Genomic DNA, 51,676 nt, shown 5'->3' on the forward strand with positions numbered 1-51,676 from the left:
TAAAGGCTGACAATTATACAGGTAGTCCTCGATTTACAGCAGTTCATTTAGTGACCGTTCAAAGTTACAACGGTATTGGGAAAAAGTGACTTATGACCATTTTTCACACTTACAATTGTGGCAGCATCCCCAGGGTCATGTGATCAAAATTCAGATGCTTGGCAATTGATCCACATTTATGATGGGTGAAGTGTTCCAGGGTCACGCGATCCCCTTTTGCGATCTTCTGACAAGCAAAGCCAATGGGGAGGCCAGATTCACTTCACAGTCGTGCTACTAACTTAACAACTGCAGTGATTCACTTAACAACTGCGGCAAGAAAGAGCGTAAAATGGGGCAAAATTCACTTAACATCTGTCTCACTTAGCAGCAGAGGTTTTGGGCTCACCTGTGGTCATAAGCCAAGGACTACCTGTACATTGCTGCTGTTTCTTTGACAGAATGCAGCTTCTTACTCTGTGTTTTGCAAAGGTGCCAGATTCAGTCTCAGGAGGGATGCTGCTACTGACTCAGGAATTTTGGGAGTTGAAGTCCATGAGTCATAAAAGAGCCGAGGTTGCCTATCCTGCTGGATAGAAAATGGCAGCTTAGATTACAGATACACTTAACTTATGATCATTACTGGGATCAGAATTTCCATTGCTCAGCAAGGAGGTTGTTAAATGAGTTGGGCTCAATTTTACGACCTTTTCCCCCCCAATGACAGCTAAGTGAATCACTGCAGTTGTTAAGAGAATCTTAAGTTAATCAGGCTTCCCCCCGTTGAAGCTGGCTGGGAAGGTCATAATCTGATCTTGGGATGCTGCCACCCTCATAAATGCACCCCAGGTGCCAAGTGCCTGAATTCTGATCACATGACCGTGGGGATGTTTCAATAGTCATAAATGCAAGGACTGGTCATAAATCGCTTTTTTCAGTGCCACTGTGACCTTGAACAGTCACTAAATGAATGGTTGTAAGTCATGAGTCGAGGACTACTTGCGTATGTTAATACTTTATTCATTTAATAATTTTCTCTATCATGATTGAAATATGTTGTCACAGCATGCACACTCTTGTTGCGCGAGATAACCCAGGAGTAAACACAGTAAACAGTGGTCTACATTAAATGGTGGTTTATCTTACACTATCTACAACATCATACACCAGTAACAATATACATACACATGCTAATACAGCAGGATCCACAATTACAGCAGGAAACAGAAGAGAGAGAACACAGCAGTAGAGCCTTCCCTTTTATACAAAGGCTCTTAAAGGGACCTAGACCCTGCTGAGTCATTCCCATCATTACATCATACATCTTACATCAGGCATGTCAAACTCACGACATCGCGTGATGTCATGTGACTTATTGTGACTTTTTTCCCATTGCCAGCAATGGGGTAGACGCAGTTTCAGTATGATGCATCCGGCCCACAGGTGGGTAGTTTGACATGCCTGTCTTAACATTATACAAGCTTGTTAGCTGTTAAATTATTACCTTGACATATGTTGTGGAAAGCTTGAATGTTTCTCTGTTAAGCTATAGTCCTCCCAGGCCAACTGGGTCATATTCAGAATGCAGAATGCTAACCAATTTCTGAAGTGTAATTTGTCATATACCGTCCCTTTTGTTGAGTTACAAAGTTGGGGTAATCATCTTTTCTTGCTACTAAATTCCAAAATAAAGTTTATGATTTAAGTACTGCATCCTTTAGAACAGGGGTGTCAAACTGCCAGCCCACGGGCCAGATGCGTCATGCGGAAGCCGCACCCAGCCCATTGCCGGCAATGGCAAAACCATCCTGACATGTCTGCTTTAGAATCACAGGATAGATAGATAGATAGATAGATAGATAGATAGATAGATAGATAGATAGATAGATAGATAGATAGATAGATAGATAGATAGATAAAAAAACAAATTTGTGGTGTCTGTGGGTAGACGTGTGAAGGAATGTAGACCTGACCCTGGGAATGAGGAAGGAATGAGGAAACCCTTAAGAGGGAATTTGGAGGAAAAATGACTCCATTCTGAGAAAGAGGAAAGCATGAGAAAGAAACTCAAAATAACCCTGTCTTGATTCTGTTCAGTATAAAGTAGGGCAGAAGGAATCTCTGAAGGACTTTCAAGTTTCTGTTATTCTACCCCAGGGGTGTCAAACTGCTGGCCCACGGGCTGGACACGTAATCTAGAAGCTGCGCCCACCCCTTTGCCGGCAATGGTGAAAAGGCTCGCGATGTCACGTGACGTCGCAAGTTTGACATGTCTGTTCTACCCTGTTGTTATACTGGTAGTCCTCGATTTACAACAGTACATTTAGTGGCCATTCAAAATTACAACAGCACTGAAAAAAGTGACTTATGACCATTTTTCACACTTACAACCATTGCAGCATCCCTACTATCATGTGATCAAAATTTAGACGCTTGGCAACTGGCTCATATTTATGACAGTTGCAGTGTCCCAGAGTCACGTGATCACCTTTTTGCAACCTTCTGACAAGCATAGTCAATGGGGAAGCCAAGATTCACTTCACAACGGCAGTGATTCACTTAACAACTGTGGCAAGAAAAGTCGTAAAATGGGGTAAAACTGTCTGGCTTAAATGGTAGAAATGTTGGGCTCAAATGTAGTCGTAAGTCAAGGATTAGCCCGTAAAGAGCCTTCCTGGAATCACTTCCAAATCTGTCCCTTGACCTGGGCTACCTTGAAGGGCTGACACCTAGATACACGACAATTTGACATTGTTTTCAATGAGAAATTAGTTTACTATTACTCTGGAGGCAGCCCTGGATTATCGACTTTTCTTATCAAGCAAACAGCAATACAGTACTGTATTGTTGTTTCTTCGTCTTCTTTCGCTGAACCTAAATTTATTTTTTTGTACTGAATTTCCAACCGTCTCCCAAGTGTAAATCAACCATATATTCTATCCGTTGCAGTGGAAATGCCCAGGCATGGAAGAATTGAATTTTAGCTTTAAGCTATTGCCCGAAAAAGAATACTGGCAGCATGCCTTCTGCATGCTTCTTCCAAAAAAAAAACCCTCATGCAGAAAGGAGTGTTACTTCTAGGCTAGGATACTGTAAACCACACTGGATTTCTGCTTCAATCCTCTAGTCCAGGGACAGGCAACCTCGGCTCTTTTATGACTCATGGACTTCAACTCCCAGAATTCCTGAGTCAGCTGACTCAGGAATTCTGGGAATTGAAGTCCATGAGTCATAAAAGAACCGAGGTTGCCTACCCCTTGCTCTAGTCATTAACACTTTGTTTACCTGTCCTTTGTCAGGTTGACTGCAGTTATTCAGTTGGCATTGGTTTGGGTTTTTTATTCTCATTTTATTATATGTATTTATTGTTTTTAAAAGGGACGCGGTGGCTCAGTGGGTTAGGATGCTGAGCTTGTCGATCAGAAGGTCGGCAGTTTGGCGGGTCGAATCCCGAGTGCCGCGTAGCAGAGTGAGCGCCTGTTACTCGTCCCAGCTTCTGCCAACCTAGCAGTTCGAAAGCATGTAAAAATGCAAGTAGAAAAATAGGGACCACTACAGTGGGAAGGTAACAGCGTTCCGTGCGCCTTTGGCGTCTAGTCATGCTGGCCACATGACCACGGAGACGTCCTCGGACAAGCGCTGGCTCTTCGGCTTTGAAACGGAGATGAGCACCGGCCCCTAGAGTCGGAAACGACTAGCACGCATGTGCGGGGGAACCTTTACCTTTACCTATTTATTGTTTTTAGCTGGGCACATGCTTAATTCTTTTTTAACTTTTGTATTTTTGTATTTTTATATATCTGCCCTGTTCACCGCCCTGAGTCCTTCGGGAGAAGGGTGGTATATAAATAAAATTTATTATTATTATTATTATTATTATTATTATTATTATTATTATTATTATTATTATTTATTTATTTAAAAAAAATCGCTCAGACCTCCTCCAAAACCACTTGGCAGGGCAGGGCAGGGCAAACCAGATCTGCCTTTTATAGTATTCACTTTCACTCTGAAACTGAGAGGGGGAGAGATTGAGACAGCATCCCCCCCCCCAAAAAAAACCCCCACTATTTGAATACTTTGAGTTGGGGCAGCTTTTTTTTTCTTTTTCCCTTCTCCGACTTGACGAGAACGGAAGAGAAGAAAGGAAAAGAGAGAAGATATCACCACGGGCGCAAGAGAAGCTTCCTCCCATCGAGAGTTGCGGGTGGGGAAACGGGGCGGGAGGGGAAGCCGGCTGGTTGCTCCACCTAGTGGCAGCCTCGGGGCTACGCAGGATGCGGCAAAGGCCTTTGCATAAATTATGTTCATGACGCAGCAGCTAAAAAAAAAAATCAAAAAAAAAAATCCCGAGTCTCCAAATCTGCCCCTGCCTTTCTCTCTCTCTCCCCCCGCCAGGCGGGGCAAATGCTTCGCTGGCTGGGGAGGGGGCAACCTGGATGCAAAGCCTCGGGGGCGGCGGTTCCAACCAGGACTTGAGGCCGGCTGGGCCTGGGAAGGGGTGGGGGGGGGAGCGCTGCCTCCCCGCCCGCCCGCCCACCCGCCCCCTTTTTGTGTGTGCGCGCGCCAACCTTCGCTCCAGCTGCTGTGAGGTGAATTTTTAATCATTCCCAGGGAGAGAAAAAAAGAAAAGAAAAGTGTGTGTGGGGGGGCGGGGGGGGCAGAGATCGGCTTGGCGGAGCCCCAGCCCGGGCAGGGAGGGGGGGTTGGGGCAAGCGTTTTCTCCCGGCTGCACAGCGGTGAGTGGGGGTACGGCGTGGATCGGGGGGGCGTGGGGGGGGGGAAACCCGGTTCGGTGAATATGCAATGGTCTTAATTAGCATAATTTATATATTTATGATAAAGAGAGGGGGAGAAAAGAGGGAACGGGGCGCCGGGGAAGACGGGGTCGGGGTAACGTTGTACGGTCTGTGGAAAGATATGGGGTGTGGGGGGGGGGAGATCCGATCGGGGAGGGGGCTCACCCCCCCCCCCCAAAGAGCGGAGGGGGACTTAAAGCAGATCAGTTGAAAGGGAAAATTTGGGAGACGGTCGGGGAAGTTGGTGCTCAAAACAGAAGCGGATCTTAGGCGGGGGAGTCATCCCTTCCCAAATAAATGGTGTTTTTTTGGGGGGGGGCTTGGGTTTTGGGTTTTTGTTTTGTTTTGTTTTTTTGAGATCGAGCTTTTTGGAGGACGATCCGCCGGTTTTGGATGTCGGGACTGGGACGGGCTGCTTAGAGAGGGAGGTGGTGGAGGAAATCTTGGGAATCAGGCTTGGTGGGCAGCTCAGGAAAAGGGACAGGGTTAGTCCCCGGGGATGGCAACGGGCTGCGGGGGAAGCTGGGGGGGGGCAGCATGGAAAAGGCGGCGTTTCTGGGTTTTCAGAAAAACGGAACTGTCGGGAAACGGGACTGGGAGAAGCAACCCACGGCGGGGTATCTCGTTGGGGCGTGCGGGAAAAGGCTTCAGTGGGGAGCGGGACCTGGATCGCGCTCCCTTGCCAGGATCTGGGTCGGGGGAATCCCTGGAGCGAAGATCCATTTACGGCACCCAGAGGAAGAAGGCTTGAGGCGCGGGCTGAGGGGCTGCCTGTCGCCTCAAAAGGCGCTTCTTTCCAGCTTTCCCTGGGAGTTGGAGAGAGTTGAGCGTTGGGAACGGTGCCGGGCGAGGGATGGGCAGGAGGAGGCGGTGGCGGGCGGGGATTTGATCTGGGCAAAGGCTGCGGGATAAGGAAGGGCGAAACGGGGGTTCGCAGCCCGAAGGGATGTATTGACGTTGAGGCAGGTGAAAAAGAACAAAACTTCCTCTCCAAGCAAGAAGGGAGACTCAGGCTGAGATGAGCTGCCGGTGTGTGTGTGTGTGTGTGTGTGTGTGTGTGTGTGTGTGGTGGGGGAGAGCAGCGGGCAGCGAACCGAAGGAGAAATTTCGGGGCGTTCGCGAGTGCTCGGAGCGAATAGCGCGGGAAAGAAGAAACTCGTCGGAGCCCGAGCGCAGCCACGGAGCTTCTCTTCAATGCCGGAGCTCGGCCCTAAATACATAAATAATGAGAAAATTCGAGAAAGGCAAAAAAAAAACAAAGAAAGCTGTGCCTGCAAATAGCGAGACCTGCGCCGCGTGTAAAGGCAAAAAAAAAGCGAACCCGTTTATTGGGGCTCGAACTTTAGAATCCGACGCGAGGGGTTTTGCTGTGCGCCCTTGGATGTTATTCTGTAGAGGGATTGGTGGTTATTACGGGATGTCAAAACAATGAGACCAAACGAGTTGGAAAAGCAACGGTGTCGCCCTGCTTCTAGTTCAGGAAAAAGTCGGAGCGCTTTCCTTCCGGCTATTTATAGATTTCGATTCTGGAGCTCCGAATTGTTTTTATTAGCTGTACAGAGCAATCTTGCATCTGTGTACTCGGGAAGCCCCATCGACTGCAATGGGGGCTTAGCTATGCCTCCCTCCCTCGTGTGTGTGTGTGTTTCTGTGTGCGCGGGTATGTATTGAAAAGTGACATCTGGTGATCTTTTTAAATTGCATCACTGGAGCAAAAAAAAAAGAGGGGGGGTGTAACCGCCCCATATGTTATTCCCTTTCTCTCCAGTGTGTTGCTAATACAGTAGTAGCTTCTATCAGACGATATGCATTTGGAGAAAAGGATCAGATATGTCTGCTCCTATATTTAGCCCATCACCCATGAATGCCTAAAAATCCTTGAAAACATCCAGTCATAGATCTTTCACTCCAGTGACATAACGGTTAGCCTTGAAAACATTGCTTAAATCCCGTGAAATCTGAAATTAAGGAATGAGGGGATCAAGGCCAAAGGACACAAATTCCACAACAGCTTCACAACACCCTTTCCCTCCCTGCTTCCTCTTTATTTTACAGACCTAGGCAACAAAGGTGAAGAGGTGATAAACTGTTGATGTGGTGATCAAGCCACATGAACCATGTTGCTTCTATCCATGCTATCACCAACAGCTTCATTCTAAAAAATTGTGTGGCATAGAATCCGGATGTAGAGAGAAATATTCTCCAATAACCTTCCCCTCTGAGATGCTAGTTCTCTTGTATTATTTACAATTATGTGAGTGCCTGCCTGTAATCTCAAGAAGTACAAGGAAGACACTGTCTTCTTAGAACTAGGGTAGAGGATTGTAAAAAAGGAGTGTGCTTGAAAAGGATTTATTGAGCTAGCAAGGGTTTTACATGTGTACATTTAGACTGGTACCTCTGCTATCTAAAACATTATGCATAGAAAACACTTAAATAAGATCAGGTAATACAGTTGGGGGTGTCCCATATAGGAAATTTGGATGAATCATTGCCGATTAGTTGCTATTGATCATGATGACATTCTTGTCTTCATCCATAAACTATTCATACAAATATATCAAACCAAAATCTTTATTTTGGTCATGAACCAACAGAGCAACAAAATGTGGTAATCAGAGCTAATCATTTTCACATTTAAGTGATAAGTGTTCTAAAAATAATCTTCCTGTTGAGCAAGAAATGAAGAGATAATGGCAGCATTGCTTTAGTCCCTGCTGAATTACTCTGTCCACAGTCCTCTTGGTGGGATCTGGGTGGCACTGTTTCTGTAGTAGATGTTCACACATTCTCACATAGCTGGTGAAAGACAGTACATTTCTCATCTCCTAGAGACTCCAGGACAAAGTGTCAGTGTAATAATATAATAAATATATATGTAAATGCTATTGTGTAAGGCAGGGCTCCCCAACCCCTATTGGGAACTGAGCCGCACAAGTGGCGGGTAAAACTCCATTTGCACAAGTGGTGGGCGAGCGCATGCACGCTGCTTGCACACAACAATCTTCTCCCCGCCACCCTGCTGCTGCAACTGCTGCCTCCAGCGCTGGTCCCTAGAACTGGAAAGGTTGGAGACCACTGGCGTAAGGCAATGCACATGCCTAAAATTCAGGAGACTTCATAAAGAAAAGCAGGCAGAGATGGAATGGTGGAGTTAAACGAGTCATCAGCCTAGAGCCCTTACCTTCTCATAAATGGTCTCTAGGTCCATCCCCTCTTGAATTCTGTTGACCTTATCAGGTGCAAGTTTAGTATTGTATGTTAGTAGACTAGATTCTTGTGTATAGGCTTGAGCAATAAATCTTATGAACTGGAACTTATGTGTAATCCAGATCCCTTGCACATGAGACTTCAATTCAAATCCCCCCAGCCATGTGAGATTGGACACCCCTTCTCAGTCTGACCTTCCTCATGCTCCATGGATTAGTATGAAGGTCAGATTCAGAGATGGATGAGATCCGAGATGAAGATAGCCTTGTAACTGGCCATGAGCTCCTTGTATAGGTAAGAGAAAGTTGGAAGGAATCTTATTTGTTTCTTTGTCCCATTTCTATTACACTGAAACATGCTGGGGACGTTTGATGGTTTAAAATGAGACTGAAAACATCCATGGTAACTAATCATCAACCAGTTAAAAACTTCCATACTAATCATGTTATTAACAAGTAAACATTAATATGATTAATCAGTCAAATAGCAGCAATATTGATACCCGTTTCCATTTGGGATGGATTCTTCTACAGATTCCATTCATTCTCTAAAATAGGTACATAATGCCAAAAGGGGAGAACTTGTGAGAAGCAAGAATCATGGATCTGATAGCGCTTTCAGCACCTGTGATGTTATTCCTTTTGTAGTTTATTATGTTTGGCGGGAGGTGCAGTGCTGGAGTCTCGTATTTAATTTTATTAGGGTAACTTGATAACTTGATATACCTGCTTGGGATAACTTGTCAAAAAGTCAACTCATTTTTTTTAATAATAAGCTTTTTATTGTTTTTTTCCCCTCTACATACATATGTTAATTTTTCAAACAGCGTGTGATCTGAGTTCATAAAACGCTAATACATAATCAAGTCCTACTCTTTGGTTCTCTCTTCTAGCCATTTGTAGAATAGATTACAGCTTTGATAGTATTCTGTTTCTTCTTTATCTTTCAGCCTCATGGTTAATCTGTCCATCTCCGCGCATTCCAGTATCTTTTTTATTACTTCTTCTTCTGAAGGTATTCGTTCATTCTTCCAGCATTGCGCATAACTTATTCTTGCTGCGGTTATAATATGTAAAACCAAATATAGGTTTTGCTTATTAATCTTTTCTGGTACTATACCTAATAAAAAAATTCACGATTAAATACATGTTCTCCTAATATTTTTTCTAGCCAAGCATGTATTTTTTTCCCAATAGGCCTTTACTTTGTCACATGTCCACCAGATATGATAATACGTACCTAAATTATGTTTACATTTCAAACATTTACCTGATACATTTTTAAACATTTTTGCTAATCTTGCTGGAGGCAAATGCCATCTATAAAACATTTTATACAGATTTTCTTTATAGAGATGGAAAGTGAATAAACTAAAGAGACAATGATAAGGTGGGGGGAAAACTTTGGTTATAATATAGAATTAGAAAAATGGCTAAAACTATGGGAGAGAAATTATAAATTGACAGTGTCAAAAAGTCAACTCATTTCACTTGGGTTAACTTAAAACAGTTCCAAGCCTTGGAAGATACATCACCCCCAAATACTTGGCCCCCATCCCTTCTTGCATTTGCAAGGTGGTGAAAATTGTTTTCCAAGCATGTCTTCAACCCAGCTGATTGTAATCATCCATCATAGGCAGGCTTCTATTAAGAGTCTGTTGATGTTATTAGATATTATACCAAAGATTATTTTACTTCTGCTTTGATGTTCACTGCCTGATACATGACCAGATTGGGGCAGTCTACAGATGTTATAAAGTAAACAGATAGTCTATGCATTGTTGCACCTTATTTTAAAAATTTCCATGTACTCCATTTTTTAAAATTTATGGTTCTGTATATTAGGACGCGGTGGCTCAGTGGGTTAGGACGCTGAGCTTGTCGATCAGAAGGTCGGCAGTTTGGCAGGTCGAATCCCGAGTGCCGCATAACAGATTGAGCGCCTGTTACTCGTCCCAGCTTCTGCCCACCTAGCAGTTCGAAAGCACGTAAAAATGCAAGTAGAAAAATAGGGACCACTACGGTGGGAAGGTAACAGCGTTCCATGCGCCTTTGGCGTCTAGTCATGCTGGCCACATGACCACAGAGACGTCCTCGGACAAGTGCTGGCTCTTCGGCTTTGAAACGGAGATGAGCACCGGCCCCTAGAGTCGGAAACGACTAGCACGCATGTGCAGGGGAACCTTTACCTTTACCTTTACCTATATTAGGATAGGAGGTGCAAGCTATTGGCACTGTGCCTGCCTTTTTGAAAATCTATATTCAAACTATGATTAAATGCATCATACCTCATTTATTTAAAGTGGAGGAAACAAACACTTATCAATAAAAGATAATAGTTGTAGCTCAGAGTTGAATTGTGGAGTCCTTGGCACTTTCTGAACTATGACATCTGCAAGAAAACAAGCTCACCGAGCACCAAGGACTCCACCAGCAAATGTTTAGTAGATTTTCATACTAACATTGAAACCCTGTTAATCAACAATAGCAGATTAGAATATTAATAGAGGTCACCGTTGCTTTTCCCTAACATGGAATGTCAATACATTTCAATGTGTTGAATTAATACATTGTTTTATTTTGCATAGCAAGCAATGTATCTCTTCCCTTGGGCCGAGATGGATCAACAAATAGCTTTTATCTTTTTATTCCTTTTGCCAAATTCATTGCAAAAACAAGCCAATGTTTTATCTGAAATAGTTTGAACAAAACAGCTAAAGTTTTTTTTTTTAAAAAAACCTACAATTATGTCTTGCTCTTCTCTTTGGTAGGGCAGATTTCTTTTGGAAATGGAAAATGTCAGGAAAGAGCCTTTGGTTTTTATTTTAGTACATGAAGCTGGGTAAATTATCACATTTCTCTGTTGTGCAAGAGGTATATAATATAATTGTCAAGGATGAAACTTTGGCAGCTACATGCCTCTGTGTTTCATCTTGCCTTTAGATTAAGGGTGTGGGGGTGATGCTATTTTCAAATAGGATAAATTGAGAATTCGATTCAGTTGAAGACCGTGAGAGACTGAAGCCTTGTCAAGGGCACCATAACCGGTGTGGATTTGAAGCAGACAGTTCCCGTAACAAAGTGAACTTGCTGATAATGAATTTCACAAGATGTTGGAGGTTTGGCTGGGAGAATTATTGTTTTAAGTCTATAAATTGGTGTTGGAACCTCAGAGTTAGTTTTGCTTCGACACAACCAAGCAGTGTATTCAATAAACAGGAAGATTTTCGGAAACGGAATGAACCTGGAGTTTTATTTGGATTCTCAAGAGCTAGCACATCCTGGATTCTGGAATTCATTCTGACCCCTTAATAGCATCAGAACTCTGAAATTTCATGACTAGGAGAGAGGAAGGCTTAGAATAAGACAGTCATCAACATTCCAAGATACCACCCACTTGCCTCCCCTATAGAGATACACTGGGAAAATTTATTATTTTTTCCCCTCCTTGGCAGCTTATGACCAGATCTGATCCATTTTTAAATCTGAGTTTTCTTTTGTCAACTCCTCCCCCCTCCCCCAAATATCAAATTTGGTTTTAATCTGTTCTGTGTTGTGAAAACAGACAGGCAGAGCCCCTTTGCATATCTTTTTTTTTAAAAAAAAAATATTCTGTTGGGTTGGGGAAAAAACAACAACACAACATTGCCCTCCCTACAGAACAATAATTAAAGGAAACTTCTGAAATAGTAATTTTTGGTATTTGTGGAACCAAAAGGAAGAAAGCTACCAAATATCTATTAAAGTAGATGTTGTTCTTTATGCTTTATATCAGAAGGGGTACAATGTTACATCCTATTAAACAAATGTACACAATAAAATGGTGGTTTTGTTTTGGTCCAGGAAGTTTCTTTTGTTCTTGATTAGATGTGAGTTAGAACAATCTCCAGATACAGCATTTATAATATTTCATTATTTCTGGCAGAAGAATTTTGCTTCTTATAAATAGAACCTTATTCTTTTCCCACTGCCATGTAGATTAAAGCAATACTTTTATACTGTATAAACATATTTAATTTTAATTGAAATCCCCTACCTCTATCTCTGCTAACAGGATGGTATTCCGGTTTTAAATTAAGTGGAATCACTTAATTCCACCTGATATATAAATTGGTTCCGATATTGGCAGTTGGACTGCTTTGCCTTGGATCTTAAGAACCTAAATACAGTAATAATTATAAAAATAAGATAATTAGAAACAATCATTAGCTTAACACACTGTATAATACTATAACATGGTCTGTTTGATTTTAGTGTATTATGCAAAAAAAAATCTACGATGATTTGTACTTTTAAGTGTTGGTGAATCCAGTTAATTCCAATTTAATCTACAACTCATAGTTAAGAAAACTATTGCTTAATGTGACGTACATGAAACTCCCATATTATTTGTATAGATAACGTTGTCATTTTGATGCTAGAATTTGAAACAGGGATGTGTTTTCTTCTAGCTCGTGACATACCTGCAAATTGGAGCCATTTGCCTACTGCAATTGCTTTGCGTTTTCAGTGTGAACGTATTGGGTTATTGCCATAGCTCATGCTACACTGGGAGACTAGTGCATCTTATTTTTATTTAGGAGGATTGTTTTGCTGACTGCAGCTTAAATTCTCTACTTAGATGTATGTTTCAGTGTGTGGCTGTCAATTAGCAACTTCGTTTTCTTTTAGGAACAGCCTAATTGAACTAAGTGTCTAAATGAAATTACCGGTATATTTTACTTTGGGATGATACTCCTCCTGCCCACCCCCTGTCCTCCCAACAGTTTTAAGCAAATTCTGTGATGTCTTATTTATTCTGCAAATGTGTTTTCAGAGACTCCACCAGTAAAATCTTTTCTAAGATGGATATTCCAGCATAAGCTTTTCAGGGATAAGAATGAGTCACCTTAAATAAGAGTGGAAATTTGGGATATTGGGGGCAGCCAGACATGTTCCAAAAACTGCATTAGCAGCAAGTTTTTTCATTGGTTTTCATAATTTTTAAAACCACCTATATTACAAGCTTGAGGTTCCCCACCCCTTGTTTCTTCTTTTTTTTAAATCCACATTCTGGATTCCAAGCATGAGATGCACAGTATCCCAGTATGTTGTGCAGAGCACGTTTGCAGGATAAATGTAGGTTTAAAAGAATCCTTTCAGCTATCTCTTCCCAAAAGCCTGCTGAGAAATACCTGCCAATATTTTAAAATGCAAGAAAAGCAAGATTTAGGGCACTTGCAGATAGAGAATTTGAGAAATGGATACGTCAGCTTTCTGATCTCGGCTTCTCCGATTAAATATTAAAGCCACTGATTATCACGTAAAACCAATCAAGCTGTTTAAAGGTTGCAGCCCTTCTGTCAATAATTTGCTGCCAATACCCACAAAGGAATTTTTTTTTGTTTAATCCAGGAGAAACAGCATTGCCTCCTTGAGAAAAATGGTCATCAGTATTGTCTCCCTCTCTCTCTACATTGACCCTACTTTCCCCTTGTCTGACTATATTGAGGAGGAGTGTTAAGCAAGTATATACATTCTTTGTCCCTTGTTTTGTGAGTGCTTCTGGTCTCAGGTGAACAAGCAGTAAAATAAGGATGAGGACAGCTGAAGAATTAAGAGGCTGTGTGATGGTCTTCCCATTTGCAGGTCTTTTAGTTGCATTGGGAGTATAAATATTACCACCTAGTTTGGAGGAGACAGAAATTATGGTGAACACCAGGGGTCTTCAAACTTGGCAACTTTAAGACTTGTGGGCTTCAACTCCCAGAATTCCTCAGCCAGCCCTGACTGAGGAATTCTGGGAGTTGAAGTCCACAAGTCTTAAAAGTTGCCAGGTTTGAAGACCCCTGGTCAACACCATTTGAAAGGTATTAGGCCCCAAACAGGCTTCTCTGTGGAGGAGTCCCCATAAGAGCCCAAGATGATGGAGTGGGAGGAAAACAAATATTTAAATGTAGTTGTAATACAGTTTTGCCCACATCTAGGCTTGAAGTTGGGACTTTACCCAACCTGTATTTAAATGTAAATGCTGTAGACATCATTCCTGGCGCTCTAGGAAAAAAAAAGTGTATATTTGAACCTTCAAGGCTTCCTAGATGTGCTTGGATACTATCAGCTAACCCTAGTTTTTCCTGTTTGCACAGAAAAGCCAAGGGGGAAAAATGCAAGGAATATTTTTATTTATTTCCTACTTTTATCATTTTTATAAATAACTCGAGGTAGTGAACATCTCCAGCGCAGCTTCTTCCTTCTGTTTTCCCCACAGCAACCAGGATGAGTTGGGCTGAGAGGGAATGACTGGTCTAACATCACCCGGCTGGTTTTCATGGCCAAGGTGGGACTTGAACTCATAGTCTCTTGCTTTCTAGTCCGGTGTCTTAATCCCTAGACCAGGGGTAGGCAACCTTGGCTCTTTTATGACTCATGGACTTCAGCTCCCAGAATTCCTGAGCCAGCATGGCTCAGCTTGGAAACCTATCTTTCCCCTCAGCATGGCTGGCTCAGGAATTCTGGGAGTTGAAGTCCACGAGTCATAAAAGAGCCAAGGTTGCCTACCCCTGCCCTAGACCAAACTGGCTGTCTAAAAATATCCTCTAGCTATTGCATGGGGTCTTCAAACTCGGCCCTTTTATGACTCATGGACTTCAATTCCAGAATTCCTCAGCCAGCGTGCCTGGCTGAGGAATTCTGGGAGTTGAAGTCCATGAGTCATAAAAGGGCCGAGTTTGAAGACCCCTGCTCTAGTCTAGTGTAACTGGAAAAGAGATCGTTTCTGTAACTTCCCTACAGAAAGCATCCCCCACGTTTATAGCTTGTTTTCACACATGAATCAGAAATACCTTGAGAGTCTTTGGGCTTCTATTTGTATTGCTCTGGTGTTTTGCCTTGTTTCCGACAACATAATGTGTAAATAAATGTGGAACCAAAGGCACCATCCAATTCTGCTTCATATGCTGCCAGGTTGAAGAACCATTTCTGCATAGGGATGATCTGTAATCTGCTGGTAGGCCAGTCCTTTTAGGATTAGAGAACTAGGACACTGTTAACAGTTTTCCAATGATATATTTCTTACCCATTGGTAAAGATAAAATTCTCCCTGGAATGCTATCTGGGACAGTTTCACATCTGACTCATCAGCACTTGTAATTAAACTTGGTAATTATGTTCACCATGAGACTTGGAGTGTTGCAAGTCATCCCCTCCCTTTAATTTTGCACACTTTCAGTTGTCGCCATCTGCTGTGAAATGGCTGTGATTTTTGTTTTTGTTTTTGCAGTGCACACATAACATTGCCATCTGGGCAAAATTGTTGTCCCATTAATTGGAGAAAGGTATGGAGAAGCAAATGAAAATGCTTACTACATGTTAGGGGAATGTCAGCTAAATGAAATTCAGCCCACTTGTGAACTACAAAACATGTATAGAGCCTGACATTATGAAATGCCTATTTTAATAGCCTCTCTTGCTAATTGGTCTCCGCACGGCATCGGAAAAAATAGCTCTCTGCTTGACTCTGTCCCACTGGGAGGACCCGAGAAGAACTGAGTTTCCTTGCAAATGATAAATACCCTGGCTTGAATGTTATCCTCCCGTGGCCGGCTTCAGACTTTGCACCATCATTTTTGCACGGGAAGAGAATCTAAAAGTACCGCTTTGATTTGACTTGTTAGCTTTGTGTAATGAGGGACCTTTTTTGTAAGGCAGGGAGGGGTAATCTTCAAACCCTACCACCACCACCTGAAACTTTCATATGGAAACTACACCTGCGCTTATAAGGGACACGTATAAGTCCCTTGAGGCCTTCACATCTTCCAGCAGTTTTTCCCTCTGTGGAGAAGGACATCTCTGAATGCTTATTGACCTTAGCAGCAGAATGATTAAAGGCCTTTCACTGCTTTCCTCTCGGTTGATTCTCCCAAGTGTCTAGGGGAGGCTACCTGCTCATCAATTTCTGAGGGACTCTTATCGTAAAGGGGACAGATGTATGCTTTTATTCCCTCCTGGCCCCTGTCTCCTTCCTCCTGCCCCATCCGTGTTTCCAACACAAATCATTTCTGCTCTGGAAGGAACTTGGGACTACAGAATTAATGGCACTTATAGTTGTGACTGACCTATTCTGAGCAATTGAATTGATCACCAGGCAGTGCTAAATAAAATCTAGAGCAGGGCTTATCAACCTTTTCACCCATTGTACCACTTTTGGGATATGGCAACGTCCGAGTACCACCAGTCACCAAGCAAGGTGTCAAAAACTTGATGACCAAAAAAAAAGGAAAAAAGTGATGAAGTACAGGTAGCCCTCGACTTACAACAGTTCACTTAATGACTGTTCAAAGTTACATTGGCACTGAAAAAAATGCCCCCCAAGCCACAGCCGAGCAAGACACCTGCCTGTCTGCCCCGCTGTTCCTCCTGTCCGAGGTTTTCATTGTTGTGAGCATTTCTGTTGAGGATTGGCGGTGGGGTGGGGGGGGTGTTTGGTTTTTATTCCCCCCCCCCGTCTGCTGGGTGGTTGTAGCAGGTTTTCGTCACTTCACATGACCCTGGGACACTGACTGTCATAAATATGAATCAGCTGCCAAGCATCTAAATGTAAATCACAAGACCCTGGAGATGCTGCAACATTCCAGCTGATCGGCGCTTCTTCTGGGCTCAGCAGAAGCGCCGGGATCAGCGCCGAGCTCCAGCTGGAGTCCGGCGCTGATCCTGGTGCTTCCGCTGAGCCCTGACAGCCCTGCAGCTCCAGCCGTCTCTCGCTCAGGCTTGTGCGGTGCTGCCACCGGTTCAGCTCATTCCCCTCCCCAAATACCACTTTTCTAGGATGGTCGCGTACCACCTGGTACCAACCCGTACCACTGGTTGAAAAGCTCTGATCTAGAGTTCACTCTAGAGTTGCTGGAAGGTGGTGCGTATTAACCTTGCATTTGATTTCATTTGCTAAAATAATTACATGCAATTTCATAATATCTTCCTCATTTATTTAATGATCCTTTCCCGGTCATATTAAAGATTGCACTTTGGAGGCAACTTCTGCAGTGGCTCTGAGTACCACCTATGTACTTATAGGGCTGCAAATCCTGCTTAGCTGCCATTCAGTAGTACAAGGCATGGCACTTGGTGATGAGTTACAAGCTTTAGAAAATGCAGATGTACAGATCCAAGTGTTCTGGTAAGAGACAAGCCTTAAAAGCTGCCTCATCTTCCTCGGTGAAAAGGACTTCTAGTCCATTCTCCCAACCTTTTCTATACCCCGCACCCCTAGAACACTTCTGATATATTCTCATACCCCTTACAAAAGTTCGAAATAGCGGCAACAAATTATGCATATACACTGTAATTTTGAAAACCCAAGTTTTTGCACCCTCTGGAATATCATCTCGCACCCCCAGAGGGTGCAAACACCCCAGGTGGGGAACCCCTGCTCTTGATGGACTTCTTATCTTTAGAAGAAAGAAAACGAAGTAGACAACAAGGGGATTATTTTTAGATTCAAGAGCCACTGTGGTTTTTCTGTTCCTGCTGGATTTCTGAACTGGAACCCATCATCCCCAGATTTTTAAAGAGTCGCTCAATTTGGATTCAACTTCTGATGATTCGTTACAAAAACATCTATCCCTATACAGGTAGTCCTTGACATATGACTGTAACCCAGCCTGCCCATTACGTTTGCATGTCGTGACAGTCATAACTGGCCCCATTTTTGCAGCAGTCGTAAAGCGAATGCAGCGGTCATAAAGTGAACACAAGGTTAGTTAAGCGAATGCTGTGGCTGTTGAGTGAACGCTTTGCTATGGGTGCGGTTTTGAGGAACAGCCGAAGTTATGGCCGGGTTTTGCCAAAACCATCATGAAATGTGACCACAGGGTGGTACAAATAGCTGTAAATGTTGGCCAAGCATTCAAAGTTCAGTCACATGACCACGGAAGGGACCCAACTGTTGGAACTTTGAATCTAGGTAATCAACTGCAAGTTGACAACTACCTGGAGTTTTCTAGGCAGCGATATAGAAATATAGTTTGTCTTCTTCCACCATATTTTTTTTTCCTGATGTTGCAGTCTAGCTCTAGCCCTCAGGCTTTCCTGATCTCCCATTGAAGCTAATCTTGTCTGATTCTGCTTTGGGTATTTTTGGTGCTGCTACCTAATAATCTGAGATTGCCATTAAATTTATAATGTAGGTCTGTTCTCAAGACTTCATATACTTTGATATATAAAGGTAGTCCTCGACTTACAACAGTTCCTTTAGCGACTGTTCAAAATTACAACAACACTGAAAACGGTGACTGTCTTTCACACTTAAAACCGTTGCAGCATCCCTGTGGTCACGTGATTTACATTCACATGCTTGACAACTGACTCACATTTATGACGGTTGCCATGTTCCGGAGTCATGCGAGCCCTTTTTGCGACCTTCTGACAAGCAAAGTCAATGGGGGAGCCAGATTCACTTAACAACCGCGTTGCTAATTTGACCATTGCAGTGATTCACTTAACAAATGTGGGAAAAGTCGTAAAATGGGGCAAAACTCGCTTAACAAATTTCTCACTTAGCGACATAGATTTTGGGCTCAGTTGCGGTTGTAAGTTGAGGACTACTTGTACTTCAGATCAATTCCAGAATGATTTGCCAAGCCAGTGTTAGGCATGCCAATAAAAGAATACAGATCAGAATTTTCCATTATAAGCACAGTGGAAATGCATTAATACAGAGTCCGATGTCGGACATAAAGAATCAGGAGCACCAGTTAGGTGGAAGCATAGATTTATTCAAGCCTGTACACAAGAATCTGGTCAACCAAAATTCAACAATAAATTGGTGCCAGATAAGTGTCAGTGAGTTGGATCTGGAGCACTTTTGGGAATGCAACAACTCTAAGCTGATGACACATTTAACTCTCCCCCCCCCCAAGCTTTGCCTGCTCTTATACATCCTGTTCCTATTTGAGCATTCTAAGTGAGTTCTCCATTCAGCTTCTGAGTAAATTCACCTTCTGTCTTAATGAAAACCCCTAGGAATCTCTTGCAGGCACAGTGCCCACAATGCTGTAGCTTCTACACCCTTGAAACCATCAAGCATTTATTTGATATTGTCTCTCCCTTTTTGTTTTGTAATTTTTAGGTTCATTGGCTTTGGATGACAAATGATTGCACACATAACTTTTCATAGGGGAGGTGGTCCAAACTGGTAAAATTATATGTATGCTTAATAATAAGTGTGTAGGTCTATCTACCAGTATCTCTGTAGTAAATCTAATTAAAATAAGGACATTGTTCTAAGTTAATTAATGATTTGAATTCTTCTTTCATGTACAGCAGAGCTTACAGGATAATTATCTCTGTGCATTAATCTTTTCCCATTATTTCCCTTCATCTGAAATCCACTTAAGGAAGATGACACCAAGGAGGTATCAAAGACAGATAAGAGCAAGGTGTTTCAGAAATGGAACATAGGAAAAGGGATGGCAAAGAAAGATATATATATATATATATATATATATATATATATATATATATATATATATATATATATATATATATATATATATATATATATATATATATATATATATATATATATATATATATATATATATATATATATATATATATATATATATTTGCCTTGAGGGACTCTAGGTTGACCTAAGTGAATCGGGGGGGAGGGGGGGCCTTCTGCAGTTTTAATAGATTCAAGTTATACATAAAGCTCTCAGCTATATCCCAATTTTTACAAAAAAAGATGGTATGATGTTTTTGTTTCTGCATTATAAGATTTCAAACTGCAGACAGTGGCAGATTTTCTGCAGGTAGAGCATAAGTAGGTGGAAGTAGATGTGCATAGATTGGGAAACAACGAAAATAGCATCTTCACTGACAAAAAAAATCTGACATTAAATTAACTCAGGAAATAACCACAAATCAATCACTGTCTGAAGAATGACCTAACACAGGCATGTCAAACTCGCGACGTCGCGCAACATATCACGACTTTTTCCCCATTGCCGGCAATGGGGTGGGTGCGGTTTTGGTGTGACGCATTCGGCCCGTAGGGCGTCAGTTTGACGTGCCTGACCTAACACAACACGAGTCTCAGGGTTTGGAAAATGGCGGAAAGTGAAGTTGAAAGTCTTGGAAGTCTTTTGGGATGGTAGCTCTGCTCTCATAAACCCAGGTTAGCACCTCTGTTTCAAATTTTCTCAAGAATTGTGAAGCTCAGAGATTGGAATTTGTGATCTCCTGTGTGGCTATATCAAAAAAATTCAGTTCCATGGATCAAGGAGTTGAATGCCATCCAGACAATAAGTGCATTACAGATACTGCTTATAAAAAATGAATCAAGTCTTTTATAAAGGCAATTACCTTTCCACAAGGCAGTACAGGGGCTGTATGTGAGGTTATGAAAACATTTGTAATAGATCTCTCAGTTCAAAACAAGTAAACAGATACAGATCCTGACACGAATAAAAATAATCCAATACAGAGAGGATGCTGTTTTATGTCTCCCAGGCAGTAATACTTCTTTGAAGAGTTAAAAATTCTGCAGAAGGATTTCAAGATCAGTTTATATCAATGTTATTCAACCTTGACAACTTCAAGATATCTGGCTTTCAATTCTCATAATTTCCCAGGCAGCACACCGACTGGGGAATTCTGAGAAAGTCCATATATTATAAAATTGCTAAGGTTGAGAAGCAGTAGCTTTGGCTTGCTTTGTTTATAGGTAGTAGAAATAAGCATAATTAAGTATCTAGTTTGGATATCAGAAAATTGGCTTGAATAAATCAGAAAAAAAGGCTAGATAGGATTCAGTAGCTGGATATATTCACAGGCAAAGAAGCCTTAACATAGATTAAAGGTAAAGATGAAGGTTCCCCCGCACATATGTGCTAGTCGTTTCCAACTCTAGGAGCCGGTGTTCATCTCTGTTTCAAAGCTGAAGAGCCAGAGCTTCTCCGAGGACGTCTCCATGGTCATGTGGCCGGCATGACTAGATGCCAAAGGTGCACGGAACACTGTTACCTTCCCACCTTAGTGGTCCCTATTTTTCTACTTGCATTTTTACATGTTTTCAAACTGCTAGGTTGGCAGAAGCTGGGACGAGTAACAGGCGCTCACTCTGTTACGAGGCACTCGGGATTCGACCCGCCAAACTGCTGACCATCTGATCAACAAAGCTCAGCGTCCTAACCCACTGAGCCACTGCGTCCCTTATTAAGATAGATTAGAGTTCCTGAAAAGCAACTTATCCAAGCACAGTCACTGATAAGCAACTGCAGTAGGAAGAATAATTACACAAAAATGCTTTGTGGGCTTAAATAACATTTTTAAGAAATGGGAAGATGAATATGGACAATTGGTTCATACCTACAGAGACAGTAGGAAAGAAAGTTAAAACAAGGCAAGACTGGGGAACAGTCTGAAGCACAATCCGAAAAAAGTATCCAAGTATTTGAAGAAAGAAGTGGAATTGATAGGTCATCCACTCAATGAGGATGGTTTAAATGTTAAAAAATAAAATGGAAAAGGTAAAGCTGATTCTTCTTACAACAAAAGGAAAATTATATTCATTAATAAGTCCTACGGCTGGTTTGTGGTGAGGGCTATGGTTCAAAAATAATAAGGTGTTTATCAGGAATTTAAGACTTCCACGTCAGACAATTGCTTCTCAGGTTATTAAAGGAATTTACTAATGTGTTCTCAGAAAATCAGTCATTATTTCTGAGATTTTCTGAGGAATGGGTAAGATGCCACATAACTGGGAAGAAAGTACTCAGAACAGAAAAAGATAGATAAAACTATAAATCAGTCAGTGACTTCAGTACAGTATGGGAACTTACCAGAACAGATTACAATCACGTAGAGGTTAGAAACAGGGAGAGCAGTCCTGCCTTAGACATAAATTCGGCCTATGGTACAAAGGACTTTTGTGTTCCTGTCTTATTTCCTGAGCTAAGACACAAGAAAAATCTCTTTAAACTCTCCTCCCCATGATGGTTGCTGAACAGTAAGGGGATTTTTCCTCTCTTGCCAACAATCTGCTGATTTTGCTGCCTAAACTGGCTGTCTGACAGTGCTGCTCCCTGGATTTGAATGGGAGCACTTAGGAATGACCCAAGATGACTTTTGGACAGCCATGGACCCATTTGGGAAGGGGAATTTGAAGATTCCAGTTCCTTTAGGAGCAATCAGAAAGTCATGGGCATCTATCTTCCTGTTGGCATTTCAGATTTTTTAAAGAATGCCTGGGTTTTTTGAATTTTTACTTTGCTTTATATCTTTAAAAGTAGACTGGCTGGCTGAAAACTGATTTATTTCAACCCCCTACTGGACTTTAGCTGTTCTCTTTTTTTCTTTTTCCCTTTGATTCATAATGTTCGTTTTCTGTATGGAAACACCGCATTCTTGTGGATGGTGAAGTGCTTTCATTTGATTTACATTAATATGCCACAGGGTTTTTGCATCTTTTTAATTTGCAAAATACTTGGAGTTTATTTCTTTTTAATTTTTCTTTTGATCTCTGATTGAAATATCCAGAAAATGCCTTTCCTGTTTCCTTCTGCTTCGGCTTCCTTGTTCCCTGGATGAGCTTCATAGAGCAATAATGTTTCAGAGTGCAGACATGCAGTGGCTGCAATCTGAGAAAAGATCTTTTGGCAGCATGCAGCTTTTAGTTGAAAGCTTTTTAAAAATGTTTGATGAGATGATAGTGATCATGGAAAATATTCGGAGGTATGTAGCTTTGGAGGAAATCTGATTTGAAAGCTGTAGATCAAAGAGACATCAATTGTACAGATGGAGAACTGAGTTGATTCCGTACATCTTTCTGAAGTTCAAGTCTGCGTTTGTTTACAGTGACATGGAGAGGTGACAAACTAGTTTTTCTTAAGAGGAGGGAGGAGATTGGGGAGTGGATTTGTTACTCTTAATTGCAAACCACTTTTATCTGGACTTTGTTGTGGAGATTGAAATGGATTATATTTAATTAGGCAACAACTGGTAAGAAAAAGTATCAAGAAACAAATGTGGATATTTGATCCAGGATGAATTACTCTTAACCTTTGGGAAGATTTGGGATAGGTAAGATGCTGTGGTAAATGTTCTACAAGTTGATTACAATAACATTTTGTTAATAGTTTTGAAACACTAATCTTGTCCTTTTCATTATTATTGTTCTCCCTGTTAACTATTTTGTCTTTAATGTAGTATATAGATGACAGGTCAATAGTTTTGCAAATAGATTTATTAGTTTTAAAAAATTGGGGAGACCTGTTTCGCAAGGGGTGGGACCTAATATTGTAGCAATGTATTAATCAGTATTCAAGCAGGGGGCTGGCGTATATGTGTTGTTGTTTTTTCTTTTCTTTTTTTAATGTGTTGTATGAATTGTGTCTTTGTTTTTAATTTTTTTAAATTTAAATTGTTTTGCATTTTAACTTTTTTTGAATAAAATAAAAATTGCTAAGAAGAAAAATCTAAACTCTTCCCCTCTATTTTCAACAGTACAGGCTCTACCCACCTCTAACCACAATGTCCACAAATAATCCTTTCACCTTTAATGGCTTCCTTCTAAACATGAACCAAGCTTACACAGGTTAATTAAAGTTACGGTAGCAGCTGAAATGCAGATAATTGTGTGGCAATCTATATTTGTCACAGTGCCAAGGAGAATTTGAAACATCAAACAGGGTATATCTTGGCAATTAAGAGCTGGCATCAAAATCTTTTGTCACGTAGAGATGGCCTGAGTATTTGCAGTGCAGCTACGGCAGTCTTTCCCAACCTGGACAACTTTGTAATGTGTGGACCACAACTAGAATTCCCTAGCTGAAGTCTAGACATTTCAAAGTTGTCCAGGTTGGGAGACACCGCCGTAAGTGCACTGCAAAAATTCAGGCCATCTCTACGCGACAAAAGATTTTGATGCCAGCTCTTAATTGCTAAGAATACTGGGAGTTGAAGGCCACAGATCTCAGAGTTGTCCAGGTTGGGAAATACTGAGTCACAGCATAGCAGCACTGTACAGGGACAACGATTAGGCTTATTAACAACCAACAGATGGCATACTGCTCTTCAATGTCTTCTTAGAAGGGCTTATCCAGTTTATAGATCTTGGAACAATGGGAACTCAAGGGCTACTTGGGAAAAGGGGGGGGTTGTCAACAGTCACTTTTTGAATCTCATATAAGCACAGGAGTCAGGAGCTTTCCATATCATTCTTCAATAAATACACAACTATTTTGAATTGCCTATATTTAGCTTTGGTTGAAGGCTATCAAACACCTTACAAAAAGCAGGAAGCAAGATAATATTAGAAAGTGTCTTAGGCAAACACTTCCCTGATTCATTGGCATATAAAAAGTAAGGGGGTTGATGCACAATCAGAGTTGCAAAATTCTGTTATCATTGCCTATTTCAATAAAGTACAGTTTTTGTCTTCCTGTGGAGTTAATTTTCTGGTTTGGTCTACCAAGTGGGCTAACTGACATACAAGCAAACAACACAACCCTGTGATATGAGCATGCCAAGAAGAACTACATCAGAATGCCAGGATGAGAAATGGCTTTCCTTCGATGGGTCCATTACTTGGTTAATGTGGACAATCCATCCTATCAAAAGTATACTTACTTCTTAAGACGGCAAAACATTTTGAACTTCCTTTAATAGAAGGGTCGAGCGGAATCAGAGGGGGATGAAGGAGCCAGATAAAAGAGTTTTTAAAAAATGCTTTGACAGGGCTGGATAAATCATGGAGAATAAGAGGTGCTGAAGGTGAGTCTGACATACAAATACACTACTCTTGTTGCTTTTCAGTATGTGACCCATCAGTTGCAGCACCCATTTTTCAGCACTGAATCATGGACACTGAAACTGTGCCCTCACAGGATGCTTCCCTGACTGTTAATGAACAGGTATGTGTCTCCCAGACCTCCCAGGGATGTGGAAAAGGAGGAAAGAACTGGCAAGGCAGGTTACGAAGCGAAGGCACTGATTTGGCTCAGTGTGGCCGTAGTGAGATCTCCACATATTATATGGAGAGATTGTGGGTGTGCAAGAGGAAATGAACTTTAGCCATGTGCTGGGTGTGCGGCTGCTAAAAGATTTTTATGGGTCCTATGTAGAAAAAGTCATCTCCTTCCCTCCCTCCCTTCCTTCCTTCCTTCCTACCTTCCTTCCTTCCTTCCTTCCTTCCTTCCTTCCTTCCTTTCTCTTTCTTTTCCTTCCTTCCTTCCTTCCAAATTTATATAGCCACCCTCTTGTGGAGTGTGACTGGGCAGCGTACAGCGGTCCAATAATATAGTAGATATATAAAAAAGCAATCAACCTAAAACTATTATATAATAATTATTTTTTGAAAGTATTAAAAACCAGGAAGGCAAAAGTAATTACAGAGAAAAGAAAATAATAGTTGGAGGAGTGTTAATAATAATGGAACCGCCTCATTTTATCCACCTTATATCCAGTCTGACAGCTCATCACTGTCAACAAAGATCTGCAGCCGTTCTCCTGGTTTTCAGGCAGAAAGTTTTCCAGACCTCTCTTGAGAGTTTTGGTCTGCATAGTCAGGGTCATTCGCTGCCCCTGGGCAATGTCTTCCCTGTTTAAGAACCCGTTGCATATCTCCCTCGTTCGTTGCCTATATTGCACTGATGATTTGCAGCCCTGATGTCCTCATGTGCTTCGCTATCTTTCCTCAGGTGATTGTGATGTCAGGACATGAGACAATTAGGGTGCTGGAAGTGGGAGTAGATGCTCCCGTCTCAATAAAAAACGAAGGGAAAACGCTGAAAGCAACAGATGCAGCAGCTGGAGGAGAGGATTCTGCGAACTGCCCTCCAGAATCAAGCAAAACAGGACAGGAAAGGGCACAAGAAAGCCCAGAGAAGGCATGCAGAGAGTCAAGCGGTAAGTGGCACTTTACACGTTTCCATTTATTCGGTCACAAAGCTTAGCAGGGGCCACTTATGGGTATCTGTATTCGGGGGGCGGGGGAACCCTCCTTCTCTTCAGTTGCTAAAATGATATGTTGGAATTGGAGAAATCTGCAGACCTCAAAAACACAAAAGCCGAACCATGGAGGTCTCCTTAGGTCCCGCTTCCACCTGCTGTAATTCCCTGTTCTGTTCTTCTCCGATAGCCAAGGGACGCTTCCATACAGGGGGCTCCGGAGCTGGCCATCAGCAAACACTCTGCAGCTCTTCTTTTGCAATAAGACAAAAGATGGAAGAAGTCATGAGAAAGGGCAGAAGGGCTATAAATGTAAGACATCGGGGTATCTTCTTCCCCAACCCTAAATTATATGACTGAGGCAGGGAGATTACAGAAGAAAAACATCCTCTGGAACAGTCCAGAGATTCAACATGAGAGGCAGGAGGAAAAAAAACAAAACCACAAGATAAGATGAATAGTGTATGGTATACCTAAAGCCCAGGGGTCTTCAAACCTGGCCCTTTTATGACTTGTGGACTTCAACTCCCAGAATTCCTCAGCCAGTAAAGCTTACGGGAGTTGAAGTCCACAAGTCATAAAAGGGCCAAGTCTGAAGACCCCTGACCTAAAGCCTGTTGTCAGGTGTTCCGTTTCTGGACATTTGCACGTACAAAGTGTGCAGAAAATAGTAACGGATGGAGCCAGGTAGCTGCAGTATTGGACAGTCCAAATTTCACATCTCAAATAACAATTCATAGGCGGTGGACCAAGCAAGGACAGAGCAGAGAGGTTAAGGAAATGACAGGTGGGCAAACAAAGAAGAGAGCTGGTTGGCAGTGAGGCAGGACCAGTCGAGTGACATTTTTGGCAACAAGGAAGTTACCCAGATTAGAAAATGGTAGTGGATCTCATGACAAGATTTATTGACTACAAATATTCTATTCAAAGTGTTCAGTTACCGCCCTGAATTCTGATTTCTATTTCTGAAATCAGATGGGTACGAGATGGAGGGTCATGTTCCCGGGCATTGGGCTTGGGTGTAGTGTCAGCATCTGTGGCTCTCCCAAGTGTTACGTTCTTTAAACTCCTGCTGGCCTTAAGAAGAATCCCCTTGCAAATTCTGTGATCCATTCTTACCTGTAAACACTGCATGTTGTTAAACACCATTTAACAGTCTCTGAAGGAGAAACAGCATCAGATTTATTTTAAGCAATCAGTTCAGAACTCATCCAGTTTGCAGTGGGGAAAAAATCATGAGCATCACAAATAATGGTGAAATGTTTAAGTGCTAAAATTAGGGCTTTCTTTTCTTTTTAACAGGTAAAACTTTTTCCAGAGGAAAATCAAGATAGGAAATAGGGAGTAGGGAAGGGGCTGATGTAATTTTATTTGTGGAGGCCTTGACACTCTCAGAGCCTGATTGGTTGCTTGCTTGCAGACATTTCATAACCCAATTAGGTAACATCATCAGTGCCTCCATTATGCATGCTTTCTGAAATGTTTGGTGCCCACATGTGGTTCCAATTAAAGAGAATATTTGTAGGTCAGAGTTGAACTGTGAAGTTTTTTGTGATCTCTGAACTTAGGTTTTTTGTTGTTGTTAGTTGTGAAGTCGTGTCTGACCCCTCGCGACCTCATGGACAACGTTCCTCCAGGCCTTCCTGTCCTCTACCATCTTCTGGAGTCCGTTTAGGCTCACGCCTACTGCTTCAGTGACTCCATCCAGCCACCTCCTTCTTTGTCGTCCCCTTCTTCTCTTGCCCTCAATCTTTCCCAGCATTAGGCTCTTCTCCAGTGAGTCCTTCCTTCTCATTAGGTGGCCAAAGTATTTGAGTTTCAACTTCAGGATCTGGCCTTCTAAAGAGCAGTCAGGGTTGATTTTTTCTAGGACTGACCGGTTTGATCGCCTTGCAGTCCAAGGGACTCGCAGGAGTCTTCTCCAGCACCATAATTCAAAGGCCTCAATTCTTTGGCGCTCAGCCTTTCTTATGGTCCAACTTTCACAGCCATACATTGCAACTGGGAAGACCATAGCCTTGACTATACGCACTCTTGTTGGCAGGGTGATGTCTCTGCTTTTTAGTGTGCTGTCTAGATTTGTCATGGCTTTCCTCCCCAGGAGCAAGCATCTTTTAATTTCTTGCCTGCAGTCCCCATCTGCAGTGATCTTGGAGCCCAGGAAAATAAAATCTGTCACTACCTCCATTTCTTCCCCATCTATTTGCCAGGAATTGAGAGGGTCGGATGCCATGATCTTGGTTTTCTTAATGTTTAGTTTCAACCCAATTTTTACACTCTCCTTCTTCACCCGCAACAAGAGGCTCTTTAGTTCTTCTTCACTTTCTGCCATTAGAGTGTTATCATCTGCATATCTTAGGTTGTTGATATTTCTCCCAGCAATCTTAATTCCAACTTTTGATTCATCTAGCCCTGCCTTTCTCATGATGTGCTCTGCATATAAGTTAAATAGGCAAGGCGACAGTATACAGCCTTGCTGGACTCCTTTCCCAATTTTGAACCAATCAGTGGTTCCATGTCCAGTTCTCACTGTTGCTTCTTGACCCGCATATAGGTTTCTCAAGAGACAAATAAGACGGTCTGGTACTCCCATCAATGAAGTCAATGAAGCAAAAGTAGATGTTTTTTCTGGAACTCTCTAGTTTTCTCCATGATCCAGCGTATGTTGGCAATTTGATCTCTAGTTCCTCTGCCTCTTCGAAATCCTGCCTGTACTTCTGGTAGTTCTCGATCCACATACTGCTGGAGTCTAGCTTGTAGGATTTCAAGCATAACTTTACTAGCATGTGAAATGAGTGCAATGGTGCGATATTTTGAACATTTTTTGGCACTGCCTTTCTTTGGAATTGGAATGTAAAACTGATCTTTTCCAATCCTGTGGCCACTGTTGAGTTTTCCAAATTTGCTGGCAAATTGAGTGTAGCACTTTTACTGCATCGTCTTTTAGGATTTTGAATAGCTCAGCTGGAATACTGTCACCTCCACTAGCTTTGTTGTTGCTCAGATTTCCTAAGGCCCAGTTCACTTCGCATTCTAGGATGTCTGGCTCGAGGTCAGTGACCACCCCATCGTGGTTATTGAACTTGGTTGCTGGCTTGCAAATGATCAGTAAATCACGATACCTACAGAAAACAGGATATTCACTTCTATTGGCCACGTAGTCCTTTTCCTGTCTGTCATTTTCCTTTTTTAAGTAGTTCTTGTAGTAAGAATTTCCTTCTTGAAGGATCATGACACACCATGCTTGCTAGTTTTATATGCTCTTGCACATGTATACCCATCGTGCTGTTCCTTTTTGGAGTATGCAAGGCTATGAAAAAGCACAAAAACCAAGTAACGAAGAAGAAGAAAAAGAGTGGTGCGTTGGTCTAGAGATGAAGGCACTTGCCTCACACTCAGGAGAGTTGAGAGTTCAATCCTATGCAGCAACAGATGTTTCTTTATCAGGTCGCAAAGAGAAAATATTTGTTGCGAATTCTGCAGAGGTGTCAGGAAGGGCATCTGGTCAGTAAGTGCTCAGGTCCTTTCAGTCACCCTGACTCCACCCCAATAAAAGGGGTTACAGGATCGTGAAAAGAAAGAAAAAAAGAAGAAATTAAAGGTATGAGATTAGAAAATAAATTCCAAATCAGTCTAGTTCACAGCTATACCATTATAATTTCCAGTCCTTTCCATGAAACAGTGTTGGACTGCTTATTAAGCCTTCTCTCTATACTTACCTAAGACTTTATTTCCATTATTTTACTCATTAACCCTTTATTCACTTCATATTCATATAAAACATACTTCAAGCCTATCCGCTTAGTTATATGTGTTCTCTAAATCAACAAATGCACAGTAAACTTTCATTCATCATATTTCTTCAAAACCTGCTGAACAGCAAAATTGATTTATTGACGCATACAAACACTCATGCATACAATTTGAAGACTGCCAAACTCCCAACAACTCTGACCAACATACAATTAATTTTTTTTAAATACAAAACCCAAGACGGAATCGTGAACAGCCCCAAAGTAACATAATAATAAAACATTGAAAATAAATGTAAAACAGCAATTTAAAAAAAACATCCAGCAGGTGTTCAACCATAATTCTGCCCTAAAGCCTGGGAAAATAATCAGGACTTCAGTAGCTTCCTAAGCATCATTAGGGTGGATAAATCAAAATGGTTGCATAATACATGTAATTAGAGAAAGAAAGGCTTATCATTCTTAATCATAATAGCATTCTTTATTAATAGTGGCAGTTTGGGCACATTTTGGCCAGCATGCCATAACTGTAACCAAAGACCAGCTTTGCCTAAATCATGCTCATGCTTTCCTAAATAAGCATTATATGGATCTCTAATCCAGATACTACTTGCCAGCAGACAGTACAATGACAGTAACAGAGTTGGAAGGTACCTTAGAAGTCATCTAATCCAACCCCCTGCTTACTATACTAATACTAATACCTATCCAGTCTCCTTAAAAGTTTCCGGAGATGGGGCACCTACAACCTCTGAAGGCAATTTGTTCGCTAGTTAATTGTTCTCACTGTTGGGAATTTTCTCCTTAATTCTAGGTTGCTTCTCTCCTTGGTTAGTTTCCATCCATTTTGTCTTGTCCTGTCTTCAGGTGCTTTGGTAAATAAGTTGGCCCCCTCTTCCTTGTGGCAGCCCTTCAAGTATTGGAAGACTTCAAATATTGGAAGATGTAGACTGTTGTCTACATCCCACCAGTTTGAGATGTATGCAGTCTATTGACCCATGTTCAGGATGTCCTCTTCAGCCAACGAAAGTAACTTGGTTTAATATACAATATCCAAGTGTCAAGGTTTATTTATTTATTTATTTATTTATTTAATTGTATTTATATACCGCCCTATTCCCTGAGGACTCAGGGCGGTTTACAGGGAATTAAAAATCCAAAATACAAAAATTAAGAACCAAATTAAAAAAGAAATTAAATTAACCCTGTAGTCAGTTAAAAAAGAACCCCAAATTAAAAATTCCTCCTCAGTCTGGGCCCGAGAGCTCGAAGAGCCAGGTCTTCAGGCCCCGGCGGAATGATCGGAGGTCGGGGGCAGTCCTCAGCTCCACCGGCAGCTGGTTCCAGAGGGCAGGCGCTCCCACAGAGAAGGCCCTATCCCTGGGTGTCACCCGCCGGCAATCTCTCACCGGCGGAACCCTGAGCAGACCCTCCCTGTGGGAGCGCACTGGGCGAAGGGCGTTTGATGCCGGCAGCAGGTGTTCCCTCAAATAACCCGGACCCAGGCCATGTAGGGCTTTATAGGTGATAACCAGCACCTTGAATTTCACCCGGAGGGCAACCGGAAGCCAATGCAGCTCGCGGAGTAGAGGTGTTACATGGGAGTATCGGGAAACCCCCATTACAACTCGCGCGGCCGCATTCTGCACCAGTTGAAGCCTCCGAGTGGTCTTCAAGGGCAGCCCCATGTAGAGAGCGTTACAGTAGTCCAAACGGGAGGTCACAAGCGCATGAGTGACTGTGCGTAGGGCGTCTCGGTCCAAATAGGGACGCAACTGGCGCACCAGGCGAACCTGTGCAAAAGCCCCCCTGGTCACGGCTCCTATATGATCTTCAAAATTGAGCCGTGAATCCAGGAGGACGCCTAAGTTGCGAGCCCTATCAACGGGGGGCAACACCTCACCCCCCATCGTTAGAGGTGGAATAACATGGTTAACCCGAGACGCCAATATGCAGAGCCACTCAGTCTTGGCGGGATTGAGACGAAGCCTGTTTCTCCCCATCCAGACCTGAACCGCCTCCAGGCACCGGGACATCACGGAGAGGGCATCACTGGGTTGGTTTGGGGTGGAAAGAAAAAGTTGGGTATCATCAGCGTACTGGTGATACCCCACCCCAAAACCACGAATGATCTCACCCAGCGGCTTCATGTAGATGTTGAACAGGAGAGGCGAGAGAACCGACCCCTGAGGAACTCCACAAACGAGAGACCTCGGGGCGGATCTCTGCCCTCCTGTCAACACCGACTGCGAGCGGCCCTGGAGGTAGGAGGAGAACCACCGTAAAACGGTGCCTCCCACTCCCAACCCCCTGAGACGTCGCAGCAGGATACCATGGTCGATGGTATCAAAAGCCGCTGAGAGATCTAATAGGACCAGGACAGAGGAGCAGCCCCTGTCCCTAGCCCTCCAGAGATCATTCACCAGTGCGACCAATGCCGTCTCCGTGCTGTGTCCGGGCCTGAAGCCCGATTGGTACGGGTCCAGATAATCAGTTTCCTCCAGGAACATAGGGAGCTGATGCGCCACCACACTCTCAACAACCTTCGCCAGAAAGCGAAGGTTGGAGACTGGACGATAGTTGTTTAAAACAGCCGGGTCCAAAGCAGGCTTCTTGAGGAGGGGTCTCACCACCGCCTCCTTCAGGGCGGCAGGGAAGACACCCTCCTTCAAAGAAGCAGTTATTACTGCATGGAACCAGCCTCGTGTTCCCTCCCGAGCCGCATAAGCTAGCCAGGAGGGGCACGGATCCAACAAACAGGTGGTGGAGCTCAGTCTCCCCATGATCCTGTCCACATCATCAGGGGAAACAGGGTCGAACTCAGTCCAGATAACATGCTCAAGACCGCCTGATTCCTCCACATCAGACTCTGCCCAGTCAGAGTCCAGGCCGGTCCGGATCCGAGCGATTTTGTCCGCCAGATGATGACTAAACTCCTCGGCTCGTCCCTGCAAGGGATCCTCTCTCACCTCCTGACTAAGGAGGGAGCGAGTCACCCTAAACAGGGCGGCCGGGCGATTATCTGCGGATGCGACAAGGGCGGCAAAGTAGTTAGACTTCGCCGTCCTTATCGCCGCAAGATAAGACCTTATAAAGGTTCTTAACTGCAATCGGTCGGATTCGGATCGGCTGGATCTCCAACCGCTCTCTAGACCTCGTCTCCGACGCTTCATCTCCCGGAGCTCCACAGAGAACCATGGGGCCCAACGGGATCTGCGCCGAATCAGAGGTCGCATGGGTACAACGCAGTCGAGTGCCCTGGTGGCGGCCGTTTCCCAGGCCTCCACCAGAGCATCAACTGGGCTGTGGGTAAGGGTGATAGGTATCGGCCCAAGCGCCCTCTGGAACCGGTCCGGGTCCATTAGGCGCCTGGGGCGGAACCACCTGGTCGGTTCCGCCGCCCAGCGGCGGGGGATGGCATGACGGAAAACCAGCCTCAGGAGGTAATGATCTGACCATGACAGAGGGGTGATAGATGGAAAACCCCCTCCCAGATCATCCAACCACTGTCCAGACAGGAACACCAGGTCGAGAGTATGATCCCCCTCGTGAGTAGGGCCCTCAATAACCTGGGTCAGGCCCATGGCTGTCATGGAAGCCATGAACTCCCGAGCTAACTCCGACGACCCCCCCAGTGATGGCAGGTTGAAGTCACCCAGGACTATAAGCCTGGGGAACTCCACCGCCAACCCCGAGAGGGTGTCGAGCAGCCCAGGCAGGGCTGTTGCCACACAGCTGGGCGCCAGGTATGTGAGCAACAAGCCCAACTGAACCCGAGGACCACATCTCAAGAGAAGGGATTCACTCCCGGCCATCTGGACAATGGTGGCCTCCCGGGGACACAAGGTCTCCCGAATAACCACTGCCACCCCACCACCCCTGCCCTGAGCCCGTGGCTGGTGCAGCACCCGGAAACCTGGCGGGCATAACTCGGTGAGAGGCACCCCTCCCTCCGAACCCAACCAAGTTTCCGTGATGCACGCCAGATCCGCACATTCCTCCTCGATCAGATCACGGATGAGGGGAGCTTTGTTAACTACGGATCTAGCGTTAAAATAGACCAACCTGAGCTCAGGGGCCTGATCACCCTCATCCCCGGGTAAGAGGGTGCTAACCGGAGGGTCGGAGCGCGCCACCGCTCGGAGATAGCGGGGGCGTGATCCCAGATGTTGATATGGCCCTCCGCGCAAACACCTGCTGCCATTCCCTATCGCCGTGGGGATTTGAAGCCCCACCCCCACATTCTCAGAACCAGCAGCCACCTCCCCCGACCCCGTCCCGTCAGGACCTCTAACAGGACCAGACTGAGTGCCGGTTAAAGATTCCCTCCCTACCCCCCCCTCCCTCCCCCTCCCTAACTTCTTAAAATAACCGGCTAAAAATTTTATCAGGGGCCTCTTCGCATGTCTTAACTCGAGGCCCCTATCTAAGCCCAGCCACCTCTCGGAATCCCAAAGCTTGGGATCGTCATTAAGGGGAGTATGGAAACAGGCGACAGGTCGCGCCCATGAGGCAGGAACTGCCCTAAGGGCATACAAGTCCGCTCCGGAATAATGATAAATCATACTGCGCTAGGATAGTCTTTTAGGGCAGATGTTAATGTCCAAGGATCACTCAGTGATGGTATATAGATGGTAAACAAGTCCAGTAGGCATATCTCCTAATCTGCAGAGCCATCTCAGCTCTCACCTGAGATGGAAATCCAGCAGCAGAGAGAGAAAGGGGAATCCTGAGCCAGGGCCACCCCAACTGGTCTCTCACACCAGTGAGGTGGCCACTGACCAGTCCAAAACCGTCCTCCCACCATGGTCCGGTCCCGGCCACACTGGGCTTTCAATAGGAGGGATCTTAACTCCCATCAGGCATGGAGCTAGCCAAATGCCTGCCTGTCAACAGGAAAAGTAAGAACAGGCAGGCCAGGCCTCTGTCGATCCTCGCATCTCCAGCCAGCACCACCAGTCCGGGAGGGGGAAGAACATTCTTTCCCAACGCTCGTCCGCCAGTCCAGGTTGAATTGCTAAGATATTTGCTAACCTCTATAGCTGCTCAACTTGCCATAGAAACCGGGGAGCGGGAGTCTGGGAAAGAAATGGGAGTTTCAGGAAGCCATCCATAGACTCTGAGAACCAAGGTCATACAAAGAGGTGTCTGGCAGAGAAGTGGACTGTTGCAATTATGAACAGAAAGAATGTGACTGGCCAACATGAACACATGGTGGGTGGGGGTTATGAAAAACTATTGGTAACTAACCAGAACTTCACGTGGGAAACTTAGAGTTGATTTTACTTCTTCAGTGCCTGGATGTGTATTCAATAAAAATTTATCTCTTGTGGCACCTCAAGGCCATAGAGTTTCTTTAATGTTGAATTCGTCAGCCAGAAAGTTGACACCAGGATGATAGTTGAAGAGGTTAACAGGATAACATGTTTCCTCTTTTTTAAGGTGAAGTCAAGGCACTGCCTGAAGTAACACCTGTGCCTATCCCAGGAATTGTGCCATTTAGCCAAGTGACAAGCCAACCAACACCAACTTTAACTCCTGTCACAGTGCAAGCAGCACCACAGGTAACTAACCCTACCATTCTAGTTTTCATAAATAGGAGGCAATCTCTTGGTCAATGAACAAAGGAAATACTGTAGTGCATTCAATTTCTCTAGTGGAATCAGGAGTTCCCAGTGCCCCGTGGAGGAGCTGAATATGGGCAAGATACTTAGGCAGAAGAAAAATCTTTATTAAAAGTCCACAGCGACATTCCCAGAATGTTATGGAACTGAAGAGGTTCTCAGATTTAAAATACTTCTTGATGTTATACATCAGGGGTCTCCAACCTTACCAAGTCTTAAGATTTGTAGACTTCAACTCCTAGAATACCTCAGCCAGACACGCTGGCTGAGTAATTCTGGGAGTTGAAGTCCACAAATCTTAAAGTTGCCAAGATTGAAGAGCCCTGTACCTTTTGGTGCTCTGAAATGTGTTCTCATTTTTTGTTTGTTTGTTTTTAAGGATGCAGTTGACAAAGCTTTGTAGAAATTAAATGCACCCAGTGTTTTCTTGGCAGGCATTTGGGTGGCTTTTTATAGACTGTTGCAAGATACACAAATGCCACTTCACATACGATTAATCCCTTATATTAGAGCCCCACCCAACAAAACTAAGAAGTTAAAGAGAGTCTTACCTTGTTTATCTTCTATGAAGCCTGCCTACTTTTTATTCCATACAAGCTGTCATATAGCAACAGTCGTTTAAGACAATTAGTGTACATTGCCTCACAGTTTAGAAATAAGAGAACTGCCTTAGTTCAGTGACATAAAAAAGCACACAAGAGGAAAATATCTAAATGTGCTGTAGACTATTAGTTTCATTCTCCAAAATAACACATTTAAGAGTGTCAAATTCATGAGATAATGCCCCTTTTTAGCTCTTGGAATGGGATGTAGAACTTCTTCACTTAGTTTGTGTTTCCAGGAGAACAAAATTATCCCAGAAAAGAGCTGAAAGATTGAACATATTGAGACACATATAGAGAATAAAACTGGTTTTCTACAGTATATTTTGATTCCCCCCCCCCCCTCTGCTGTCCTGCATCTTATCCTTCTTATCACATGGAGAACAAGGCAGGTCTTTTACCTGTCGAGGGTTTTGATACTATTCGTATGGCTTTGGAACTTAAAGGAATGGATAAAATGCCTTCGAGTTCTGATTCATTTAATTGTGATGCAAGCACTATTATTTCAACACCTTCATACAAAGTAACGCTTTTCCCTACTCTGGAAAATATCACCTATTTAGAAAATACTGTAATGTATGGGATGTGAACAGTGGGTTAAGAATTAGGGCAGAGGCAATGGGAACGAATGCTTCCCTATCCAGGCGATGTACACAATTTCACAGGCAATACATTAAAATCACCTGTTATTGCTTGCCCAAATGGGGAGATTTCTCCTTCCTCGCGCCTCTTGTCAAAATATTTTAAACTGTGGCTGGCAGCTGCAAAGAGAAATCATGTTTTCATTGTCAAATAAGCTTATCAAGCTTTGCTCTGAAATAGCAGATTGGAACACATCCTAGACCTAGAACATTTGGCCTTCGAGAAATTGCTGAACAACAACATGCAGCCTTTCTTATCCTTGGCCAGGGCGGCTGGGATTTGTAGTTCAGCTACGAAGGAAGGAAGGAAGGAAGGAAGGAAGGAAGGAAGGAAGGAAGGAAGGAAGGAAGGAAGGAAGGAAGGAAGGAAGGAAGGAAGGAAGGAAGGAAGGAAGGAAGGAAGGCTATTGGTGAGGAAAGCTGTAGCTTTTGATTTCCCAGTAGGAAGATCTGCTGCCCACCTTTATGGGAAACAAAGCCAGTACTGTTTGCAGCACATATTTTAGATAGCTTGTGAATATTGCAAGAAAGTTATTTCTGCCTCCCTCTCGGTCTACACTGACTTGTGGGGTGGCCGTGCACCCCAGGATGCAGTACAGTAGCACCAGTTTCCTGAAGGGAATATCCCTTGCTAAAACTGACTTGATACTAGCAAACTAAAAAAAACTAGGGTTTAACTGCTGTGCAATTTTGAGTCAAAGGGGTTGTGGTGAACAGACAGCAGAGACTTATTGATCAGGGCTGGGCCCTTCTAAAAAAAAAAAAGGGTACGTCCGCAGCTTCTTTCATGGTGGACTTTGAACCAGCCCCCCCATTGGAGTGTTACAGAGCTGGATCACCCAGCTGCTGGCCAGGGGGGCGCCAAGCCGCACCTGGCACATCTCAGTCGGGCATCTCCTGACTGGGCTGGGCCTCCGGTGGGCTGGCTGACGTGACTGCTGCATTGATGCCTTCTGCAGTGGCGTTGATTTTGTTTTCCCTTTTCTTTTTTACATCTCGTTTGCTTTTGCAGGTCTTGACTCAGGAAAACTTAGCAACAGTTGTGACAGGCGTAATGGTTCCGGCAGGGGCAGTTACTCAACCTCTTCTTATCCCCATCAGTATTGCAGGTCAAGTGGCAAGTCAGCAGGGGCTGGCTGTGTGGACATTTCCTGCAGCAACGGTGGCTGCCCTCCCAGGACTGACGGCTGCCTCTCCTACTGGGGGAATTTTCAAATCACCTATAGCCAATTTGCAAGGTAACCGCTGTGTCTTGGAAGATCACATAGGGGGGGGGGAGCAAGAGTCCGCCCCTTGGGCCTCACCGGGATCAGCCTTAAAATCTGGGAGGGAGTACGTTGGGAGACTGATAACCTTTTTTGAATTTCGGGAAGTGGGGGGAGGGCTGGCTCTTTTGCTCTATGTCAAAGGCCAAGGTTCTAGTCCAGGGGTAGGCAGCCTTGGCTCTTTTATGACTCGTGGACTTCAGTTCCCAGAATTCCTGAGCCACCGTGGCTCAGCTTGGAAACCTCCCCCTTTCCCCTCAGCATGGCTGGCTCAGGAATTCTGGGAGTTGAAGTCCATGAGTCGTAAAAGAGCCAAGGTTGCCTACCCCTGCTCTATGTCAAAGGCCAGGGCTCTAGTCCAAACCTGTAGGCATCCTGCAAGCAGACTTTCCCATTAACTTGAGTGCAGGAACCAGATCTGCTTCCTCCTCTGAAATCAATGGGGACGTCTTTCTGGGTTTCATGCGTGCATCCAAACCCCCAGCCCCCAGGATGTTCCCTTGCATAACCAGCACTTTCTTGGATAAATAATGTCACTAAATTCCTAGTCCGTGTGAGAGCAGAAAAACGCCCTGCGGTTTGCTTTCAGTGGTCTGTCATTTAAAGGAAACGGTGGTTCCAGTCAGTAATCCTTGCAAATAACTTTTATTTTCTGAAGACTGTTAGGACAGCGATGCTTAATTAAAAATGGAGAGCTAGGATTAATTCCCCAGGGGCTACTTCTTGCTAGCAGTTAATTCACACAAGGAGCCAGTGATGCAAATTATCCGGGTAGCTGTGGTTACTCTGAGTGACAACAGCTGTTCCAGCAATGATAGAACCTAGCCCACCAAGCTGTGGGTTACTTATTTTGGCATCCCCTGGTTTCATCTTGCATTAGAGAGAGAATTTCTAGCACTAGCAGAGAGAATTCCATGGAACTCAAAACTTCCTTATCTGTTTCAATATAATTGCTTTGTGTGCGGCGTATCTTTTCACTCCAGCTGGTACAATAATTCCTCTGAATGTGAAATACCGGTAGTCCTTGACTTACAAAAGTTCATTTAGTGACTGTTCAAACTAATGCCACTGAAAAAAGTGATTCGTGACCGTTTTTCATACTTACGACCATCGCAGCAACCCCGTGATCACATGATCAAAATTTAGCTGCTTGGCAACTGACTCCTATTTATGACAGGTTGCAATGTCCGGTGTGTGTGTGTGTGTGTGTGTGTGTGTGTGTATGTGTGTGTGTGTGACGTGATCCCCTTTTGTGACCTTCTGACAAGCAAAGTCAATGGGGGAACCCGTTTCACTTCTTAACTGGGTTACTAATTTACCAGCTGCAGTGATTTGCTTAACAGCTGCGGCAGGGAAAGTTGTTAAAATGAGGCAAAACTCACTTAACAAATGTTTCACTTCGCAACAGAAATTCTGGGCTCAGTTGTGGTCGTAAGTTGACGATTGCCTGTATCTGCTACCTCATTTTATCTTTTAAGGTTTTATTCTTGGCTAATTAGATCCCACACATGCTGAGAAGTCATTCTTCCCATTGCTTTCCCATGGATCCAACCTAGAAATCATATGACAAACTTCTATTAGAGGAGAATGTTGCAATTCCCTTCAACCAAGGCTTCTGGTGTCTAATTGTCTATGATTTTACTTTCCCCATGTTTTTCTTTTGTTGCACTTGTACTTTGGTCTGTGACCGCAAATAAATAAATATAATATAACCATATGACAAACTTGGGAGGCTGACCCTCCACTTCAAAAAGTATATTTTGTGATGACCCGATATTTAGCGCCTCTCTTTCTGTCTTGCTCTCACAGCCACTACAGTGCTGAACACAGCAGTACAAGCCCCTTTGCAGCCAGCCCAAGCTTTCCAGGCACAGCCAACGGCCCAGCCTCCCCGGCCGTCCATCCAAACACAGACTGTGTTCCAACCAGCAGCTCAGACAACCCTTTTGTCACAGCCGACCACAACAGCCACTCCACCTGCCACCAAGCCACTGGAAACTCCGACACAGATCACAGTTCAACCAGCAGGATTTGCAGGAATAGTAAGACCTTGGGGGGGGGGACTCTTCTCCCGAAGAAGATTTTCTGAGCTATGTTGAAAGAAGGGTTGGGAACAGAGAAACCTTCTATAAATACATTTCTGACCCAACGAAAGGTCTTCCGCATCACTTTGGTCCTTTCTGATTTTGCCAAAGAAGAAAATTTCATGTAGTCCCACGAGGCAACTGGACTTTCTTTTTTCTCTTTGAAGACATTTCGCTTCTCATGAAATGACCGGCTGTCTGCAAGGAATATAAATCCTTCCATTCCCCCACCATCTAGTCAGAGCGGAAGAAGCTTCTTGGATGAGAAGCGAAACGTCTTCAAAGAGAAAAAAGAAAGTCCAGTTGCCTCATGAAAAAACACCTTTGGGACAACCGTGACCTGGATGACTGAGAATCTCCACAGACAAAATCTCATATACATTTCAATGATGAGTTCAATACTGAATAACTTTGATAAATCTAGAAAATGTAAATCTCTGCATCGATAAGGACAAACCTATTTCTTTGGTGCATGAAAAATAATTTCAAAGTCCCTGATATAAAATCTTGAGTCACAATCTGTATTCAGTCTTCCTTTCAAATGAGAGTACGAAACACTATTAACTTGAACACATATTTGAATGAGAGCCAGGATGGTATAATGTAGTGGTTAAAGTGCTAGCCTAGTTTTAGTCCAGGTTCCCAAGCCCATGGTTCTAGTCCTCCCTTCAGTATAGTGGTCAGCTGGGTGACCTTCTCAGCTCTAACCAACATCAGGCTCTACCACATGCTGGCTGAAAAACGAAAAAAAAAATTAAATAAATTTTTTATTGATTTTCCAATGTTACAATAATATCTTTGAAAAGCAACGTGGTGTCTGGGTTACAATAGTTCCGTTTCATACAAATACATATTATTACAAATCTCCAACTTGTTGTGATCAGAATTTCCTCTCTTTTTTCCTTTAATACATATTATCTCTTATCTATATTAACATACTTCTTATTGTTATCCATCAGTTATTAGTGGTTTTCTTACATTTGTCAATACTTTTGTATATTGAATATTTTAACATTCCATCTTTAAGACATCAAACACCTTATATACTTTTCTACACTTCTTATCTATCTCATTTCCATATCAACAAGTTGGTAATACAATATAATATTCTTATTTTCATTATAATTTCCACATATTGAAAATTAGCCAAAATTTCTCCCATTTCAACATTTAATACATCCTTTCATATCACTACATCCAAGTATATTAATTACATTATATCATTCTTAACATATATACTGTATATCTTAATCAATTTCATTTAAACAACTCACTATTTCAATTTAGCTATTAATATTCATACCTCTGAGTTGTTTTTTTAATTAGCCGATATTTTTATCTGTTCATCAAAACAATCTCATAATCCAAGTACAATCCTGTCTATTTTAGTATTTTACGTTTCAAGCCTCTTAAATATGTCCATTCTGATTCAGTCTTATTCTTGCTTTTTTCCTTTGCCATATCATTTTTCACTTTTTTGCTTCAGGGTCATCAAAGAATTCTTGTGTTATTGTATCGTATTGAACTGACCCTCCAATCTTCCTTTTTGAAGGGTTGAGGGGTCTAATAAAAGCACCAAATCTTCTCATTATTTTCACCTCTTGATATAATTGTCCTGGACTGTGTATTTTTTCTTCCATCTGTTTCTCATTTTGATCTTCAAATATCTATGCTTGTTGAATAGTTAATTCTTCTGTCAATGTATTTGTTTGTTCAGTTTCTTCTGTTATGTTCTGTCCTGATAAATTATTAGTTGTAGTCACAATTTGAGTTTGCTTCTCCAAGACGCTTTCTAGCTTTTTCCCAAAAGCTCTTATTTCATCACCAGCTGTAGTCAGGAACTGATAAGTTTGGTAGGTTATTTTCATCATAGCATAGATTTGTTTTTGTATTTCTTCCATGGTGGAGTCCCACATCTGGTGTTCAAGGTTAGTCTTATCTTGTTTTTCTAAGGAATCAGCCAAGTCTCTTCTCTCTTTTTTTTAAGAGTGTCAGATTGCAATTTCAGGTTTAGCCACTGGGTGTCCCCCAAGTGCTTAGAAAATTCTTTTCTTTTCTTTTAGGGAACTATCTGTTAATCTCTTTTCAATTATTTCTTCTATTTTAGAAGAGCAGAGCCAAATTTTCAAATAAGAGTAGGAAGTAAGGAGTAGGTAGTCAAAAGCTTTTAGTCCACAAGTTATAAAGTTCTAGTTGAGGTCAATTCGTTTTTTCAACATTTTTTTAAAAACACCCCTGGAGGCTTGATCGCTGCTATTTTGAAGGGAAGGTTGAACTCCCCCCTCCCTCTCCACAGGGGGGAAAGTACTTAGCAGCTTATTTAGGTGAAAGAAAGAAGATTAAAGTATGAGAGGAATCTTACCAGTCTCTTCCACGCTACTTTAATGTTGCCTGGTAGTAAGTGTGACTTCGGCTGTCTGCAGCCTAGTAACCGGCCATGTTGCTATGGCCGGTCTTTCGTCGAAGGGAATGCAGTCACTAACGGGAGGGGGGGCGTTACGGCTCCCCCGCATTTCTGCAAAAACCCCTTCTTGCTGGTTGCCGCTCCAGGACGACTCTTCAGCCCTTTTAGGACCCCCCAGCAATGCAAAACTGGACATGGAAGATGAGACCCATCCTCCAGACGTCCATAACGATGGCGTTGGCAAACTGGAAGTCTGAAAAATGAAAATTCTTGTTACGTTGTGCATTCATTGATAGCTTTGCCATATCGACCTCTGAGCACGGTTGCAAAACAAGCAGATGCTGCAACAAGAGAAATGCTAAAAATAAGAAGAATGAGAATTCAGCAGCTCTTTTCTTATTGAAGAAAGTATTGCAGTGACAGATCACATGTTAGCCATATTTGAAGATTGGTGCCAAAAACGGCATTCATTACCCAGGTGTTAACTTAGAACAAGGCTAGTCAGATTGCATCTTTTCAAAGGTAATTTTATAACGGAACAGTGCAAACTGACCTGAGGAGTGATCAGGCTCCTTAATAGAATTGCTTCCTAACCTTTGACCTTTGTTTTATTTATTGTCCTCTTTTGGTGTCTCTTGCAGATCAGTGCAGCTTCTTTGGGAGCCCCAACCCAGCTGCTTAGCTCACTAGCCACCACGTCTGTCATTGCAAACACCATTCCTAGTGTGCAAGGAATAACTGGGCAAATCCTGACTAATGCTCAAGGACAAGTAAGTGCTGCACCATTCCAGAAACAGAATTAATGTATTAGTAGGCCGTGCTTAAAAGGACACCAGAGTGTTGGTTTTTTTTTAGTTGCCAAACAAAACATCTATGCAATTTATTCATTCATGTTATATATCCTGCCTTTCCTCCAAAGTTTAAGGCACCCTAGAAAGCATGTTCTCCTGTTTTGATATAGATTGGACATAGAGATAATTATTAAGCCAAAATCATTCGGTGAATTTTCATAGTCATGAATGGACTCAAATGGGGCTCTGCCTGGTCCCAGTCTTATACCCGGGCCTAAACTGTATACTATTTTGGCTCTGCTACAGAAATCTTAATGGGAAAACTTAAACCAGTGTGGTTTTGATAGGAAAATGTCAGAAGATTAACATACTGCAGCCTTGGTGCTTCCCTTGCCTTTGACCTCCAGGTTATTGGAACGCTTCCGTGGGTAGTGAACCCAACCGGAATTGCCACAGCAACTCCTGCCCCTGCCACGTTGCCAGCACAAAATCTACAAGTACAGGCAGTGACACCACAGCTGCTTTTAAATGCCCAAGGTCAGGTCATTGCCACCTTGGCTAGCACCATCCAGACAGCGGCCATGGTCAGGAAATCAAGCCCCCCGGAGTCTCCTGCCAAGAGTGAGGTGAGTCCAACTAGCAAAACTGCTGAGAAAAATCACCAGAGGATCCTGCAGCAAAATTACCAAGATGCCCAAAGAGGCACCTACAGAGAAAGGAAAGTGGAACATGTTGGATTCAATAGAAATGGGGAGCCTGCTGCTTTTGATAGATTGTTGAACTAGAAAAGTCATGAGAGAGCTCCAGATTATTTATTTAACAGAACAACAGATGTGGAAGGGACCTTGGAGGTCTTCTAGACCAACCCCCTGTTTAAGCAGGAAACCCTATACCATTTCAAATGGTTGTCCAACCTCTTCTTATAAACCCCCAGTTTTGGCACACACACAACTTCTGGAGGCAAGCTATTCTATTGATTAATTGTTCTCACTGTCAGGAAATTTCTCCTTAGTTGTAGGTTGCTTCTCTCCTTGATTAGTTTCCATCCGTTGCTTCTTGTCTTGCCTTCAGGGGCTTTGGAGAATAGTTTGACTCCCACTTCTTTGTGGCCACCCCTGAGAGATTAGAAGACTGCTATCATGTCCCCCCTCACCCTTCTCTTCATCAAACTAGACATACCCAATTCCTTCAACCGTTCTTCATATGCTTTAGATTAATAATCCAGATTGTCAATCACATTTATACAGCCGCCTATCTCAAAAAGCTACTCTGGGTGGCATACATCAATAAGAATAATTATATAAATACAGTTAGTTTAAAAATATAAAACAATCACTATGGAAAATTAAAACCTATTAAAATGTAAGGCACAGTACGAGACACTTTATTATTTTTACTGCTCTGGAAGACGAGGCAGACCTGTGGGATTTTGCATCTCACCTGTCAAATTAGCTAATCAAGCCAGAGGTGACACCAAATTGGCTGGAAGCAGGAATAGCATTTCCTGTTTTGCCTCAGGCTGTAAAACATCTTCCCTTGGACCTGACCCTTGATGACTTGGTAGCTGAATGCGTAAAATAGCCACTTGTCAAGTGTTGCTGGAGGCATGAAATATATCTGTGTCAGGGTGATCGTTGGGGATTTTTTTTGCTAGATATAGCAACACTGGTGCTCAGGTTATCAACTAAGGCCCGTGTGGAGAGAGTCCTGATTGAAATAATATCACCCTGGGTAGAGATGAAAAGAGAAGCAGTGTTTTGAGAGCCAGCAGACCACTTTTAAAATGTCCTCCCTCCAATTCATTTTCTTTTCTAGCACCAAGCTCCAGAAAACCTGATCCTATTCCTTTTGTAGCTGAGGTTTGTGATGCCTAGCATAGACTAGCTGGTACCTATGGACCATAACTTTATAAGACCGACAGGAGTGTCCTGCAGCTGAGCTAGAATCTAATTGGCTGATCTGATGCTTGGTATTTCAGATGAGAAGTGAGAAGGCTGGGCACTGACTCTTCAAGTAAGAGCTCTTGTAGCAGGCATTTGAAAGTCAAGATATGTTAACTTTATTAAAACAGTATAAATCACACAAAATAAACAAAGGTAAATGTACGGTATTTCCTACCTGGTACAATTCTCGTTGGCCAATGTGCCTTCTTTGACCCCGATTGCAACCGGCATAATGACTCATTAGGCCATTCTTCATTATTAGTCATTTTATTCATTCATTCATTCATTCATTCAGTTTATCTCAAACAGATATCTCTGGGCGGTTGCAAAACTCTCAAAAAAGCTACAAACAATGCAAAATAAATACAGGTAGTCCAGGGATAGGCAACCTCGGCTCTTTTATGACTCATGGACTTCCAACTCCCAGAATTCCTGAGTCAGCATAGCTGACTGAATTCTGGGAGTTGAAGTCCATGAGTCATAAAAGAGCCGAGGTTGCCTACCCCCAAGGTAGTCCTTGACTTAAAGACCACAACTGAGCCTCAACATTTCTGTTGCTAAGTGAGACAGTTTTTAAGTGAATTTTACCCCGTTTTACAACCTTTCTTGCCCCACTTGTTAAGTGAATCACTGCAGTTGTTAAGTTAGTAACACGGTTGTAAAGTGAATCTAATTTCCCCATTGACTTTGCTTGTCAGAAGGTCGCAAAAGTTTATCACGTGATCCCAGGACACTGCAACCGTCATAAATATGAGTCAGTTGCCGAGCGTCTGGATTTTGACCATGTGACCCTGGGGACGCTGCAATGGTCACGTGAAAAACAGACCTTTTTTTCCAGTGCCATTGTAATGTTGACTGGTCATTAAATGAACTGTTGTAAGTCAAGGGCTACCTGCAAAAAAAAATTGGCAGCCAAGCTAAATCAATAAAAGCAGTATTAAACTGTTTTGGTCTGAATATTGCTTTCTTCTGCTCCGTTGCCAGGTCCAGCCAATTCAGCCCGCCCCAGCTCTCTCACAGCCAGCTGTGGTCATTGCAAGTCCTCCCCCAGCATCCAAACTAGCTTCCACTCCTGTCCCCATCACCTGCTCAGAGACACCAACTGTCAGCCAGCTGGTTTCAAGTAAGCATGTTGGTATCCCTGTGATTCTTGTGGCAGGCAGAGAAAGAGGCTACCATTAATGGAGGCTGGCTCACGATCACGTGCATGGAACATTTATGGTAGAAAAAACCACGAAGTGGGTTGTCTGATTTCTGTGTTAAAGGGGCATTGTTACCCTACAGCTGCCGAGAAAAAAGCTGCTGCTGGTGACATCTGCAAGTGTTAATCCACAAAAAACAAAAAAAAACCACGTATAGTGTTACTTTTTTTAATGAGTCACTCTACTCCTAATAACGAACAGCACATACACAGAAAAACAGAGGATTAGAACAACACAACATTAATAAACGATGTAGGTTGTAATGACATTGACCAACAGAGTGAATACCAAAATCTAACATCTTGCAAATTCTCTCTCCCAGAGCCAGGTTTTATTGCTATGCCCATTATTTATAAAGGCAACCTGCTCCGTAAGATGGACACCTCTCAGCAGCTTTGTGTAGATAGTAAATAAAAAAGTGGGAAAGAGCTGAGCCCTGTGGCACCCTGTCATGGAGTAGTTGTGGGCTCAACCTCTTCAACTGACTAGAACCAACCACTCAGTCAGGAAGGAGAACCACCAGCACATAATCAAAGGAGACTAGGGTGTGACCTAAAGAGATTGATGGAAATGCCCCCCATTTTCAGATCACAACTGAACTGCTGTGAAATAAAATCCCAGTGGCGTGAAAGATGCATGTGGCTGCAGGAGAAAGGATTTATAGTGCACTTTAATCAGAAACTGCAAAATGGAACAATGGTGCCTCTTTCATACTTTCTCCTACCAGAGCCTCAACCTTCAAACAGCGGAAGTGATGAAGATGGCATAAACCTGGAGGAGATCAGAGAGTTTGCCAAGAACTTTAAGATTCGACGTCTCTCTCTGGGTCTCACCCAAACCCAGGTGGGGCAGGCATTAACTGCCACTGAAGGACCTGCATACAGCCAATCTGCTATTTGCAGGTAAGGAAGTCTGTTTCCCTGTGCAGATGATTCTGAGTGGAATGTAATCCTCAATAGAAAAACAGGTTGCCGAGTTTTCTTTTGAACCAACACTAGGCCTCCTCCTTCCTGGTTCTTTAAAGTAGCTCAATACCATCAAAACATATCTAGGCTGCAAAAATCCAGATATCCATTACATGGCAGCAAAAGAGATGGCAGTAGCAATAGCACTTAGACTTATGCTTAGACTTATATACTGCTTCACAGTGCTTTACAGCCCTCTCTAAGCGGTGTACAGAGTCAGCATATTGTCCCTCAACAATCTGGGTCCTCATTTTACCAAGGTCAGAAGGATGGAAGGCTGAGTCAACTTTGAGCCGGGGAGGATCGAACTGCCAAACTGCAAGCAGCCGGCAGTCAGCAGAAGTAGCCTGCAGTACTGCATTCTAACCCCTGTGCCACCATGGTTAAGAGTTGTTTGTGTCTCTTGATTATCATCTAGTGAGTATCTAAATGCAGCCCAAGTGGAATACTGTAGCTCTAAATAGGTGTTAGGCCCAAGCCCATAGATGAGACAGTGAGGTCCAGTTGAGTTCAATCCTTTATTTGCTTATACCCGATGGACAGGTCAAACTAAAGCTATATCATTCTAACTACTAGATATTTCTTGACAGATTCTAGAGTGGCTACACTGCACCTCTTCCCCCTTCCCACATGCACCTGGGAACTGTGCAGTCTCTTTCTCTGGGAAAGCTCTGTCAGATCTCTCCCCCTCAGCTCCTCCAGGTGTACGCTCCTTCACAACAGGATTCCATATTGGTTTCTAATCCTGAATTAAGTGGAATTATTGTTACGATGGCAGTTACGAGGGCAATTCAGAAATAAACCTCCATTTGGTTATCAATGACAGACGCTCACAGATACAGAACTTTTATTATACACATTAAAAAACCACAACATTGCATTACTTTTTGACATAATCGCCATTCAAGTTGAGGCACTTGTCATAACATCTCACAAGGTTTGAACTTCCTTAGTAGTAGATGCTCAGCACCAAATCTGGGCTGGGGGGGTGATCAAAAACATCGCAACGGAACTATTTCAGAAGTTCTTGGGTGCGTCTAGCGGTGTGCGGGCGAGCATTATCGTGAACCATCGCCACACCGGAAGTGTTGCCATAGAAAATCCGCCCAAATGTAAAGGTGCCAAAGGAATACTGCTAGTGAAGTTTGTGGAGCATGGTTCAACCATCAGTTCAGCAGTCTATTGTGAAACGTTACGAAAACTCAGATGAGCCATCCATAACTAGCGTCATGGCATGCTGACTTCTGGTGTGGTGTTGGTTCACGATAATGCTCACCCGCACATCGCTAGACGCACCCAAGAATTTTTGAAGCAGTTCCGTTGGGATGTTTTTGATCACCCCCCCCCCATAACCCAGATTTGGCGCCGAGCAATTACTACTAAGGAAGTTCAAACCTTATAAGACATTATGACAAGTGCCTCAATTTGAATGGTGATTATGTCAAAAAGTAATGTAATGTTGTAGTTTACTAATGTGTATAATAAAAGTTCTGCATCTGTGAGTGTCTGTCATTGATAACCAAACAGAGGTTTATTTCCGAATTGCCCTCGTATTTCTAAGGGACAATGTGGAACCCACTCATATTGAGCTCTACCCTGCCTTAAACGACTAATAAATCAAGCCTGAACATCGAGGATATTTATTTCCTCAGGGTGGGGTAGCAAACAGGAGTGACAAAAAGTCCACCCTGCATAATTCCTCAGTGATTCCTGCTGATTTTGCAGATTCGAAAAGTTGGACATCACTCCCAAGAGTGCCCAGAAGCTGAAACCCGTCCTGGAGAAGTGGCTGAGTGAAGCTGAGCTTCGGAATCAAGAAGGCCAGCAGAACCTGATGGAGTTTGTGGGTGGGGAGCCTTCCAAGAAGCGGAAACGCCGCACCTCTTTCACCCCACAGGCCATTGAGGCCCTCAATGCTTATTTTGAGAAAAACACCCTCCCCACCGGCCACGAAATCACCGAGATCGCCAAGGAGCTCAATTATGACCGGGAGGTAGTCCGGGTTTGGTTCTGCAACCGGCGACAAACACTCAAAAACACCAGCAAACTCAACGTCTTCCAGATCCCTTGAGGGCTGAAGCTCAAATTGAGAATCTCCCTTTCCCTACCTGGCTGCTGTAAGCACTTTGTGGCTATGTCTCCCCTGCCCCTGCCACCTGTTTATAGTGATGACTGAAGTGAAAGAGGGGAAGTCGGATCTCCTTGTGTTTTATTGTGCCCCGGCCTACTCATCAGCTGCTTCCTTCCTCCCTGACGTTGCACTGAGCTGTGAAGGCTTAGGAGTCCATTGGCGTTTAGCTTCCTTCTGTGTCAGACAAATCATGGTCGGTTAAAGGAAAAAGGTTCTCCTCGTCTAGTTTGTGTGCACTTTTCTTTTTTTCTTTTTTCTTTTCGAAGGTGGCATTAGGATTGCCACCAGCATAGCGTCCACAAGGAACAATGGGGGAAAAACCCCATCTTTTATTTGAGCCACTTTTCATGGCCACACCTATCGTTTCTTATCCAGGAAATCATATCTTAAGCAGAACTGTGGCATAATTTATATTTCCCTTTCTGTATGGATATTACTATGATGAGAGAGCACTATTAAACCGAAAGGTTTTTTTTTCATCCACCAAGATCTTGAAGTTTAGCATCCTGGTTCTCTGTTGATTCTTTTATTTTAAGACTGATTTGACAGCTAAAGTTTCCCTTCCAGAAGAATGCTGAGGAGAAGAAGAGGGAGGCAGGTACAAATGTTTATATCTTGGGATATTTTATGTCTTGGAAATCTCATGCCAGCAGAGCAGCACTAAAAGTAACAAGTAGTCCCGGGCCTAGCTTCCTATAGGGCAGGGGTAGGAAACCTTGGCCCTTTCATGACTAGTGGACTTCAACTCCCAGAATTCCTGAGCCAGCCATGCTGAGGGGAAAGGGAGAGGTTTCCAAGCTGAGCCATGCTGGCTCAGGAATTCTGGGAATTGAAGTCCACAAATCATAAAAGAGCCAAGGTTGCCTACCCCTGCTATAGGGCAAGGAGGATCTAGCCAAGTAATAACAAAAGAGGAACACAGAAAACTGCCTTACACTCGTCCATCCATTGTATTAATGTCAGCTTTGCCTGGGTTCAACTCAACCTAGAGTTTTTAAGCAGTTTTTTTCAACTGTACCTGGCAATACAAGTAGTCCTTGTTTAGTGACTGTCTGCAGTTATAACAGTGATGAAAAAGCAGCTTCTTTATGACCAATCCTCACACTTAACCACCTTCACAACAGTCATGATTTCACTAAGCCACTGCTTTGCTTAACAACAGTGTTGTTGGTTCCAATCATTGCTAAAATGAGGATTACCTACACTATGGATTCAGCCGGGAACCTTCTGCATATAGGTAGTTCTTCGACGTACAACCAAAATTGAGCCCAACATTTCTGTTGTTAAGTGAGGGGTTTGTTAAGCGAATTTTGGCTTGTTTTACAACCTTTCTTGCCATAGAATCACTGCAATTGTTAAGTTAGTAACCTGGTTGTTAAGGGAGTCTGGCTTCTCCGTTGATGTTGCTTGTCAAAAGGTCGCAAAATGGGATCATATGTCCCCGGGAGACTGCAATGGTCATAAATCTGAACCACTTGCCAAGCACCTGAATTTTGATCACATGACCATGGGGATGATGCAGTGGTCATAACTAGGACAAAAGGTCATAAGTCACTTTTTTCAGTGCCATTGTAACTTTGAACAGTCACTAAAGGAACAGGTGTAAGTCGAGGACTACCTATATAAGGCTGGTGTTCCACCCCTTGATGATGACTTTCCGAAATCCAGCAAGATTTTTGGCTGTTCAACCCCTTGAGCAGATGGTCCGGATCTGGAACAATTACTGTCAGAGCTTAGAGAACTAGGACAAGTAGGAGTCACAGCAGGCACCTTGCTTTCTCCTAGCAGTACATATTTAGGGTGTCAATAAGTTCTTGCTTCATGGAAGGGCTCCATCGGAAAGAATGTGAAAATGCAGTCTTCTACACCAGGAGTCCCCAAACTATGGTCTGTTGTACCGTGGGCTCTTGGCCATCAAGCCGTGGAAACTGCTGGCCGGTGGCTTGCACGCGTGGGTGTGCATTCCCTCCCCCATTTATGCTAGTGCGGGCGCAAATGGGGATGCCAGCACGAGATGGGTGTCCACAGCCTGTTTGCAAATGTGCCGTTAGCCTGGGCAGTTTGCGCAGCCCGTTTGCACATGCGTGAACAGGCTGCTAGCTGCCATGGGGGGGGGGCGCAGCTGTTTGCTCATGTACACAGCGTCAGCGTGTGCCACATGTTCAAACGGGGCTGCTAGTGTTGCGCCAGTGTGCGTGGCCTCGCACGCACATGCACGCGTGCACCAATTTTGAAGCTGCCCTACACAGAGAAGCTATTGATTAAAGTGGGTGGGGAGGAATATGGCTGTGTCCATGAAATAGGATTATGTCAGCATCACTAGAAAGGCCACACAGGGAAATCAACTCTATAGGGAG

At 43.3% G+C, this 51,676-nt stretch overlaps 1 protein-coding gene across 5 annotated transcripts; it reads left to right on the forward strand.

Moving 5' to 3' along the window:
• Positions 1 to 3,715: 3,715 nt before the first annotated feature.
• On the forward strand, positions 3,716 to 49,802 carry POU6F1 (POU class 6 homeobox 1). 5 transcript variants are annotated; one of them, XM_081318360.1, is made up of 11 exons: positions 3,716 to 4,571; positions 24,782 to 24,879; positions 25,666 to 25,873; positions 35,110 to 35,231; positions 37,547 to 37,772; positions 39,609 to 39,841; positions 42,929 to 43,057; positions 43,486 to 43,704; positions 46,006 to 46,144; positions 46,951 to 47,125; positions 48,914 to 49,802. In XM_081318360.1, exons 2-11 carry the CDS (start codon positions 24,826 to 24,828, stop codon positions 49,257 to 49,259), a joined length of 1,851 nt encoding a protein of 616 aa, XP_081174486.1. In that variant the 5' UTR covers positions 3,716 to 4,571; positions 24,782 to 24,825; the 3' UTR covers positions 49,260 to 49,802. The 5 variants fall into 5 exon arrangements, with proteins under 5 accessions (XP_081174486.1, XP_081174490.1, XP_081174488.1 ...); XM_081318362.1 differs by lacking the exon at positions 3,716 to 4,571 and adding an exon at positions 4,687 to 4,718; XM_081318361.1 differs by lacking the exon at positions 3,716 to 4,571 and adding an exon at positions 22,870 to 23,047.
• The last annotated feature ends 1,874 nt before the right edge of the window (positions 49,803 to 51,676 follow it).

This window comes from Vipera berus, assembly GCF_964194415.1.
Source record: "Vipera berus genome assembly, chromosome: 2".
NCBI classification, from domain to species: Eukaryota; Metazoa; Chordata; class Lepidosauria; order Squamata; family Viperidae; genus Vipera; species Vipera berus.

What these genes read in the sequence shown, in the direction of transcription:
- POU6F1 (XM_081318360.1), top strand. Translation starts at nt 24,826, where the DNA reads ATGGACACTGAAACTGTGCCCTCACAGGATGCTTCCCTGACTGTTAAT. An exon ending in CCCTGACTGTTAATGAACAG is followed by an intron (nt 24,880 to 25,665) that starts GTATGTGTCTCC and finishes ATCTTTCCTCAG; the next exon opens with GTGATTGTGATGTCAGGACA. An exon ending in TGTCAGCCAGCTGGTTTCAA is followed by an intron (nt 46,145 to 46,950) that starts GTAAGCATGTTG and finishes TTCTCCTACCAG; the next exon opens with AGCCTCAACCTTCAAACAGC.